We start from the raw sequence: 72089 nt of genomic DNA on the forward strand, positions 1-72089 counted from the left end.
ATCCAGCTGGCATCCGGACCGGAGGACGTCCCGTGGCGCCGACTGAGGAGGACCCCACCGGCCAGAGGAAGACCCAGCGACAGATACAACGAGGACGGACGACCCATCTGCCGCCGCTGCAATCAACCCGGACATGTGGCAAGGTACTGTCATTTAAACGGGCACAACCTGGGGTAGAGGGCCAACCCCCAGGCATAAGACCATCAGGCCCATCAACCTGGCGTGATAAATACGTAGGGGGACGTCCAATCTTGCCTGTGGTACTGGATGGCATTCCTATGAGTGCCCTACTAGACACTGGGTCACAGGTGACCACCATCCCGTACGTGCTCTTTAAGCAGTACTGGAATGACTCGGACATAACCCGCTACCCAGATGACGACCTGAGTATCATCGCCAGCAATGGTCAGCCCGTGCCGCAGGTGGGATTCAAAGAGGTGACCATTAAGATCGGTGAAGTCGAACTGGCGGCACAAGGACTGATTATAGTGGACATAGACCGTCATGAGAGTCACCCTAGAATAACCTTGGGAACTGATGTGATTGAAAATTGTCTTGCAGAGGTGATTCTCATTTTACAGCAGGTTGCCAAGAACGCCAGTTCCGGCCAGCAACGTGTGCTCCAAAAAGAGATCCGGGCACTGATGAAGCGGCAACAGGTGGAACTATCTGGTGGTGAGATAGGTAGCGTGAGAATGTGTGACCTGTTCCCTATTGCCATGCCTCCAAAAAGTGAGATGACAATTTGGTGCCGGGCAGCTATTGGTCTAAGAGGTAGAGACTACCAAGCAATGGTAGAACCCGTCTACTCAGACAGTAGGCCCACCATTTTGACAGCACGGGGGGTGGTCGATGTACGCCATGGGAGGGTGCCCGTTCGCATCATAAATATCGGGGAGAGAGAAGTACACCTGCCCCGGTATGCCACGCTTGCCAAATTGTTCACCATAAACCTGAATTCTGTACAGGCCGTGGAACCCTTGCCTCCATCTCAACCAGAGGAAGGTAACGGCTCTAAGAAACCAATGGAGGACTGGTGTCAGCAACTGCATTTGGGTACTGACTCCACTCCCTCACACCAGAAACAGGGAGTCTATCGGGTGGTTCGAGAGTACGAGAGAGTGTTTAGTAAAACACCCGCTAGACTTCGGGCAAGTAAAGGGGGTAGAACACCACATCCCCACGGGAGACCATCCTCCCATAAAGGAGAGATACCGACCCGTACCCCCGGCACACTACCAGCACGCCAAAGGGATGCTTAGAGACATGAAGGAGGCTGGGGTAATCAGGGACAGGTGTAGCCCCTGGGCAGCTCCACTAGTCTTAGTGAAAAAGAAAGACAACACCATGAGAATGTGTGTAGACTACAGGAAGGTCAACCGTATCACACACAAAGATGCGTACCCGTTACCAAGGATAGAAGAGTCCTTAGCTGCATTTAAATCTGCTAACTTCTTCTCTACTTTGGATCTCACTAGCGGGTACTGGCAGGTTCCTGTAGCAGAGGCGGACCGGGAGAAGACCGCATTCACCACCCCGATGGGTCTCAGCGAATTTAACTGTATGCCGTTCGGGCTCTGCAATGCACCAGGAACCTTCCAACGGTTGATGGAATGCTGTCTGGGACACCGGAACTTCGAGACGGTCCTGTTATACCTGGACGATGTCATCGTCTATTCCAAGACCTACGAGGACCACCTGAAACACCTGGCAGAAGTGTTTGAAGCTCTGGCAAATTACGGCCTAAAGGTGAAACCCTCCAAGTGTCACCTCCTGAAACCAAAGGTGCAGTACCTGGGACACGTGGTGAGTGCTGACGGAGTGGCTTCCGACCCTGATAAGATCACCGTGATTAAGGACTGGCCAAGACCCTCCAGCATAAAGGAAGTGCGGCAGTTCCTCGGGTTGGTAGGCTACTACCGAAGATTCATTCCCGGTTTCACCAAAATGGCAGCCCCTATGCAGGACCTCCTGATAGGTCAATCTCGGAAAGCCAAAAACCAGAAGCCGCCCTTTAGGTAGGAAAAGCTGGAAGAGGAGTCCTTCTGCCAGCTGAAGATGGCCCTCACGGGGGATGAAATCCTGGCATATCCAGACTACAGCCAGCCCTTTATCCTCCACACGGACGCAAGCAACATCGGGCTAGGAGCCGTACTGTCCCAGATCCAGCAAGGGAAAGAACGGGTAATCGCTTACGCCAGCCGAAAGCTACGGCCCACGGAGAGGAACCCTGAGAATTATAGCTCATTCAAGCTGGAGTTCCTGGCAGTAGTGTGGGCAGTGACCGAACGCTTCAAGCATTACCTTGCCTCCTCCAAATTCACCGTGTACACGGATAACATCCCGTTGACACACCTGGACACTGCAAGGCTCGGTGCCCTGGAACAGAGATGGATGGCCCGCCTGTCCAACTTTGAATTCACCATCAAATACCGGGCAGGACGCTCAAATGCCAACGCGGATGCCCTGTCTAGAATGCCGAACTTACCGGACGTAGGGGAAGATCCAGAAGATCTGGAAGAAGTTGAGCTCCCTGCGTTCCACCGTCATGGGATTACCCTGTATTCCCACCGTGTGAAGGACAGGCGCTCCGTGACGTTCAATCCCTTGCCCCACTACAACTGTGCGGAGACGCAAGACAGTGATCCCGCAGTCCGTTCGGTGAAGGAAATGCTGACCCAGGCCGATGCCCGTCTTGACCCAGACGCTCCGGAGGAGACCAAGCAACTGTGGAAGGAGAAAAGTAAGCTGTTCCTCTACAGGGAGAAGCTGTGCCGGAGAATGGTTAACTCTCGAACACATGAGTTGACCTGGCAGGTAGTGGTCCCAAGACGAGACGCGGCTATGGTTCTGGAGGCATACCACAACGGAGCAGGGCATTTCGGATGGAAGAAGCTGGAGTTCTTGTTGCGTGAACGGTTCTACTGGGTAGGCATGAGAGGAGCCATCGAGAGGTGGTGCAGAGACTGTGGCCCGTGCCACCTGAGAAGAAAAGACCGAGCCAGCCAGAAGACTCCCCTGCAGCCCATCATCTCCAGACAGCCACTGGAACTGGTAGCCCTGGACCATGTGAAACTGGGTATGTCTACGCCCTCACAATCGTAGATCATTACTCCCGGTTCCTGGTGGTGGTCCCGGTCAAGGACTTAACGGCTCAAACCGCAGCTAGAGCCTTCCAGCAGCTCTTCTGCCGTCCACACGGGTACCCGGACCAAGTGTTGACAGACCAAGGACCAGCCTTCGAAGCGGAGGTCTTCCAGGAGTTCTGCAACCTGTATGGCTGCAAGAAGATAAGAACAACGCCCTATCACCCTCAAACCAATGGACTCTGCGAGAAGATGAACCAGGTGGTGATAGATCTGCTAAAAACATTGCCCCTGGAAGAACGCAGTCTGTGGCCTGAGAAACTGCCCGATCTGGTGGACCTGTATAACCACATCCCTGTAGGTTCCACCAACTGTACCCCGGCTTACCTAATGAGAGCAAGACCTGGTAAGCTGCCTATTGACCTGGATATGGGAGTCCTGACGTCTGAGGACACCTCGCCAGAGGCAGACTGGAATACAGAACGGCAGCAGCAGTATCGGAAAGTACAGGAGAGCGTCGAGCGAAGTCTGTCTCAAGCTAGAGAAAGGCAAGAGAAGGCTTATAACCAGTATGCTTCCGCTGTTCCCCTGGTACCTGGAGAGCAGGTCTTGAAGAGGAAGAGGCGGCTCCACAAGTTGGACGACCAGTGGGAGAAGGACCCGTACACTGTACTGCCATCAAGCCATGAGAACCCAAAAATCTGCGTAATTAGTAAGGATGGAGGAGAAACCACAGCCATTGTCTCCAGAGACCACCTGAAGAAGTGTCCCGAGCAGCTGCAAAGCCCTGAAGAAGATCAAGAAAACCCTCAACCCGCAGAGGAAAGGGAAGAAATGATCAGTACCGTACTCGGAGACTTTCCCCGGTCTTGGACACAAGTAAACGGCGCTGTCGTGGTACCCGTCCTCACCTTTCTCCAGCCAGCCCCGCAAGTGCCTACAGAGGAACCAGTAGAGCTGGAAGAGCAGCCGGCCCAAGAGGCAGAAGAGTCCACACCAGCAGTACAGGAGGATTAACCCTCTGCTAGTAGTGAGCCTGCCGTGCCCCTAGTGAGCCAAAGAGTGCGCAGACAGCTGCCCAGCTTACCCATAACACCTCCTACACCCTGTAGTGCAGGACCAGTTAGTGAGCTCCTTAGGTCCACTAGAGTCACTAGAGGTCAGATGCCCACTCGCTGGAGAATCTAAACCAATGCACTGTAAAGTTGACTGTTTATTGAAAAATGTTTATGGTTTATGTTTGTTGCCTGTTACTAATTATGTTTCTCAGTTACCCTGCAGATTTATTTGGACTAACAGGTTATGGACACTGGATAACCGGAACAGTTTTGTAGATAGTTGCACCTTGGTGCCTCTTGCGAAGACGGTCGCAGAAGAGAAAACCTGTCTGGCGTGGCCTACTTGCGGTCCAAAGTAGTTAGCTCTACCCTTGCAGCCACGCCCAAGGGCAACGCAAGGGGTTTGCTTTGGACAGGTCCCCTATTCTGTGCCAAGACTTCGCCTTGTTGGGTGACATGGACACCCCCTTTGTTTCATAAACTTCACCTTGGGTGATATGGACACCCGGTCACGGAAACGCCGTGACCTCTACAGACTAAAGCTTCTTGTAAATATGTTGTCTTATTATTGTTACACCCTGTATTTATGTTTCTTTAAAAATGTGTTTAGTCCCGGAGTACTAAAATTTACTAGGGGGGAATGTGACACCCCAGGGGTCTGGTTGCCACAGTAATAGAGATATTATGTCTGAGAGCAAGTGGGAGGTTTCTCTGGTCAGGATCCCTAAGCATGCAACACGGTCCGCCCAGACCTGGGAGGGGAGGAATCTGTCCTTATAAACTGGGTCTGGGGCGGGATTAGACAGAGTCAGAGCCTGGAGTTCAGTTCCAGACACAGGGAAAGTGAGAACAGGAGCTCTGTAGGAGCAGTAGCTGAAGTCCAGGGGCTGGAGCTGAGCAGAGCTCGCCCTGGACGAAGACACTAAAACCGGACACAGGAGTCCGAGGCTGTGGGGACTGATATACACCCAGCAGCAGAAACCAGCCGGCAGGGGATTCCAGGTCCTCTGGCCATAGAAGCCCGGAGGCTCAGTCACAAAGAAGGGACCAGCGCCGCCATCCAGGAGCGGAGGCTAACAGAAGGCCCCAAGTCACCAGCCATACGGGTGAGCACCACACGGTATACTCAGGGACGTGGGCTACTTGTAACCGCTGACAGCAAGGTAGCCAGGAAGAGTGCAGATAAACTGGGAGGCCTACAACTCCACCTGGCCAGGGGAACTCCTGCTTGCTCGCAGACTGACCAGGCCCCTTATACTAGCCAGTACTCCCAGGAGGGTCTGCCTTGTACCATCAGTAAAGACCCTAAACTGCACCTCCCGTCTCTGTGATTCCTTGCCGCTCCTGCACCATTAGCACTGGGACCCTCAGACCATCACTCCCATCATCTTCCACATTAGCTGCCCTGAGGCAATACTTCTCCCGTGGGGAGTCATCCCATACTCGGCTGCGCAAACAACATCAGCCTCAGCGGTCTGCAGCGCAGCGGCGGTCCCCACTGACCGCAATCCACGGGTGGCGTAGTCGGACACTTATTACAATATAAATAGACTGCCACTGGTTTGACCACCCTGGGCACGGACCGGGTCACCGCCACGGAGAACTACAACCCCTAGCGATCCGGCTCCGGGTATTCCCCCTGCACAGCAGCACAGCATAGGCCCAGGGGGCGAGTCAACTTTATATCAGGCAAAATTAAAAAGAGAAAGAAAATGTATTTTCCATCCATTAATAGCCGGGCCATCTCTCACTATATTTCCCTGTCACTTATGACTACAGTAGATGACATAGTAGAGAGGTTGTTCCTCTGGTTGTTGCTTAATAATTAGGACCTTTTTCATATTTTTTGTCTGGGTGTTTTACACCCATCGGTAGTCACTGGTAAATGTAATTTTAAAATTTTACTACCTTATCTGGGCATGTGCTGTGTGTGACATGGTCAGACACATCTTGTTTAATTTATGAAGGAGGGACTCTGAAACTCACAAAGCCAATGTGGACAATGCAAGAACTGCCAAAAATTATAAGGAAGAGGGATTCCGATACACTCTGCATTAGACATAAAGGAGGGCCTCGTACACATTCTGTTAAAATTGTTAGGTGGTGGGACTCCTAGACTCATAAAGCCTATGCACTAAGTAGAAGACCCCTAGAAGACACTTAGAGGAGAGCATCAGAAAAGATTTTTTTCCCATTTTTGAGGAGTGGGACTCCTAGATTAGCAAAGCCTGCGCATTATGTGCAAGGGCTGAAAAGCATTTACCCCTGGTGGGTATACATGTATATATGTAAGAGAATTGTATAGGTAGGGCTTATACACATCCTGTAAAAATTATGAAGGAGGGCATCATGCACACCCAGGAGAAATTAAGAGCGAGGGTTGCATGATGACCATCTAAAAATTATGAGTGAGGGCCACCTGATGATCCTTTAAAAATTTTGAGTGAGTGCCACCTGATTACCCTCTAAAAATTTTGAATGAGGAACACCTGATGACCCTCTAAATATATTGAGTGAGGGCCGCATGATGACCCTCTAAAAATTTGGAGCGAGGGCTGCAGGATGAGCCTCTAAAAATTTGGAGCGAGAGCTGCCTGATCACCCTCTAAAAATTATGAACGAGGTCCACATGATGACCCTCTAAAAATTTGGAGAGAGGGTCTCATGCCTTGCGCATTTTAAATTAGGTATGTAATATACACTACCGTTCAAAAGTTTGGGGTCACCCAGACAATTTTTTTTTTCCATGAAAACTCATACTTTTATTTATCAAATGAGTTGCAAAATGATTAGAAAATATAGTCCAGAGATTGACAAGGTTAGAAATAATGATTTTTATTAGAAAGAATTATTTTCTCCTTCAAACTTTGCTTTCGTCAAAGAATGCTCCCTTTGCAGCAATTACAGCATTGCAGACCTTTGGCATTCTAGCTGTTAATTTGCTGAGGTAATCTTGAGAAATTTCATCCCATGCTTCCTGAAGCCCCTCCCACAAGTTGGATTGGCTTGATGGGCACTTTTTGCAAACCGTACAGTTAAGCTGCTCTCACAACAGCTCAATGGGGTTGAGATGTGGTGACTGCGCTGGCCACTCCATTACAGATAGAATACCAGCCGCCTGCTTCTTCCCTAAATAGTTCATACATAATTTGGAGGTGTGCTTTGGGTCATTGTCCTGTTATAGGAGGAAATTGATTCCAATCAAGCGCTGTCCACAGGGTATGTCATGGCGTTGCAAAATGGAGTGATAGCCTCCCTTATTTAAAATCCCATTTACCTTGTACAAATCTCCCACTTTACCAGCACCAAAGCAACCCCAGACCATCACATTACCTCCACCATGCTTGACAGATGGTGTCAGGCACTCTTCCAGCATCTTTTCAGTTGTTCTGCGTCTCACAAATGTTCTTCTGTGTGATCCAAACACCTCAAACTTTGATTCCTCTGTCCATAAAACAATTTCCAATCTTCCTCTGTCCAATGTCTGTGTTCTTTTTCCCATATTAATCCTTTCCTTTTATTAGCCAGTCTCAGATATGGCTTTTTCTTTGCCACTTTGCCCTGAAGGCCAGCATCCCGGAGTCGCCTCTTCTCTGTAGACGTTGACACTGGCGTTTTGCGTGTACTATTTAATGAAGCTGTCAGTTGAGGAGCTGTGAGGCAACGATTTCTCAAACTACAGACTCTAATGTACTTGTGTTGTTGCTCAATTGTGCAGTGGGGCCTCCCACTTCTCTTTCTATTCTGGTTAGAGCCTTTTTGTGCTCTCCTCTGAAGGGAGTAGTACACACCGTTGTAGGAAATCTTCAGTTTCTTGGCAATTTCTCACATGGAATATCCTCCATTTCTAAGAACAAGAAGAGACTGTCGAATTTCACATGAAAGTTCTCTTTTTCTGGCCATTTTGAGAGTTTCATAGAACAAGCAAATGTAATGCTCCAGATTCTCAACTAGCTCAAAGGAAGGTCAATTTTATAGCTTCTCAAATCAGCCAAACTGTTTTCAGCTGGGCTAAGATACTTGTGCAAGGGTTTTCCATGGTTTTCTAAACTTCCATTACCCTTCTTACACAGTTAGCAAACACAATGTACCATTAAAACTCTGGAGTGGTGGTTGTTGGAAATGGGCCTTTATACACCTATGTAGATATTGCAATAAAAACAAGACATTTGCAGCTAGAATAGTCACTTACCACACTAACAATGTATAGAGTGTATTTCTGATTCCTTTAATGTTAGCTTCATTGAAAAAAAATTTGCTTTTCTTTCAAAAATAATGAAATTTCTAAATGACCCCAAACTTTTGAATGGTAATGTATTATTATTATTTATTGTTATAGCGCCATTTATTCCATGGCGCTTTACATGTGAAAAAGGGGTATACATACAAAAACAATTACAATAATCTTGAACAAAGCATGATGGCGACTGGAAGAGGAGGAGCAAGGACTCTGCCCGCGAGTGCTCACAGTCTACAAGGGATGGGTGAGGTTAGAGCTGGTCGTGCAGTGGTATGGTTGGGCTAGGGTTACTGTAGGTTGCAGTCTTGTCGGAAGAGGTGGGTCTTCAGGTTCCTTTTGAATGTTTTCACGGTAGGCGAGAGTCTGATATGTTGGGGCAGAGAGTTCCAGAGTAGGTGGGATGCATGGGGAAAATCTTGTATGCGATTGTGGGAAGAGGAGATAAGAGGCGAGTAGAGAAGGAGATCTTGTGAGGATCAGAGGTTGCATGCAGGTATGTATCGGGAGACTAGGTCACAGATGTATGGAGTTGACAGGTTGTGGATGGCTTTGTATGCCATGGCTAGGGTTTTGAACTGGAGTCTCTAGACAATGGGGAGCCAGTGAAGAGATTGACAGAGAGGAGAGGCGGGGTAATAGCAGGGGGACAGGTGTATTAGTCGGGCAGCAGAGTTTAGGATAGATTGGAGGGGTGCGAGAGTGTTGGAAAGGAGGCCACAGAGCAGGAGGTTGCAGTAGTCGAGGCGGGAGATGATGAGGGCATGCACTAGTATTTTTGCAGATTCGTGGTTGAGGAATGTGCGGATCTGGGAGATATTTTTGAGTTGGAGTCGGCAGGAAGTGGAAAGGACTTGGATATGTGGTTTGAAGGAGAGATCAGAGTCCAGGGTTACCCCAAGGCAGCGAGCTTGCGGGACTGGCGAGAGTGAACAGCCATTGACATTTATAGATAGGTCAGGTGGGGGGGGTGAATGAGATGGTAGAAAGATGATGAATTCATTTTTATCCATGTTAAGTTTTAAAAATCTAGCAGAGAAGAAGGATGAAATAGCAGATAGACATTGTGGGATTTTGGTTAGTAGGGGAGAGATATCGGGTCCGGAGAGGTAGATTTGTGTGTCATCAGGATAGAGGTGATAATGAAAGCCGTGAGACTCTATGAGCTGTCCCAGGCCAAAGGTGTAGATGGAGAAGAGTAGGGGTCCTAGAACTGAACCTTGGGAGACACCAACAGATAGGGGGCGAGATGATGTTGATGTTGTTGCATTGCACAAGATCGCCCTCCATGAAGAAGTATTGGACAAGATTTTTTCTTTATCATGGTTGTGGAACAAAGAAATACGAACATCGGCCTCTAGGAGATTCCACTGCTGTAGCCTGGAGCAGAGCAGATCTTAGCAGGGATCGTTGCTGCATCGCTGTGTGGTCGCTGGTGAGATGTCAAACAGTCAGATTTTCCCAATGACGCAGCAACAATACGGCGATCTGTAGCGACCTATATAACGATGCAACGATGCAACGCAAGTGCACACCTATGTGTCTCAGTTCTGAGTCCCCAACGAGGTCGTTGGTAAGGTGTCAAACACACCGATGCATGCTACCCAGCGGGACCTCAACGATCAGAAAATGGTCCAGGCCATTTCCACAAGACCAGCGATCTCACAGCAGGGGCCTGGTCGCTGCTACATGTCAAACGTAGCGAGATCGCTGCTGACGTCGCTGTTGCATCACAAAACTTGTGACTCAGCAGCGATCTCGCTTAGTGTGACAGGGGCTTTAGGCAGATCCAAATCTCTGACAATATTGTTCTGTTCACCTTGTGTTATGAGGTGTGGTTCAGTTGAGGTTGCTGACAGATAGTCTGGGTCATGAGAGGAAGATTCTTCATGACACAAGCGCCCTCTTCTTCCTCACTTGACTGGACAGAAAATGTTTCTGGTGCTTTTGGAACCAGCAGTTCTTCTGTATGTGGTACTGGGTGTATTGCAGATGGAATGTTTGGATACTGTAAAGTCCACTTCTTCTTTGAAACTTATTTCCTAATGGGGGGCAGCATGCAGAAATAACAATTGATAGTTTAATCGGTTGACTCTCTCCAGAGCATTGGGACTGCAATAGGCAAGATTGCCTCTTCTCACGCAACCACTGGGTAAGATGTGATGCACATATATTACAGCATATGTGTGGAGCCCAACTCTTGTCCTGATTTCCTATTCTGCAGCCAAAATACAGGTTGTAGGCTTCACTTATCACGGTAGTCAAGTTTTGCCTTTGTGGCGAAAAAGTGACTTTTCCGCATATGTAGCAAAAACTATCCACTTTGTTAATGCAAGAAGGAGGCATATTGGGGAAAACATATAGAAACATATCAGTATGCTAAGAAAGTAAGCTAAGAAATCCTAAAAGTAGGTGATGCCACTGTAATTAGGATTACAACATCAGAGATGAGTTGGCATTTTTTGATTGGTCACCCTAAGATGATAGAATTCTGAAGGCTCAATAGACTAATACATGATGAAATAGACTAGCTACTAACAATGCTATAAGGATGATGAAATAATAAAGACACAATTTTTCTATAAGCCTGCATGAAAGGTATCATAAGTAATTACAATTTCCTCTGGATCTTGAAAATTATATCCAATCAGCAAATTTTATTAGTTTTCAGCACCACAAAAATAGTTGAGTTCAACTGTTTTTGTCTGTGAACCAATTTGGCTGTAGAAAAGTGCAATAATAAAAAAATACACATATTTGGTATCGCTGCTTTCGTAAAAGTCAAATCTATAAAAATATAAAGTAACTTAACCCGATTGGTAAACTGTGCATTGATAAAAAAAAATCGAAACGCCAGGATTACATTTTTTTTGGCTGCTGCAACACTGCAATAAAATGCAATAAGAGGGGATCAAAACACTGTAGCTACTTCAAAATAATATCACTAAAAGCATCAGCTCAGATCACAAAAAATAAGCCGTCATATAGCTCCACCGCCCGAAAATTGAAAACGTTACTGGTCTTGGAAAATGACAACAGAAGTGATTTTTTTTTTAATTTCCGTTTTTTTTTTCACCACTTAAGTAAAAATGAAAACAATACATGTTTGGTATCTGCATAATCGTAGTGACCTGGACAATCATATTGCCAGGTCACTTTTATCGTATAGTAAACATGGTAAATAAAAAACTTGAAAAACAATTGCAGAATTGCGCTTTTTTGCTATTTTGCCACACTTGGAATTAGTTTTTCTCTTTCCAGTACATCACATGATAAAATGAATGGTGTCATTCAAAATTACAATTTTTCCCCCAAAAACAAGCCCTTATATTGCCATGTGGACAGAACAATAAAAAACTTATAGCTCTTGGAAGAAGAGGAGGAAAAAACAAAAGTGCAAAAATGGAAAATCGCCTTTCAGGAAGGGGTTAACACAAACACAGTCGTAGTCATTTCAAAGTGACCTCCACATACAGTATATAGCTATGAGTAAACATATGGCATCCATTCTTCACGGCTGTTGTTCACTTACAAACACCCACACTACTTATTCATTAAGACTGACACTTCGTTTAATTGTCTTCATGAGGGGTGTCCGAGAATAAGATGTGCTAAAATTCTGTAAGAGGCGCATCTTATCAGTGGCCTGCACCTCTGTACGCCTCACCAGAAATATTACGCCAGTCAAAGACTAGAGAAACATTTCTGGCATAAGAAGCACAGACAATTTTCATGAATTTGATGGACTGGCGTAGCCTCAACTCTTCCCATCTCGACTCCACAGTTACTTGCTGGCTGAAATTGGCATGGAAGCACCCAAAGTAAAAAAAAATTGCACATTTCAGGTTGTCTTACCACAGTTTTGAATCAGAGCCTATCTTTTCATTTCAGTTGAAGTGTTTCTTTACTTTTTCTCTCTATTTCTATTGCTAAGCTGTGAGGTGTGACATACTTTGACAATACAGATGTTGTGCTGCATTCCCTGCTTTGGCTTTTATATAGGCTATCGTAGGCTGTACTCTAGTACGTGATAATAGCAGGTAGAGATTGCTTCGTGCAACCCCAGTCCATGGTCTATGACAGTGCTCTCTGGCTAGGGACAGGAGCTATGCAAATTTCCTAAGCTTCCAGGTTCCCTGGTGTGGTGTTTAATTGGGCCGCCTAGTGTAGCATCATGAGAGCTGTGAAAATCATAAGGTGAGCATGAGATCCTAGAGGATAAGGAATACTAGAGATTAGCAAAATGACTCTCAGGGCCCTGGTCTAAAGGCCATGCTGGTAGTTTGTGACAGCTCAACCAGAGCACTGCATATTTCCTACTACCTGCTAGTATCCTAGACACTTCTTATGATTAGTAAGTCAGTGACGTAATAACGTAATCATGGCGTTGCAAGAACCAGCTAATTAGAAGAGGTGTCCAGGATACTGGCAGGTAGTAGGAAGTTCACAGAGTCACGGACTACTAATGTGGGTACTAGACTAAAGTTCTGCAAATCATTTTGCTCATTTTGCTCAACTCTGGAAAATATCTTAACTGGTCCATAAATTTTATCAGTAATTCTGCTACACTTATTCTAGTTTTAGGGCAGCAGCCTCCCTTTGTGCTATATGAAATATAGTCCTTGCGTTGTCCTGTTCAATCAGTTTGGTGTAATATTCTTCTTTCTAGTTGTATCTGTATCTAGAAGAGCTAGCTGACAATCAATATGACTGCCATCATTGTCGACTCAAGAGACGATACTCTACTTTTTGAAACTCCTGAATAACACATTTGCTTACTAGCACAGTATTACATGACTTTTGGCAGATAACTGCATAATAAGACAAATCTGTCATTGTGGAGTTTGGGAGAACTTGTTGACAGCACTTGAAACAGATATCACTGCAGCAGCGCTTGGCTGTCGATCAGCTAATTTTTAAACATACCTGTCACCAGGACTGGCCCCTCTACATTACTGTGTCTTACCGATGTCCTAATAATGCTTAAGTAATGTGTACAATTTTCACCACTAAACAGAGTGCGAAGCTGTCAATTATTGGTGTGGAAGGTATTTTACACCTTGCAGTTATGGACCTGTTTTATATTTATTATTTGCCAAAGGCAATAAAATCCCTATGCTAATGACTGCGATTTAAAAATTAGCTTTTATTCTATATAAAGTACTTAAGGAAATTTCTAAACTCTATATTAAAAACACAGATAGCGATTTTTGGCTTGCTGAGGGTATGTACTCTCTCTCTCTGTTGGCAGTTAGCAAACTTCTGAATGCTTCCCAGCAAAGTTATTAGAGTCACATGTCTAATTGCTACACACATTACGTCTGCAGTCCATCATCATAATAGATAGCATCATAACTCTGACCCACAATCACATTTGCTGATTAAAAAGTGAATAAACTCATAGCCTCCGAGACCCCAACTTGTTTCACCAATCTGGCAACATCAGGGGAATGAGGCTGTAATGTCATATACACTGCTCAAAAAAATAAAGGGAACACTCAAATGACACATCCTAGATCTGAATGAATGAAATATTCTCATTGAATACTTTGTTCTGTACAAATTTGAATGTGCTGACAACAAAATCACACAAAAATCATCAATGGAAATCAAATTTATTAACCAATGGAGGCCTGGATTTGGAGTCACCCCCAAAATTAAAGTGGAAAAACACACTACTGGCTGATCCAACTTTGATGTAATGTCCTTAAAACAAGTCAAAATGAGGCTCAGTATTGTGTGTGGCCTCCACGTGCCTGTATGACCTCCCTACAATGCCTAGGCATGCTCCTGATGAGGTTGCGGATGGTCTCCTGTGGGATCTCCTCGCAGACCTGGACTAAAGCATCCGCCAACTCCTGGACAGTCTGTGGTGCAACGTGATGTTGGTGGATGCAGCGAGACATGATGTCCCAGATGTGCTCAATTGGATTCAGGTCTGGGGAACGGGCGGGCCAGTCCATAGCTTCAATGCCTTCATCTTGCAGGAACTGCTGACACACTCCAGCCACATGAGGTCTGGCATTGTCCTGCATTAGGAAGAACCCAGGGCCAACCGCACTAGCATATGGTCTCACAAGGGGTCTGAGGATCTCATCTCGGTACCTAATGGCAGTCAGGCTACCTCTGGCGAGCACATGGAGGGCTGTGCAGCCCTCCAAAGAAATGCCACCCCACACCATTACTGACCCACTGCCAAATCGGTCATGCTGAAGGATGTTGAAGGCAGCAGATCGCTCTCCACAGCGTCTACAGACTCTTGTCACGTCTGTCACATGTGCTCAGTGTGAACCTGCTTTCATCTGTGAAGAGCACAGGGCGCCAGTGGCGACTTTGCCAATCCTGGTGTTCTGTGGCAAATGCCAAGCGTCCTGCATGGTGTTGGGCTGTGAGCACAACCCCCATCTGTGGACGTCGGGCCCTCATACCACCCTCATGGAGTCGGTTTCTAACCATTTGTGCAGACACATGCGCATTTGTTGCCTGCTGGAGGTCATTTTGCAGGGCTCTGGCAGAGCTCCTCCTGTTCCTCCTTGCACAAAGGCGGAGGTAGCGGTCCTGCTGTTGGGTTGTTGCCCTCTTACGACCCCCTCCACGTCTCCTGGTGTACTGACCTGTCTCCTGGTAGCGCCTCCAGCCTCTGGACACTACACTGACAGACACAGCAAACCTTCTTGACACAGCTCGCATTGATGTGCCATCCTGGATGAGCTGCACTACCTGAGCAACTTCTGTGGGTTGTAGAGTCCATCTCATGCTACCATGAGTGTGAAAGCACAACCAACATTCAAAAGTGACCAAAACATCAGTCAGAAAGCATTGGTACTGAGATGTGGTCTGAGGTCCCCACCTGCAGAACCACTCCTTTATTTAGGGTGTCTTGATAATTGCCAATAATTTCCATCTATTGTCTATTCCATTTGCACAACAGCATGTGAAATTGATTGTCAATCAGTGTTGCTTCCTAAGTGGACAGTTTGATTTCACAGAAGTTTGATTTACTTGGAGTTAGATTCTGTTGTTCAAGTGTTCCCTTTATTTTTTTGAGCAGTGTATATCCAGGCCATCAATAGAAAATGTTAGAAAGTTTAAGATTGTGTTCGCACTCCTGTTAAACCCTTCCATTGTCCTGTCTCATTACAGGAAAGGAACAATGGAAATCAGCTGAGGACGGGTTCATCATAAAACACACCCGAGCAAAGCCCGACTGACTATAATAAGCTCCATCAACTTTCTGTCAAGATTGCTATCATATTTCAAATCTAAGTTATTTTTCTTATAAATTCCCGATCAGACCAGTTTATCACTGTTCCTCTCTACCCTCGGGCCAAGGCATGTCACATCTTTGAACTTCACAATGTGCCGTTGACCGAGGGCACAAAGGAACATGTTAAAATGGGCTTCCTTCATAGTTCACTCTGTAAAGGACTTTCCCGTTCAATCTCCTATATATCATTTTATTAATATAATCTCAGTTGCTGCTCTGGTCTGTGTTTACCGGCTGCAGCGGTTACTTCATTTTTGTAGCTCATGTGACTGCGACAACCAATTAGTTCAACGGCTCATGCTGACATAACCGGAATCAGTGCTCAATAAATCCGTCAGCTCACCATGCAGAATAAAAAGCACTTACATTGCTCTATTGGGGGAAAAATAAAAACGTAACGGTCTTGAAAAATGGCGACACAAATAAAATATTTTCTTTTACAAAATTCAGGGTTTTTTAAGCTCTTAAATAAAAAATAATCTATGCAACTTTAGTATCAACATAGTTGTACTGATCTGTTGAATTATGTTTCCAGGTAATTTTTTACCATACAGAGAATACCGTCAAAACACCTCCAACCCCAAAAATAATAGCAGAATTGTGTTACCAAGCATGCAAGAAGGTGTGTTCGAATAATTGGCCCCGCAATGAAATACGAAGCACCTGTATTTGGTTTGAACAGTCAGTCATTCTGTGCTAACGTACAAATAAAGCTGCACTTTGTAGTGCTATAGCACGTCCTGGACCCTTGTGTTGCTCAACATCTTTATCAATAATTTAGATGAAGGATTTGAGGGTAAATTGGTTAAATTTGCTGATGACACAAAGCTTGGAGGGATAGCTAATACTAGAGAGGAGAGAGAGAGAGGATTCAAAAAGATCTAAACAATCTGAGCAGCAACTAACAGAATGGTTTTTAACAAGGGGAAATACAAAGTCCTACATCTGGGCAAGAAAAATTAAAAAAGCATATACAGAATGGGAGGAATAGGGCTAAGCAACAGCACATGTGAAAAAGACTTGGGTATACTAATAGATCACAGACTAAACATGAGTCAACAGTGTGATGCAGCAGCAAAAAAGGCAAACACAATTTTTCGGTTGCATTAACAGAAGCATACAGTCTAGATCATGTGGAATAATTTCCCCCCTCTACTTCTCTTTGTTCAGACCTCATCTAGAATACTGTGTCCAGTTCTGGGCACCACATATTAAAAAAGAAACTGGAGTAAGTTCAGAGAATAACGACCAAAATGGTGACCGGTCTGCAAACAGTGATATATGAGCAATGGTTAGAGGATTTGGGAATGCTTAGCTTGCAAAAGAGAAGAGTGAGAGGAGACTTAATAGCTGTCTACAAATATCTCAAGGGCTGTCACATTGTAGAGGGGTCAGCTTTATTCTCATTTGCACAAAGACAGACTAGAAGCAATGGGATGAAACTGAATGGGAGAAGATACAGATTAGATATTAGAAAAAACTTTTTGACAGTGAGGGTGATTAATGAGTGGAACAGGCTGCCACGAGAGATGGTGAGTTCTCCTTCAATGGAAGTCTTCAAACAGAGGATGGACAGACATCTGTCTGAGATGGTTTAGTGAATCTTGCATTGAGCAGGGGGTTGGACTAGATGACCCTGGAGGTCCCCTCCAACTCTAACATTCTATGATTCTATGTCATTCTGTGATGACAGAGTCCCTTTAAGAAAAACATAATTTCTTCTAGGTATATTTGTACACCGTTTTTGAAGGAGCTCAGCAGGTAGATTGTTCCAAACATCTTGGAGAACTAACCACAGATCTGTGGAAGTAAGTTTGTACAAATTCTTCTGTCTCGTCATGTAATCCCAGACAGACTTGATGATGTTGAGATCAGGGTTTTGTGAGTACATATCACATGCCCACTAAGCTTCTTTTTTACTCAGCATAAACTGCCCTGTGGTGCATGTTTTAAATTCGCCACATGTCAATTTCTCTTGCGAGTTCACTGATTTTTTTGTGCAGATTTTACCCATAGACTTGCACTAAATGAGAAAAATCAGCAGGTAAAAAATGCACATGCATTTTTAGTGCGCTTCCCGCAGTGGAAATGCATCAAAGGCTCATTTAATCCGCACATAGGATCATAGAATCATAGAATGTTAGAGTTGGAAGGGACCTCCAGGGTCATCGTGTCCAACCTCCTGCTCAAAGCAGGATTCGCTAAATCATCTCAGAAAGATGTTGGTTCAGCCTCTGTTTGAACACTTCCATTGAAGGAGAACTCACAACCTCTCATGGCATCCTGTTCCACTCACTTATCACTCTTACTGTCAAAAAGTTTTTTCTAATATCTAAACTGTATGTTCTCCCTTTCAGTTTCTTCCATTGCTTCTCTTGTTTCCATGTGCAAATGAGAATAAGGATGATCACTCTATACTGTGACATCCCTTCAGATATTTGTAGACAGCTATTAAGTCTCCTCTTAGGTTTTTTTTTTGTAAGCTAAACATTCCAAGATCCTTTAACTGTTCCTCGTGGCACATAGTTTGCAGTTTGCTCACCATCCTGGTATCTCTTCTGTGAACTTGCTCAAATTTTATTATGTCTTTTTTAAAATGTGTTGCTCAGAACTGGACACAGTATTCCAGATGAGGTATGACCCAAAGAGGAGTAGAGGTGGATAATTACTTTATGTGATCTAAACTCTTTGCTTCTCTTAATACATCCCAGATCTGTGTTTGCCTTTTTTTGCTGCTGCATCACACTGCTGACTCATGTGCAATCTGTGATCTATTAGTATACCCAAGTCTTTTTCACATGTGCTGTTGCTTATTTCTATTCCTCCCATTCTATTTTTCTTGCCCAGATGTAGAATCTTGCATTTCTCCCTGTTAAATACCATTCTATTAGCTGCCCATTGTTCAAGCTTATGTGGATCCTTCTGAATTCTTTTCTGTCTTCTCTAATGTTAGCTATCCCTCCTAGCTTTGCGTCATCTGAAAATTGGATTAGTTTACCTTCAGTTCCCTTATCTAGATCATTTATAAAAATGTTGAACAAGACTGAGGCCAGGACACAGCCTTGTGGTACCCCACTTGAAACACTCTTCCAATTGGATTTGCAATCATTTATTACCACTCTTTGAGTACAATCACTGAGACAGATATGAATCCACCTAACAGTAGCCTTTTCAATCCCATACTTGGTAATTTTTTCAGTAAGGATAGTATGAGATTCTTTATAAAATGCTTGGCTGAAGTCGAGATATACTATATCTACCATATTTCCCTGATCCACCCAGTCAGTGATTCCATCATAGAAGGAAATTAGCTTAGTCTGGCATGACTTGTTTGCTACAATCTCATGCTGTCTCTGGTTAATTACTATATTCTTATCCAAATACTTACATACATGTTGTTTAATAATTTGTTCAAAGATATTTCCTGGTATTGAAGTAAGACTCACTGGCCTGTAATTTCCTGGCTCCATCTTCTTTCTTTTTTGAAAATAGGGACAACATTTGTCCTTCTCCAATCTTCTGGGACTTCTTCTGTTCTCCAGGAATTTTCAAAGATTCTGGCTAGTGGTTCTGCAATTTCCTCTGCTATCTCTTTCAGTACCCTAGGATGTAATTCATCTGGACCAGGAGATTTAAATTAATTTAAATTAGCAAAGTGTTCCGTCACCATCTCTCTGTTTATAGATAGTGTGGATTATTTTATTCCTTCTCTAGTACAGTGAAGATCAGTTGATGTTACATTTGCTTTCTTAGAGAACACAGATGTAAAATAGTAATTTAAAAGTTTTGACCATGTCACCCTTTTCATCCTGTAAAAATCCTATGACATCTTTGACTTATCTTTTTCTTTTGACATTCCCCCAAAATACTTTTTTTTATTGCTTTTGGTCTCCCTTGCAAGCCTTACTTCATTACGGGCTTTAGCTCTTCTAATGCTTGCCCTGCATTACCTGCAGACAGCATTATATTCTTCTTTATCTATGCTCCCCTTTCCATTTGTTATATTTTTTTTTCCTTTTTAGCAAGTGTATAAGTTCTGTGTTCATCCATCCTGTTCTCTTTAAATGCTTCCAATTCTTCCTTCTTCTTGGGATTGTTATTGATTGTGCAGTGAGAATTCCATTTAGCAAAATCTCCCATCCTTCTTGGACAGTTTTGTCCTTTAGACCATCAAGCTATTGGACCTTCCCTGCCCTTTTTAAAATCTGAGTTTCTGAAGTCCAACCTTAAAGTCTGAGTCCTCACAAGTCTTCCTCCTCTTGTAATCCAAAAAATTTGAGGATAGCATGATCGCTGCCTCCTAAATTCCTAGCCATCTTTACTTCTTCAACCATTTCCTCCCTGTTGATAAGAATTAGGTCCAAGATGGCAGATCCTCTTTTTCTCTATTCTCCCTTTTGAAAGATAAAGTTGTCAGTGAGAGAAGATAAGAATTTTCTGGACCCATTACTGTTGCATCTTTGATTAGGGCACCTGGAAGACAGCACACTTCTCGTGATGTGATGTCCAGTTGGCAGATAGCGACTTTTGTTCCTCTCAGGAAGGAATCCCCCAAGACCACCACTCTCCTTTTCTTCTTCACCACAGCGCTACTTTTTCTCTCTTCAAGAGGCTTCTGATTGCTTACTGGAATGTTCTTTGTAGGTAAAGCACTTTTTTGATGTACATCTTCGTAGTTGTCCTGCGTGAGAGCCTGGTAGCGGTTCTTCATCGATATGGGTGCTGACTGCCTCCTCATCCTTCTGCTTCTTTGTGTCACATGCTTCTGCAGGTACATTGAAAGGTGCTTCTCTACGAACATTCTGAATAGTTATTTCTATTCTGTCATTAGCTTCTGCAGGAACGCTGAAAAGTTCTTCTCTTGCAACATTCGAAAGAGATTCTTCTGCTATGTCAAGGAAATCCTCATCTTCTTTGATGAGCTTCCGTGTAGCTATTCTCTCTTGAAGACTTTGCACCTTTTGCTCTAACAGAGTCACAAGCTTGCATTTCTGGCACGTAAAGTTTGTTTTTACCTCTGGCAAGTCTGTAAACATATAGCACACATTGCAGCACACCACGTGGGTAATCTCCTTCTCCATGTTGAACAAAATAAATTGTTGTTGAATTGTTGTAAAGACTCACAGCGACTCTTCACTCTTCCCAGAATGCACCGGAAATATGCAAATTACCTTCCTCCAGCTTCAATTCCTGGTTTGTCGATTTCCTTCAAGCTGCTTGATTCAGCTACACCCAAAGATCTTCAGACGCACAGCGACTCTTCACTCTTCCCAGAATGCACTGGAAATATGCAAATTACCTTCCTCGAGCTACAATTCCTGGTTTGTCGATTTCCTTCAAGCAGCTCGATTCAGCTACACCCAAAGATCTTCAGACGCACAGCGACTCTTCACTCTTCCCAGATTGCACGGGACATATGCAAATTACCTTCCTCGAGCTTCAATTCCTGACTGTATCAAAGTCAAAGCCAAATTCCACAACATATTAAAAACAAAGCAGCTTTGTTTAAAACATGACACATCAATCAAAGACAAACAATGCAGCGTCAAGAACGCTATAAAAAAGGAAGCAACCTAATTTACTTAATAGGTAAAGAAATGCTGCCAAACATCTGCAACATCAAAAACTCACCAAAATCTCATTTTGGGAACATAGCCTTAGCCTTCATTCACACTTCTGTGAAGTTTCTTTTAGTGTTTTTGGTCAGTGTGTCAGTTTTTACCATCAGAGTGTGGTCTGAGTTACATCAGTTTTCCACAGATGGAAATAGAAAAAAAAAGAAATAAAAATCCTTATTGTAAGGCCACGGCCCCACTATCAGTATTTGGTCAGTATTTTCCACTCCTGAGAAAAAATACTGACCGAATACTGACCAAATACTGATAGTGGGGCCGTGGCCTAAGGATGAGTGGGTGTCCTAGAGGTCAGAACCCCACCTATCAGGTTATGGAATGTTCTAATGATATGGAATTATTATCAATTGCCACTAGGAAGGTTAGGGCCCAAAAACTGAAGAAAATGACAGAGACGCAAATTGCATAACTAAACAGGCACCTACACCTCTGGATCTGTAGCAAGAAGTGGATGGATGTTTCCACTTTACTGCCGTACTATTTTGGATCATTGGCAAAGAGAACAGGTGCTGTAATGTAAAAAATCTAAATAACGACAAAAAACTTAAAAAACCCTGTCATAGTGTGTCATACAACCTATATCCAGATATTTGTTGAGGCACGTATGCTATTGCATTGCCCGCTGAGTCATTTGCTCTGGGAGGATGAGGACATCTGTGCAAACTTGGTCAAAGGGTTGAAATCCACAATAATTCTCTGAAAAAATAAAGGAATAGATTGGCACAGATCCGGAGGAGATGGAGAAAGTAATTTCTCCATCTCCTCCATTGCCGGGTCTGTGGTAATCGCACTGCACTGAGATGATATCCGAGTGCAGTTCGATGTTTAGCACGTACCCATAGACTTGTATGGGTGAGTACGATTCAATTATTGAATGCACTAGCATCATGCTGCAATTGTTCTCCGAATCGGCATGAGAAACTAATGGCAGATCTGAGCTGCCCCATAGAATATCACTGGTCCGAGTGCTATACTATGTTTTATCGCACAGCACTCAGCAATGTTATGCGCTTGTGTGAGTGAGCGCTTAGATGGAGAAATTGTGCAGCTGACTCAGGACTCAGGCAATAAGAGCGATTCCTCGCCCGGTCCTAGTGATCGTGTGATCGCCGGGTGTCAGGATGGAGCAGGGGCTGCCGGGTCTGATCCACATCAGCTATGGAGGTGCCAACAGGAGGCGGAATTTGCCCTATGTGGCTTATATGGCTGCTCCAGTTACTGAGCAAATCAGCAAGAACAAGATGTGTTAATGTTTCCTGACTTATTCTACCACCTTATGGGGGCACAATGTGTGAAATAGGTAAAACGTAAAGAAAAGGCAATAAATAAAACAATATTCAAAAAGAGGCAAGCCACTACTAGTGCAAACCATTGTTTTAACCCCCCATATGTCCGATATATACAATTATTTGTAATGTATTGGGGGTAACACAATATAAAATGTTGTTTTTTCAGTCTTTGTGGTCATGATTGGGGTTTAATTGGTTAAATAATGAGTCTCTTCACATATTGACTTTACAGGAAGCAAGAGAGCAAATGACAATTATTCTTACTCCATATACACTGAAGGCTCCATCATATGTATACATCACACATCTCACATCACATGACTTTAGTGTCACCATTATTCACTGCTGCCGTTTTCCAAACAACAAATAATTTGGGAGGACGTCAGAAAAGAGCAAGCTGAGGTTTTATTACAAGTGTAAAATCCCATTCACTGATAAAACCTAAAGCAAAAAGTCTATAAATGTATGACATATTGTATTACAATCATGGAAACAACATGGCTGCTTTTCCAAATAACACTAACAAAAGTAAGGATGAAAACTATAAAGATGGATAATAAAGTAATACACTGTATCTCCTTATAATATTATTAGATTGCGCTTTCCCTTTAAATCTATCACCGCATCATCATGGAATGTGCCGCAACCAACAACCAATCGCATCGCAGGATTTGAACTTAAAGCAAGAAAAAACCTGTCAGTTGGTGCCAGTCTGCGATAGCTCTATTAGAGATAGGACCGGCTCCTTATTGATCGATAGAAGCGACTCTTTTTTGGATTTATACCCGGATTATTACCTGCTCATTGATTTACACCCGGATTGTTACCTGCGGATTGATTTACACCCGGATTGTTACCTGCGGATTGATTGACAGCCGCTGCCTGCCGCTCTACAGAGGTGAGTATCACTGTGTGATGAAGAAGCTGCAGATTTATGTCATCCCGGATTCTGACAGTTGGGATCTATATTATCAGAAAACTGAAATTAATTGGATATAAAAAAGCAAATGATTTCCCCATAAAAACCCAAATATAGATAACGGGGTGATTATGGATAAATAGGGTAAGAATTGGTGACTTTAAATAAATATAAAATTGTGGATAATGATGTGTAAATATTAATCTGTAAACCACTGGGCCACATATTTCTCCAAGATATCGCCAGATCTAATATATAGAAGTGCATGGTCATTATTAGCCTGTATATCATAGTTATATCACACTATAGTGGAGATATGGAGAATATTGCACTGGATCATCAGTTACTATACAGGGAGGTACCGGATATATACAGAGGTTTATATGGCGGATCACACTACAGTCAGTACAATGTAGATGATTTTTTCTTATCATAAGACATAAAATCAATCTGTGTAGACATATACAAGCGGTGAAAAGTTTTTTCCTTTATAAGTAGAAAATAGGGTTTGCTTTGTTTTCTAGATATAGCGCCACTTCTGTCATTGGGTCATGTTGGGTATTACAACTAAGCACTAATTGAGTCAGTGAAGCTGCAATAGTGCAGCACATGTAATGGAGTTAATCTATGGGTTACACATTAGGTTGTCAGTAGAACTCTATGGGTATGTAGATATGTTGAATATGACATGTTCAGTCTGCATCAAAAACCTGTCTGTTGGCAAGAAAAATCCTACATAAAAAGCTTGTATTTTTGCATGTTTTTGTGAGCTATCTTGATGCATTTTTTATGTGTTTTTTTCCCCATTCATCAAAGTGGGTGATAACCTCTGAAAGAACTGACATGCTGCAGATCTGAAACTGCTTCAAGTCTGCAAGGAAAAAAATAAGCAGCGTGTGCACGAGATTTCAGACATCTCATAGACTTTACCAGAACAGCAAAATGCTGCGTTTTTCTTAGGAAAAATGTGCCAAAAATTTCACATGTGAACATACCCTAATAGGGGGTCTTTAAAAAAAGTTATGCCTCACATATTCATGTTTTAACCTTTTCTGTATGTTTCCAGGAAGAAGAGGAAGGATGGCCATGAGGAAGCGGAAGAGAGAACTGATCGCCCAGTATGAAGAGGAGTGGTAAGTAGATGAGGTTACATCACTGCAGCCATCACCCTCCATACACCAGCAGATCCATAGTGACCATTACATCTCACCGCTACACAGATTTACACCATTTACAGCACAGAACTAATATCAGATCCTCCATGAGGAGATCACCCATCAGGATGTAAGTGCTGGACTGCTGGTACGGAAACGCTCACACTCGCTTTTCTGATGGATATTTTGGATACAACAGATCACTATGGAATTAGAGAAGTAGTCGCCACTATTTGTGAATCACGGGTTCCCATACAATTTTACATTTGTTGCATTGCACAAATCGCACAGCAGGGGGCGTATATTTGCAGCTGCTACATTTTTGTAAAGACTTGATCCTGACTGATCAGTCAACACAAACTGCTATCAATGTGCATCAGGAATTAAAGACCCCCTGTAATGAAGCACAAGTGTGAATGAGCCCAAAATACATAGAAATCAATGAGAAATTCCCACTAAAATATCTATTTCTTCTATCACAGTTCACAGTCTGCCGCCCAGGAAGCGGCCAAGAGGAAGAAGACAGAAGATGACATCCCGCAGCCAGAAGAGCGGGCAGCTTTCTTCACACTCCTTGGTAAGACTCATTGCACCTTCCACGGATTCCAGATGCAAAGTATTAGATTATATTACATGAATTTTAATATTAATCTAAATGTTACAGAAACATGTAGGGCAGATTGTTCTCCATCAGCCTCTTATAATTACACCTAGTATAAGACAGACATACAGCAGACAGGACCGGACACTATGTTGGGTCATATTAGATCAGATTAGATTACTCCACATCCTACCGATCTACAATACAATCATTTGGCTTTTATTGGGTATGTGCTTTTCTAGAGAATTCTAGCTCAGTAGACTGATATTCTGCTGCCAGCGGAGACATCTGATACCAAAGAAATAAATGACTTTAATGTCATAGCCCCAATAATGAGGTCAATGAGTCCAATACATCATTGCATGTTTACGTTTATGTGGCTTTTTCAGGTGTTTTAGACAGATTCATGAAATGTGACTTTCTGATACAACTCTACTCTACTTGTTTTCTGGAGGGATTTTATGTACGCTAGTTATTTTGATGCATTTTATTTTACTTTTTGCAAAGCATGCAACTTTTCTTGCTAAAAAATTGCAAAACCAGTTAAAGACAAAAAAAGACAAGTTTGGATTTTATGCAAAATTCATGAATAAAATGTGCTATTTTGCTGAAAACCGCGAATAAAAAACATAAAGTAACCTAAAAAACCCACAAATGATGAATCAGGCTTAGTGTTCTTCAGGAGAGACTCTTCACTCTTCTGAACCGCTCACTTTCCTCCTCTGGGACTTAGTATAATGATATCTCATAGAGGTTTGATAGCATGTCCACTTATTGTATTTTAAAAGGCTTAATCATTACTTAAATAGTGATGGCAAATCATTCATCACTATCTGATCAGTGGGTGTCGGGTGTTGAATCTCCACCAATCTGATATTGATGATGAGCTATCCTGAGCATAAGCCATCATTAATTAAATGCTCTATAACCCCTTTTATTTAGGATCGGTGGCATTACAAAGGTTTTGATTAAAGAGTTAATGGTGAAATAATCTTGTTTTTCTCATATTTGTAGAAGAAGAATACATCAGGTGTTTTCTAGCCAGAGACAGCTGTCTTAAGATTTCGGACAAGGTATTATTAGTATTGAGGGATAGAAAATCATCCAAATTTGAGAAGATTCATCATAAAGAAATAAAGGGCTTATTCTTATGTAATAGTGGACAGATACTAACAAACATAGGAATACACTGATATATGTTCTGAATTATATAGACCCTCTAACTCTGCTTCTCATCCCTCTAGTATCTCCTCGCCATGGTCATCGCTTACTTTAGGAGAGCAGGACTGCGAACTTCAGAATACAGAACCTTCTTCTTTCCAGCTCTGTGAGTCTCTTTTATTATTACACATTTATGTATATAAATAACTTTTTTTTATGTTATTGTAAAAACAAAATATCTCTTCTACCACTCAGCTAAATACATGATAATTGCACTTGTTGCTTTTTATTTTTCTGCATTTTCTTCTGAAGAGTACTATCATTTATTTGGTCTCATTCCTCTTCCCTCCAGGTTTTTAGCCATCCAGTTTGAAGAGGACGTGCCATATCAACGGGAGATCTACCGCTGGGCCCTCGGATGGACGTGGAGTATGAAGAAGGACCGTCTACTACACTCACGCGACGTGCTGCTCTCCAGGATGGGATTTCGGGCCTGGGTGGATCGGACCACCTGTGATCTGGTTAGCAATATGCAGCAAGAGTAATTTAAAGCTGATATGTAACCAGATATCACAATAAAAACAGTATACTGTATACAAATAAATCACTTACATCTGATGGGGCTGTTGTACTTACTTTTAAACTTCACATAAAAATGGTGGTTTAATCCTGATATTTGATTGAGCATTTTATGAGTACAGTAATAGCCTGACTAATGAAATGCTTGTTTAAATATTAAGCAGGAAAACTTTAATAAGTTAAAAAGTCATTCTGATGGATTTTTAAAGTCATAACACCAGCATCATCCGGTCTAAAATATAAGCAAATTGGATTATGATTAATGGTGACATACTGCCTTTACGCTTTGATTATAATCATTTATTTCATTTTAGATCATGGCACAAGACCCTGACCATTGGGCATGGAAGAGAGAAAGAAACGTCCATCACAGCTGGGCAGTGCGCTGGTTCAGGAGGAATAATGCCCCATCCTGCTCTCTCTGTAACATCATTCCATGCAAGGAGGATGAGAACATCTAATGCCGGACAGACACAAGGGAGGAAACCGAAACAGCAGATCCATGCTCATCTCTGGTAAGAGTAATGTTGGTCTGGCAAAAGGGTTTAAGGATATAAATGTAAAGTTCAAATCTAAAAGAAATTTCTCCCAAGTGATAATTTATTCTGGATGAATATTGGTAAGAAGAATATTCCTCTTACAATGTGGAAAATGAACTATCAGTACGTTTTGTAAAATAAAACCCACTGTCTTATTCTTAGTAATGAGAAATTCATAAAGTAGGACTTGAATGATAACATCAATATGCTTATAATGTTTTCCTCTATTAATTTTTTATAACAATTAGATGTACTGCTGCCAGGATGGGGAACATAACCGCCGGACGGGGAACATAGCTTCTGGACCTACAAGGAGAAGAATATTGCCGGACTGGGAACAAAGCTGCTGGATCTCCAAGGAGAACATTGCTGGACGAGGAACATAGCTGCTGGATCTGCAAGGAGAACATTGCCGGACTGGGAACAAAGCTGCTGGATCTCCAAGGAGAACATTGCTGGACGAGGAACATAGCTGCTGGTCTCCAAGGAGAACATTGCCGGATGGGGAACTTAGCTGCTGGATCTGCAAGGAGAACATTGCCGGACGGGGAATATAGCTGCTGGATCTACAAGAAGAACACTGCAAAATGGGGAAATAGCTGCTGGACCTCCAAGGAGAAGAACATTGCCAGATGCGGAACATAGCTGCTGGACCTTCAAGGAGAAGAACTCCTCCTCCGAGCTTCTGCTCACCGTCCTCCTGCTTTGATCACCGTGGACGGTGAGCAGCAGCCTGGAGGAGGAATATAGAACCCAAAAAGGACACCAATCGGACTGGGCCGACAGGATTAACATACAGTGTGAGAGAACTTCAAAAGGTTTTTTCGGGTTATACATGGGGAGTCAGGGGGTTATAAAACCATTTATGGAAGGAGCACAGGCACTGATTAACATAATAGTTTTAGCTGACACATGACAAAACTGGTGACAGGTTCCCTTTAATAATCACATACAGAAAATGCACACCCCACTGTACACAGACAACACGCACACAGACATACAATATTCTGAACACACACTATATACTGTACTCACAATTGTTATTTTGTCACACTTGTTATATTTTATAGTGGTAACCTCTCTTAGTATGCCCGGAGGAAGGGCAGTACAGCAGCCATGGATTCCCTACAGGTTTCCTCCACTGGGGGTTTTTCCTGTCCTGAGTGTTGCGTACACTCTCCGTGAGTGATGGGAGGTAACCAGCACATATAAAATATCTAATAAACTTCTCATGATTTTAACTCTCCATGATGTGTCTTTATTTTATACTTTTGTGTGTAGAGTCAAAAGATTTATACACCTAAAAATATAGTTGAGCTGAGAAGTGAGACTTGATTCCAGTTGTTTTGGCACCCTTGAAATTGTCCCAGAAAATAAAGTATTTCTCCCAGAAAATTATTGCAATTACACATGTTTTGTTATACACATGTTTATTTCATATGTGTGTATTGGAACAACACAAAAAACAGAGAAAAAGGGAAAATTGGACATAATTTCACAGAAAACTCCAAAAAATGGGTCGGACAAAATTGTTGGCACCCTCAACTTAATATTTGGTTGCACACCCTTTGAAATAAATAACTTCAATCAATCGCTTCCTATAAACATCAGCAAGCTTCTTACACCTCTCAACTGGAATATTGGACCACTTTTCTTTTGAAAACTGCTCCAGATGTGTCATATTTGAAGGGTGCAATATTAAGATCTCTCCACAGGTGTTCAATGGGATTTAGATATATATTCATTGGTGGCCACTTGAGAGCTCTCCAGGGCTTTGTTTCCATCCATTTCTGGGTGTTTCTTGAAGTAAGGAGTCATTGTCCTGCTGGAGGACCCATGACCTGGGATGCGAACACAGCTTTGTGACACTGGGCACTACATTGCGACCCAAAATCCTTTGGTAATCTTCAGATTTCATGATGCCTTGCACACAGTCAAGGCAGTCAGTGTCAGAGGCAGGAAAACAACCCTAAAACATCTTTAAACCTCCACTATATTTGACTGTAGGTACTGTGTTCTTTTCTTTGCAGGTCTCATTCTATTTTTAGCAAACAGTAGAATGATGTGCTTTACCTTAAAGCTCTATCTTGGTCTTATCTGTCCAAAAGACACTTTCCCTGAAGGATTTTGGCTTACTCATGTACATTTTGGCAAACAGCAGTCTAACTTTTTCATGCCTCTTTGTCCGCAGTGGGGTCCTCCTGGGTCTCCTGCCATAGCATTTCATTTCATTTCATTCAAATATCGACAGATAGTCTGCATTGACACTGATACACCTAAACCTGCAGGACAGCTTGAATTTCTTTGGAACAACTTGATTGGGGCTGCTTATCTACCACCTGGACTATCCTGGTTTGCAACCGTTCATTATCTTTTCTCTGCCGTCCACATCCAGGGAGATTAGCCACAGTGCCATGGGTTGTAAACTTCTTGATTGTGTTGCGCACCATGCAGGAGTCTAGGAGATGTGGTCAGACACTGACTGCAGCCTTTCCAATGTCCAGGGGCTGCTGTGTTTGCGGTGTGTAAATGTCGTGCTCAGACACTTACATAATTGCAAATAAATGGCAGCCCTCAGCAACTGGAGAAAAAGTGAATAAGAAAAAAATGTTACAACGCAACGTTTCATTTTGTATTAAAAATAATTAATTGTATAATCACTAATTATTACTATAAAAATAAAAATCAGGACATGTTCCCTTTAAGTACTGTATACCTACCACCGAAGTCAAAAACAAACATCAGTGTCATAATAGTTGTACTGTGCATGGCCAGAGATAAAGCAATCATGTGTTCTGATTGTTATATAACAATCATAAGATGACCGCTGTCACTCAATGCAGAATATATTCAAAACTTATGAACGGGGAAGCACCTAGTAAGAATTACAAACATTATGGTGGAGACAGGTCTCCTACAGAAATATACGGAAAAAGATGAGTATAAATATAATATTAATTAAACATTCCATACAAAAACACACTGTCTCTTATTTACATGTATATTTAGCATTAGAGTTCAATCAAAAGATTTGCAGGACGATGGCTTAGTGGTCAAATCAGTAGTCCATGGCGGCTGCATCAGAGGACTGTAAAGCTCCTTCTACTGACAGCCTCCTTGGCCCCTCTTCTGCTTAGTAGGCCTCCTCGATGTCATGCATGTCACATAGTGATGTCCTGGGGTCTACTAATCAGAAGAGGTGCCAGAGATGCTGTAAGAAGTAGGAGATTCACAGTATTCTGGTTCGGCTGCCATGGAGTAATGACTCAGCCGCTGAACCAGGATCCTGCTAATCTTTTTCCGCAACTTTAAATTCCATTCTTACTTCATTCTCTTCTACCAATAAAGATGTCTCGCACTTGCGCAGTGGGATCACTGGCTGTTCAACAGGGTACAATGAGGCGCGCCTGCTCAGCTTTCCGATTCCACTGCACAGCCGCAAGACTACGGGAACTACTCGATGACAGAGAGACGTCATCTACGTACATGCACTTATAAGAGGCGGCGTTTGAAGAGACGGGGGGTGGCATTTGAAGGGACCAGAGCGACATTGATCACAATGTAGAGACACCCATCGGACCGGACCAGACCGTGAAATTTACATACAGCGTGGGGCAAGTATAAAACACTTTTTCTGAGGTATAAAGGGGCACATCTGAGGATATTAAGGGGTTGCAGGAACCTCATTCTTATGATCTTAAAGGTGATGGGCAGGGTTTATAAGGCAAAAAACTTTTGACAGGTTCCCTTTAATAGTCACTCATAGAAAAACACACACATTCCCACATGTACCACTGTATGTAGACACTACACTCATACATACAATAACAACAAATATAGAAACACATACACACACTATATCCTATACACACAATTGTTATTTTGTCACTCTTGTCATATTTTATAGTGGTAACCTCCCTTAGCATGCCTGGAGGAAGGGCAGTACAGCAGCCATGGATTTCTTACAGGTTTCCTCCACTGTGTTTTTCCTGTCCTGAGTGTTGCTGCACGCACTTCATGAGTGATAGGAGGTAACCAGCACATATAAAATATATAACAAACTTCACATTTTTTTAAATCTCTGTGAAGTGTCTGAGTATTTCATACCTTTATGTATGGAAGCAGAGTTAAGTCTTAGATGTGAGACTTGATTAAAATGGTGCATCTACTTTTTTCCCTGAATAATAATCCAGAAAAGTTTGGTACTTAAATCGAGCCGGTCAGATCCACATATGGGATTGACTTGAGTACCGAGTATAATGGAAGTCAATGGGAAACTCGAGCATTTCCCTGAAAGACCCTAACAGGAGGGCTGGGGTAGCAGGAAAATCTCTGAAATGGATGGAAACAGCGCTCAAATGGAATGAGAACAGCATAGGGAAGACACCTGGGCAAATCCCTGACTCCCAGGTCGCTGTTGGGAACAATGTTGTCTGAGTATTACTCCACTTTTATGGACTGACAATAAAACATATAAAACCAAAGCTAAAGTGTATTTTACAGGAAAAAATGATAGGAAACATTCTTTCCTGTATAATTGTATATGAGGCAAAATTAAAAAGAGAAAGAAAATGTATTTTCCATCCCTTAATAGCCGGGCCATCTCTCACTATATTTCCCTGTCACTTATGACTACAGTAGATGACATAGTAGAGAGGTTGTTCCTCTGGTTGTTGCTTAATAATTAGGACCTTTTTCATATTTTTTGTCTGGGTGTTTTACACCCATCGGTAGTCACTGGTAAATGTAATTTTACTACCTTATCTGGGCATGTGCTGTGTGTGACATGGTCAGACACATCTTGTTTAATTTATGAAGGAGGGACTCTGAAACTCACAAAGCCAATGTGGACAATGCAAGAACTGCCAAAAATTAGAAGGAAGAGGGATTCCGATACACTCTGCATTAGACATAAAGGAGGGCCTCGTACACATTCTGTTAAAATTGTTAGGTAGTGGGACTCCTAGACTCATAAAGCCTATGCACTAAGTGCAAGACCTCTAGAAGACACTTAGAGGAGAGCATCAGAAAAGATTTTTTTCCCATTTTTGAGGAGTGGGACTCCTAGATTAGTAAAGCCTACGCATTATGTGCAAGGGCTGAAAAGCATTTACCCCTGGTGGGTATACATATATATATGTAAGAGAATTGCATAGGTAGGGCTTATACACATCCTGTAAAAATTATGAAGGAGGGCATCATGCACACCCGGGAGAAATTAAGAGCGAGGGTTGCATGATGACCATCTAAAAATTATGAGTGAGGGCCACCTGATGATCCTTTAAAAATTTTGAGTGAGTGCCACCTGATGACCCTCTAAAAATTTTGAATGAGCAACACCTGATGACCCTCTAAAAATATTGAGTGAGGGCCGCATGATGACCCTCTAAAAATTTGGAGCGAGGGCTGCAGGATGAGCCTCTAAAAATTTGGAGCGAGAGATGCATGATCACCCTCTAAAAATTATGAACGAGGTCCACATGATGACCCTCTAAAAATTTGGAGAGAGGGTCTCATGCCTTGCGCATTTTAAATTAGGTATATAATATACACTACCGTTCAAAAGTTTGGGGTCACCCAGACAATTTTTTTTTTCCATGAAAACTCATACTTTTATTTATCAAATGAGTTGCAAAATGATTAGAAAATATAGTCCAGAGATTGACAAGGTTAGAAATAATGATTTTTATTAGAAAGAATTATTTTCTCCTTCAAACTTTGCTTTCGTCAAAGAATGCTCCCTTTGCAGCAATTACAGCACTGCAGACCTTTGGCATTCTAGCTGTTAATTTGCTGAGGTAATCTTGAGAAATTTCATCCCACGCTTCCTGAAGCCCCTCCCACAAGTTGGATTGACTTGATGGGCACTTTTTGCGTACCGTACGGTTAAGCTGCTCTCACAACAGCTCAATGGGGTTGAGATCTGGTGATTGCGCTGGCCGGAGTGGATAGATAGAATACGAGATGCCTGCTTCTTCCCTAAATAGTTGTGTGCTTTGGGTCATTGTCGTGTTATAGGATGAAATTGGTTCCAATCAAGCGCTGTCCACAGGGTAGCAATAATAATCTTTATTTTTATATAGCGCTAACATATTCCGCATCGCTTAACATACATTATCATCGCTGTCCCCATCAGGGCTCACCATCTAGATTCCCTATCAGTATGTCTTTGGAGTGTGGGAGGAAACCCACGCAAACACGGGGAGAACATACAAACTCCTTGCAGATGTTGTCCTTGGTGGGATTTGAACCCAGGACCCCAGCGCTGCAAGGCTGCAGTGCTAACCACTGCGCCACTGTGCCGCCATATATGGCATGGCGTTGCAAAAGGGAGTGATAGCCTACCTTATTCAAAATCCCATTTACCTTGTACAAATCTCCCACTTTACCAGCACCAAAGCAACCCCAGACCATCACATTACCTCAACCATGCTTGACAGATGGTGTCAGGCACTCTTCCAGCATCTTTTCAGTTCTGCGTCTCACAAATGTTCTTCTGTGTGATCCAAACACCTCAAACTTTGATTCCTCTGTCCATAAAACTTTTTCCAAACTTCCTCTGTCCAATGTCTGTGTTCTTTTTCCCATATTAATCCTTTCCTTTTATTAGCCAGTCTCAGATATGGCTTTTTCTTTGCCACTTTGCCCTGAAGGCCAGCATCCCGGAGTCGCCTCTTCACTGTAGACGTTGACACTGGCGTTTTGCGTGTACTATTTAATGAAGCTGTCAGTTGAGGAGCTGTGAGGCAACGATTTCTCAAACTAGAGACTCTAATGTACTTGTGTTGTTGCTCAATTGTGCAGTGGGGCCTCCCACTTCTCTTTCTACTCTGGTTAGAGCCTTTTTGTGCTCTCCTCTGATGGGAGTAGTACACACCATTGTAGGAAATCTTCAGTTTCTTGGCAACTTCTCACATGGAATAGCCTTCATTTCTAAGAACAAGAATAGACTGTCGAATTTCACATGAAAGTTGTCTTTTTCTAGCCATTTTGAGAGTTTCATAGAACAAACAAATGTAATGCTCCAGATTCTCAAATAGCTCAAAGGAAGGTCAATTTTATAGCTTCTCAAATCAGCCAAACTGTTTTCAGCTGGGCTAAGATACTTGTGCAAGGGTTTTCTAGGGTTTTCTAAACATCCATTAGCCTTCTTACACAGTTAGCAAACACAATGTACCATTAAAACACTGGAGTGGTGGTTGTTGGAAATGGGCCTTTATACACCTATGTAGATATTGCAATAAAAACAAGACATTCGCAGCTAGAATAGTCATTTACCACATTAACAATGTATAGAGGGTCTTTCTGATTCATTTAATGTTAGCTTCATTGAAAAAAAATGTGCTTTTCTTTAAAAAATAATGAAATTTCTAAATGACCCCAAACTTTTGAATGGTAATGTATTATTATTATTTATTGTTATAGCGCCATTTATTCCATGGCGCTTTACATGTGAAAAAGGGGTATACATACAAAAACAATTACAATAATCTTGAACAAAGCATGACGGCGACTGGTACAGGAGGAGCAAGGGCCCTGCCCGCGAGGGCTCACAGTCTACAAGGGATGAGTGAGGATACAGTAGGTGAAGGTAGAGCTGGTCATGCAGCGGTATGGTGGGGCGAGGGTTACTGCAGGTTGTAGTCTTGTCGGAAGAGGTGGGTCTTCAGGTTCCTTTTGAAGGTTTTCACGGTAGGCGAGAGTCTGATATGTTGGGGTAGAGAGTTCCAGAGTAGGTGGGATGCATGGGGAAAATCTTGTATGCGATTGTGGGAAGAGGAGATAAGAGGGGAGTAGAGAAGGAGATCTTGTGAGGATCAGAGGTTGCCTGCAGGTATGTATCGGGAGACTAGGTCACAGATGTATGGAGTTGACAGGTTGTGGATGGCTTTGTATGCCATGGCTAGGGTTTTGAACTGGAGTCTCTAGACAATGGGGAGCCAGTGAAGAGATTGACAGAGAGGAGAGGCGGGGGAATAGCGGGGGGACAGGTGTATTAGTCGGGCAGCAGAGTTTAGGATAGATTGGAGGGGTGCGAGAGTGTTGGAAGGGAGGCCACAGAGGAGGAGGTTGCAGTAGTCAAGGAGGGAAATGATGAGGGCATGCACTAGTTTTTTGCAGATTCGTGGTTGAGGAATGTGCGGATCTCGGAGATATTTTTGAGTTGGAGTCGGCAGGAAGTGGAAAGTGCTTGGATATGTGGTTTGAAGGAGAGATCAGAGTCCTGGGTTACCACAAGGCAGCGAGCTTGCGGGACTGGACTGGCGAGAGTGAACAGCCATTGACATTTATAGATAGGTCAGGTGGGGGGGGATGAATGAGATGGTAGAAAGATGATGAATTCATTTTTATCCATGTTAAGTTTTAAAAATCTAGCAGAGAAGAAGGATGAAATAGCGGATAGACATTGTGGGATTTTGGTTAGTAGGGGAGAGATATCGGGTCCGGAAAGGTAGATTTGTGTGTCATCAGGATAGAGGTGATACTGAAAGCCGTGAGACTCTATGGGCTGTCCCAGGCCAAAGGTGTAGATGGAGAAGAGTAGGGGTCCTAGAACTGAACCTTGGGAGACACCAACAGATAGGGGGCGAGATGATGTTGATGTTGATGTTGTTGCATGGCACAAGATCGCCCTCCATGAAGAAGTATTGGACAAGATCTTTTCTTTATCATGGTTGTGGAACAAAGAAATACGAACATCGGCCTCTAGGAGATTCCACTGCTGTAGCCTGGAGCAGAGCAGATCTTAGCAGGGATCGTTTCTGCATCGCTGTGTGGTCGCTGGTGAGATGTCAAACAGTCAGATCTTCCCAACGATGCAGCAACGATACGGCGATACGTAGCGACCTATATAACGATGCATCGATGCAACGCAAATGCACACCTATGTGTCTCAGTTCTGAGTCCCCAACGAGGTCGTTGGTAAGGTGTCAAACACACCGATGCATGCTACCCAGCGGGACCTCAACGATCAGAAAATGGTCCAGGCCATTTCGACACGACCAGCGATTTCACAGCAGGGGCCTGGTCGCTGCTACGTGTCAAACGTAGCGAGATCACTGCTGAGGTCGCTGTTGCGTCACAAAACTTGTGACTCAGCAGCGATCTCGCTAGCGATCTCGCTTAGTGTGACAGGGGCTTTAGGCAGATCCAAATCTCTGACAATATTGTTCAGTTCACCTTGTGTTATGAGGTGTGGTTCAGTTGAGGTTGCTGACAGATAGTCTGAGTCATGAGAGGAAGATGCTTCATGACACAAGCACCCTCTTCTTCCTCACTTGACTGGACAGAAAATGTTTCTGGTGCTTTTGGAACCAGCAGTTCTTCTGTATGTGGTGCTGGGTGTATTGCAGATGGAATGTTTGGATACTGTAAAGTCCACTTCTTCTTTGAAACTTATTTCCTAATGGGGGGCACCATGCAGAAATAACAATTGATAGTGTAATCGGTTGACTCTCTCCAGAGCATTGGGACTGCAATAGGCAAGATTTCCTCTTCTCAAGCAACCACTGGGTAAGATGTGATGCACATGTATTGCAGCATATGTGTGGAGCCCAACTCTTGTCCTGATTTCCTATTCTGCAGCCAAAATGCAGGTTGTAGGCTTCACTTATCACGGTAGTCAAGTTTTGCCTTTGTGGCGCAAAAGTGACTTTTCCGCATATGTAGCAAAAACTATCCACTTTGTTAATGTAAGAAGGAGGCATATCGGAGAAAACATATAGAAACATGTCAGTATGCTAAGAAAGTAAGCTAAGAAATCCTAAAAGTAGGTGATGCCACTGTAATTAGGATTACAGCATCAGAGATGAGTTGGCATTTTTTGATTGGTCACCCTAAGATGATAGAATTCTGAAGGCTCAATAGACTAAATACATGATGAAATAGACTAGCTACTAACAATGCTATAATGATGATGAAATAATAAAGACACAATTTTTCTATAAGCCTGCATGAAAGGTGTCATAAGTAATTACAATTTCCTCTGGATCTTGAAAATTATATCCAATCAGCAAATTTTATTAGTTTTCAGCACCACAAAAATAGTTGAGTTCAACTGTTTTTGTCTGTGAACCAATTTGGCTGTAGAGAAGTGCAATAATAAAAAAATACACATATTTGGTATCGCTGCTTTCGTAAAAGTCAAATCTATAAAAATATAAAGTAACTTAACCCGATTGGTAAACTGTGTAATGCTAAAAAAATCGAAACGCCAGGATTACATTTTTTTTGGCTGCTGCAAGACTGCAATAAAATGCAATAAGAGGGGATCAAAACACTGTAGCTACTTCAAAATAATATCACTAAAAACATCAGCTCAGATCACAAAAAATAAGCCGTCATATAGCTCCACCGCCCGAAAATTGAAAACGTTACTGGTCTTGGAAAATGACAACACAAGTGAATTTTTTTTCAATTTCCGTTTTTTTTTTTACCACTTAAATAAAAATGAAAACAATACATGTTTGGTATCTGCATAATCGTAGTGACCTGGACAATCATATTGCCAGGTCACTTTTATCGTATAGTGAACATGGTAAATAAAAAACTTGAAAAACAATTGCAGAATTGCGCTTTTTTGCTATTTTGCCACACTTGGAATTAGTTTTTCTCTTTCCAGTACATCACATGATAATATGAATGGTGTCATTCAAAATTACAATTTGTCCCCCAAAAACAAGCCCTTATATTGCAATGTGGACAGAACAATAAAAAACTTATAGCTCTTGGAAGAAGAGGAGGAAAAAACAAAAGTGCAAAAATGGAAAAATCGCCTTTCAGGAAGGGGTTAACACAAACACAGTCGTAGTCATTTCAAAGTGACCTCCACATACAGTATATAGCTATGAGTAAATATATGGCATCCATTCTTCACGGCTGTTGTTCACATACAAACACCCACACTACTTATTCATTAAGACTGACGCTTCGTTCAATTGTCTTCATGAGGGGTGTCCGAGAATAAGATGTGCTAAAATTCTGTAAGAGGCGCATCTTATCAGTGGCCTGTACCTCTGTACGCCTCGCCAGAAATATTACACCAGTCAAAGACTAGAGAAACATTTCTGGTATAAAAAGCACAGACAATTTTCATGAATTTGATGGATTGGCGTAGCCACAACTCTTCCCATCTCGACTCCACAGTTACTTGCTGGCTGAAATTGGCGTGGAAGCACCCAAAGTAAAAAAAAATTGCACATTTCAGGTTGTCTTACCACAGTTTTGAATCAGAGCCTATCTTTTCATTTCAGTTGGAGTGTTTCTTTACTTTTTCTCCCTATTTCTATTGCTAAGCTGTGAGGTGTGACATACTTTGACAATACAGATGTTGTGCTGCATTCCCTGCTTTGGCTTTTATATAGGCTATCGTAGGCTGTGCTCTAGTACGTGATAATAGCAGGTAGAGATCGCTTCGTGCAACCCCAGTCCATGGTCTATGACAGTGCTCTCTGGCTGTGGACAGGAGCTATGCGAATTTCCTAAGCTTCCAGGTTCCCTGGTGTGGTGTTTAATTGGGCAGCCTAGTGTAGCATCATGAGAGCTGTGAAAATCATAAGGTAAGCTTGAGATCCTAGAGGATAAGGAATACTAGAGATTAGCAAAATGACTCTCAGGGCCCTGGTCTAAAGGCCATGCTGGTAGTTTGTGACAGCTCAACCAGAGCACTGCATATTTCCTACTACCTGCTAGTATCCTAGACACTTCTTATGATTAGTAAGTCAGTGACGTAATAACGTAATCATGGCGTTGCAAGAACCAGCTAATTAGAAGAGGTGTCCAGGATACTGGCAGGTAGTAGGAAGTTCACAGAGTCACGGACTACTAATGTGGGTACTAGACTAAGGTTCTGCAAATCATTTTGCTCATTTTGCTCAACTCTGGAAAATATCTTAACTGGTCCATAAATTTTATCAGTAATTCTGCTACAGTTATTCTGTTTTTTTTTGGCAGCAGCCTCCCTTTGTGCTATATGAAATATAGTCCTTGAGTTGTCCTGTTCAATCAGTTTGGTGTAATATTCTTCTTTCTAGTTGTATCTGTATCTAGAAGAGCTAGCTGACAATCAATATGACTGCCATCATTGTCGACTCAAGAGACGATACTCTACTTTTTGAAACTCCTGAATAACACATTTGCTTACTAGCGCAGTATTAGATGACTTTTGGCAAATAACTGCATAATAAGACAGATCTGTCATTGTGGAGTTTGGGAGAACTTGTTGACAGCACTTGAAACAGATATCACTGCAGCAGCGCTTGGCTGTCGATCAGCTAATTTTTAAACATACCTGTCACCAGGACTGGCCCCTCTACATTACTGTGTCTTACCGATGTCCTAATAATGCTTAAGTAATGTGTACAATTTTCACCACTAAACAGAGTGCGAAGCTGTCAATTATTGGTGTGGAAGGTATTTTACACCTTGCAGTTATGGACCTGTTTTATATTTATTATTTGCCAAAGGCAATAAAATCCCTATGCATAATGACTGTGATTTAAAAATTACCTTTTATTCTATATAAAGTACTTAAGGAAATTTCTAAACTCTATATTAAAAACACAGATAGCGATTTTTGGCTTGCTGAGGGTATGTACTCTCTGTCTCTGTTAGCAGTTAGCAAACTTCTGAATGCTTCCCAGCAAAGTTATTAGAGTCACATATCTAATTGCTACACACATTACGTCTGCAGTCCATCATCATAATAGATAGCATCATAACTCTGACCCACAATCACATTTGCTGATTAAAAAGTGAATAAGCTCATAGCCTCCGAGTCCCCAACATGTTTCACCAATCTGGCATCATCAGGGGAATGAGGCTATTATGTCATATACACTGCTCAAAAAAATAAAGGGAACACTCAAATGACACATCCTAGATCTGAATGAATGAAATATTCTCATTGAATACTTTGTTCTGTACAAAGTTGAATGTGCTGACAACAAAATCACACAAAAATCATCAATGGAAATCAAATTTATTAACCAATGGAGGTCTGGATTTGGAGTCACCCCCAAAATTAAAGTGGAAAAACACACTACAGGCTGATCCAACTTTGATGTAATGTCCTTAAAACAAGTCAAATTGAGGCTCAGTATTGTGTGTGGCCTCCACGTGCCTGTATGACCTCCCTACAATGCCTAGGCATGCTCCTGATGAGGTTGCGGATGGTCTCCTGTGGGATCTCCTCGCAGACCTGGACTAAAGCATCCGCCAACTCCTGGACAGTCTGTGGTGCAACGTCATGTTGGTGGATGGAGTGAGACATGATGTCCCAGATGTGCTCAATCAGATTCAGGTCTGCAGCACAGGCGGGCCAGTCCATAGCTTCAATGCCTTCATCTTGCAGGAACTGCTGACATACTCCAGCCACATGAGGTCTGGCATTGTCCTGCATTAGGAGGAACCCAGGGCCAACCGCACCAGCATATGGTCTCACAAGGGGTCTGAGGATCTCATCTCGGTACCTAATGGCAGTCAGGCTACCTCTGGCGAGCACATGGAGGGCTGTGCAGCCCTCCAAAGATATGCCACCCCACACCATTACTGACCCACTGCCCAACCGGTCATGCTGAAGGATGTTTCAGGCAGCAGATCGCTCTCCACGGCGTCTCCAGACTCTGTATCATGTGCTCAGTGTGAATCTGCTATCATCTGTGAAGAGCACAGGGCGCCAGTGGCGACTTTGCCAATCCTGGTGTTCTGTGGCAAATGTTAAGCGTCCTGCACGGTGTTGGGCTGTGAGCACAACCCCCATCTGTGAACATCGGGCCCTCATACCACCCTCATAGAGTCGGTTTCTAACCGTTTGTGCAGACATATGCGCATTTGTGGCCTGCTGGAGGTCATTTTGCAGGGCTCTGGCAGTGCTCCTCCTGTTCCTCCTTGCACAAAGGCGGAGGTAGCGGTCCTGCTGTTGGGTTGTTGCCCTCCTACGACCCACTCCACGTCTCCTGGTGTACTGACCTGTCTCCTGGTAGCGCCTCCAGCCTCTGGACACTACGCTGACAGACACAGCAAACCTTCTTGCCACAGCTCGCATTGATGTGCCATCCTGGATGAGCTGCACTACCTGAGCAACTTCTGTGGGTTGTAGAGTCCATCTCATGCTACCATGAGTGTGAAAGCACAACCAACATTCAAAAGTGACCAAAACATCAGTCAGAAAGCATTGGTACTGAGATGTGGTCTGAGGTCCCCACCTGCAGAACCACTCCTTTATTTAGGGTGTCTTGATAATTGCCAATAATTTCCATCTATTGTCTATTCCATTTGCACAACAGCATGTGAAATTGATTGTCAATCAGTGTTGCTTCCTAAGTGGACAGTTTGATTTCACAGAAGTTTGATTTACTTGGAGTTATATTCTGTTGTTAAAGTGTTCCCTTTATTTTTTTGAGCAGTGTATATCCAGGCCATCAATAGAAAATGTTAGAAAGTTTAAGATTGTGTTCGCACTCCTGTTAAACCCTTCCATTGTCCTGTCTCATTACAGGAAAGGAACAATGGAAATCAGCTGAGGACGGGTTCATCATAAAACACACCCGAGCAAAGCCCGACTGACTATAATAAGCTCCATCAACTTTCTGTCAAGATTGCTATCATATTTCAAATCTAAGTTATGTTTCTTATAAATTCCCGATCAGACCAGTTTATCACCGTTCCTATCTACCCTCGGGCCAAGGCATGTCACATCTTTGAACTTCACAATGTGCCGTGGACCGAGGGCACAGAGGAACATCTTAAAATGGGCTTCCTTCATAGTTCACTCTGTAAAGGACTTTCCCGTTCAATCTCCTATATATCATTTTATTAATATAATCTCAGTTGCTGCTCTGGTCTGTGTTTACCGGCTGCAGCGGTTACTTCATTTTTGTAGCTCATGTGACTGCGACAACCAATTAGTTCAACGGCTCATGCTGACATAACCGGAATCAGTGCTCAATAAATCCGTCAGCTCACCATGCAGAATAAAAAGCACATACATTGCTCTATTGGGGGAAAAATAAAAACGTAACGGTCTTGAAAAATGGCGACACAAATCAAAAATATTTTCTTTTACAAAATTCAGTTTTTTTTAAGCTCTTAAATAAAAATAAATCTATGCAACTTTAGTATCAACATAGTTGTACTGATCTGTAGAATTATGTTTCCAGGTCATTTTTACCATACAGAGAATACCGTCAAAACACCTCCAACCTCAAAAATAATAGCAGAATTGTGTTACCAAGCATGCAAGAAGGTGTTTTTGAATTATTGGCCCCGCAATGAAATACGGAGCACCTGTATTTAGTTTGAACAGTCAGTCATTCTGTGCTAACTTACAAATAAAGCTGCACTTTGTAGTGCTATAGCACGTCCTGGACCCTGTGTTGTTCAACATCTTTATCAATAATTTAGATGAAGGATTTGAGGGTAAACTGGTTAAATTTGCTGATGACACAAAGCTTGGAGGGATAGCTAACAATAGAAAAGAGAGAGAGAGAGGATTCAAAAAGATCTAAACAATCTGAGCAGCAACTAACAGAATGGTTTTTAACAAGGGGAAATACAAAGTCCTACATCTGGGCAAGAAAAATTTAAAAAGCATATACAGAATGGGAGGAATAGGGCTAAGCAACAGCACATGTGAAAAAGACTTGGGTATACTAATAGATCACAGACTGAACATGAGTCAACAGTGTGATGCAGCAGCAAAAAAGGCAAACACAATTCTAGGTTGCATTAACAGAAGCATACAGTCTAGATCATGTGGAATAATTGTCCCCCTCTACTTCTCTTTGTTCAGACGTCATCTAGAATACTGTGTCAAGTTCTGGGCACCACATCTTAAAAAAGACATGAAGAAACTGAAGCAAGTTCAGAGATTAACGACCAAAATGGTGAGCGTTCTGCAAACAATGTCCTATGAGCAATGGTTAGAGGATTTGGGAATGCTTAGCTTGCAAAAGAGAAGAGTGAGAGGAGACTTAATAGCTGTCTACAAATATCTCAAGGGCTGTCACATTGTAGAGGGGTCAGCTTTATTCTCATTTGCACAAAGACAGACTAGAAGCAATGGGATGAAACTGAATGGGAGAAGATACAGATTAGATATTAGAAAAAACTTTTTGACAGTGAGGGTGATTAATGAGTGGAACAGGCTGCCACGAGAGATGGTGAGTTCTCCTTCAATGGAAGTCTTCAAACAGAGGCTGGACAGGCATCTGTCTGAGATGGTTTAGTGAATCTTGCATTGAGCAGGGGGTTGGACTAGATGACCCTGGAGGTCCCCTCCAACTCTAACATTCTATGATTCTATGTCATTCTGTGATGACAGAGTCCCTTTAAGAAAAACATAATTTCTTCTAGGTACAGTACAGACCAAAAGTTTGGACACACCTTCTCATTTAAAGATTTTTCTGTATTTTCATGACTATGAAAATTGTACATTCACACTGAAGGCATCAAAACTATGAATTAACACGTGGAATTATATACTTAACAAAAAAGTGTGAAACAACTGAAAATATGTCTTATATTCTAGGTTCTTCAAAGTAGCCACCTTTTGCTTTGATGACTGCTTTGCACATTCTTGACATTCTCTTGATGAGCTTCAAGAGGTAGTCACCAGAAATGGTCTTCCAACAATCTTGAAGGAGTTCCCAGAGATGCTTAGCACTTGTTGGCCCTTTTGCCTTCACTCTGCGTTCCAGCTCACCCCAAACCATCTCGATTGGGTTCAGGTCTGGTGACTGTGGAGGCCAGGTCATCTGGCGTAGCACCCCATCACTCTCCTGCTTGGTCAAATAGCCCTTACACAGCCTGGAGGTGTGTTTGGGGTCATTGTCCTGTTGAAAAATAAATGATGGTCCAACTAAACGCAAACCGGATGGAATAGCATGCCGCTGCAAGATGCTGTGGTAGCCATGCTGGTTCAGTATGCCTTCAATTTTGAATAAATCCCTAACGGTGTCACCAACAAAGCACCCCCACACCATCACACCTCCTCCTCCATGCTTCACGGTGGGAACCAGGCATGTAGAGTCCATCCGTTCACCTTTTCTGCGTCGCACAAAGACACGGTGGTTGGAACCAAAGATCTCAAATTTGGACTCATCAGACCAAAGCTCAGATTTCCACTGGTCTAATGTCCATTCCTTGTGTTCTTTAGCCCAAACAAGTCTCTTCTGCTTGTTGCCTGTCCTTAGCAGTGGTTTCCTAGCAGCTATTTTACCATGAAGGCCTGTTGCACAAAGTCTCCTCTTAACAGTTGTTGAAGAGATGTGTCTGCTGCTAGAACTCTGTGTGGCATTGACCTGGTCTGTAATCTGAGCTGCTGTTAACCTGCGATTTCTGAGGCTGGTGACTCGGATAAACTTATCCTCAGAAGCAGAGGTGACTCTTGGTCTTCCTTTACTGGGGCGGTCCTCATGTGAGCCAGTTTCTTTGTAGCGCTTGATGGTTTTTGCAACTGCACTTGGGGACACTTTCAAAGTTTTCCCAATTTTTCGCACTGACTGACCTTCATTTCTTAAAGTAATGATAGCCACTCGTTTTTCTTTACTTAGCTGCTTTTTTCTTGCCATAATACAAATTCTAACAGTCTATTCAGTAGGACTATCATCTGTGTTTCCACCTGACTTCTGCACAACACAACTGATGGTCCCAACTAGAGATGAGCGGTGTTCGACTCGAACTGTTCGCCAATCTCAAATTCGAGCTGTTTTGGGCGGTGTTCGAGCCGTTCGGCGAACACGAACGATTTGAAAAAAATTCGGCTGTTCGAGGTTGTGTTCGATAACAGTTCATGCACCAAAATCATAACTGGATTTTTTCTCAGTAATGCTGAAAATTAATGTTAATACACAGTTTGAGTGTACCGCGGGGCGGGGGTAGGGGCAGGGGATGGATCTCTGCAGAAATAATGAAGATCTCCATTTTTTTTTCTCTTTCTCGCATTTACAGTGGGGAGGTGCAATCTGTCAGCCTATCAGCAGCGCACACACGGAGCGAACTGCTTTTTTTCACACAAGCAAGGGCATGTGTCATTGGCAGTGTATGTCACATGTCCTTGCCCTATAAGACCCAGCCATTTTCCCCGTCGCCACCATTTTCTCACTGCTGCAGCTGCGTGCTAAACGGCACCGCTGTTGCTGTGTGCGCTATACTTTGTTAATTTCAAGCCAATTTTCGCACAAATCTACAGAGAGCTTGGGAGTAGGGAATAGTTGTGATTGCAGTCCTTTTAAGGACTAGGTTACATCATTTCCTACGACTTATATCAGGCAAGTCTGTGCTCTTAAATAGATAGGTTGGGAGTAAAGACTAATTGTAATTGCAGTCCTTTTCAGGGCTAGGTTACATCAGTTCCTATCACTTTTATCAGGCAGGTCTGTGCTATTAAATAGATAGGTTGGGAGTAAAGACTAATTGTAATTGCAGTCCTTTAGAGGGCTAGGTTACATCAGTTCCTATCACTTTTTGCAAGGCAGGTCTGTGCCAGTGCTGTGCAAGTTTTTTTCACAGCATTTGGGTAAATCTAGCAAAGCTAATCCTTTTTGTCCTCTTGCAGTGTGTGTTAGTCAGTGGAGAAGCCTATCTGTGTTGCAAGCTACACCACCTGTGTATAGAATACAAATTTTTTTACTGCACTTAGTGAAGTAAAACCTTTTGGGCATAGCATCATTCTATTAGTCCATCTATACTAACCTCCATTAGGTTGCAAATTCAATATAATTTTTTTCTGCATCTAGCTCTGAAAAACAATTTCGGCTTCTAGCAGTGTGTGGGACTTGTTCTATTCGTCCATCTATACTAACCTCCATCAGGTTGCAAATTCAATATAATTTTTTCTGCATCTAGCTCTGAAAAAATATTTCGGCTACTAGCAGTGTGTGGAACTTGTTCTATTATTCCATCTATATTAACCTCCATCAGGTTGCAAATTCAATATAATTATTTTCTGCATCTAGCTCTGAAAAAATATTTCGGCATCTAGCAGTGTGTGGGACTTGTTCTATTATTCCATGTATACTAACCTCCATCAGGTTGCAAATTCAATATAATTTTTTTCTGCATTTAGCTCTGAAAAAATATTTCGGCTTCTAGCAGTGTGTGGGACTTGTTCTATTAGTCCATCTATACTAACCTCCAGCAGGTTGCAAATTCAAAATAATTTTTATCTGCATCTAGCTCTGAAAAAATATTTGGGCTTCGGCTTGTAGCAGTGTGTGGGACTTGTTCTATTAGTCCCTCTATACTAACCTCCACCAGGTTGCAAATTCAATCTAATTTTTTTCTGCATCTAGCTCTGAAATAATATTTCGTCTTCTAGCAGTGTGTGGGACTAGTTCTATTAGTCCATCTATACTAACCTGCAGCAGGTTGCAAATTCAATATAATTTTTTTCTGCCTCTAGCTCTGAAAAAATATTTCGGCTTCTAGCAGTGTGTGGGCCTTGTTCTATTAGTCCATCTATACTAACCTCCAGCAGGTTGCAAATTCAATATAATTTTTTTCTGCATCTAGCTCTGAAAAAATATTTTGGCTTCTAGCAGTGTGTGGGACTTGTTCTATTAGTCCATCTATACTAACCTCCAGAAGGTTGCAAATTCAAAAAATTTTTTTTCTGCATCTAGCTCTGAAAAAATATTTCGGCTTCTAGCAGTGTGTGGGACTTGTTCTATTAGTCCATCTATACTAACCTCCAGCAGGTTACAAATTAAATATAATTTTTTTCTGCATCTAGCTCTGAAAAAATATTTCGGCTTGTAGCAGTGTGTGGGACTTGTTCTATTAGTCCATCTATACTAACCTCCATCAGGTTGCAAATTCAATATAATTTTTTTCTGCATCTAGCTCTGAAAAACTATTTTGGCTTCTAGCAGTGTGTGGGACTTGTTCTATTAGTCCATCTATACTAACCTCCACCAGGTTGCAAATTCAATCTAATTTTTTTCTGCATCTAGCTCTGAAAAAATATTTCGGCTTGTAGCAGTGTGTGGGACTTGTTCTATTAGTCCATCTATACTAACCTCCAGCAGGTTGCAAATTCAATATAATTTTTTTCTGCATCTAGCTCTGAAATAATATTTCGGCTTGTAGCAGTGTGTGGGACTTGTTCTATTAGTCCATCTATACTAACCTCCAGCAGGTTGCAAATTCAATATAATTTTTTTCTGCCTCTAGCTCTGAAAAAATATTTTGGCTTCTAGCAGTGTGTGGGACTTGTTCTATTAGTCCATCTATACTAACCTCCATCAGTTTGCAAATTCAATATAATTTTTTTCTGCATCTAGCTCTGAAAAAATATTTCGGCTTGTAGCAGTGTGTGGGACTTGTTCTATTAGTCCATCTATACTAACCTCCAGCAGGTTGCAAATTCAATATAATTTTTTTCTGCATCTAGCTCTGAAAAAATATTTCGGCTTCTAGCAGTGTGTGGGACTTGTTCTATTAGTCCATCTATACTAACCTGAAGCAGGTTGCAAATTCAAAATAATTTTTTTCTGCATCTAGCTCTGAAAAAATATTTCGGCTTCTAGCAGTGTGTGGGACTTGTTCTATTAGTCCATCTATACTAACCTCCAGCAGGCTGCAAATTAAATATAATTTTTTTCTGCATCTAGCTCTGAAAAAATATTTCGGCTTGTAGCAGTGTGTGGGACTTGTTCTATTAGTCCATCTATACTAACCTTCATCAGGTTGCAAATTCAATATAATTTTTTTCTGCATCTAGCTCTGAAAAACTATTTTGGCTTCTAGCAGTGTGTGGGACTTGTTCTATTAGTCCATCTATACTAACCTCCAGCAGGTTGCAAATTCAAAATAATTTTTATCTGCATCTGGCTCTGAAAAAATTTTTGGGCTTCGGCTTGTAGCAGTGTGTAGAACTTGTTCTATTAGTCCATCTGTACCAACCTCCACCAGGTTGCAAATTCAATCTAATTTTTTTCTGCATCTAGCTCTGAAAAAATATTTCGGCTTGTAGCAGTGTGTGGGACTTGTTCTATTAGTCCATCTATACTAACCTCCAGCAGGTTGCAAATTCAATATAATTTTTTTCTGCATCTAGCTCTGAAAAAATATTTTGGCTTCTAGCAGTGTGTGGGACTTGTTCTATTAGTCCATCTATACTAACCTCCAGAAGGTTGCAAATTCAAAAAATTTTTTTTCTGCATCTAGCTCTGAAAAAATATTTCGGCTTCTAGCAGTGTGTGGGACTTGTTCTATTAGACCATCTATACTAACCTCCAGCAGGTTGCAAATTAAATATAATTTTTTTCTGCATCTAGCTCTGAAAAAATATTTCGGCTTGTAGCAGTGTGTGGGACTTGTTCTATTAGTCCATCTATACTAACCTCCATCAGGTTGCAAATTCAATATAATTTTTTTCTGCATCTAGCTCTGAAAAACTATTTTGGCTTCTAGCAGTGTGTGGGACTTGTTCTATTAGTCCATCTATACTAACCTCCACCAGGTTGCAAATTCAATCTAATTTTTTTCTGCATCTAGCTCTGAAAAAATATTTCGGCTTGTAGCAGTGTGTGGGACTTGTTCTATTAGTCCATCTATACTAACCTCCAGCAGGTTGCAAATTCAATATAATTTTTTTCTGCATCTAGCTCTGAAATAATATTTCGGCTTCTAGCAGTGTGTGGGACTAGTTCTATTAGTCCATCTATACTAACCTCCAGCAGGTTGCAAATTCAATAAAAAAATTTTCTGCCTCTAGCTCTGAAAAAATATTTTGGCTTCTAGCAGTGTGTGGGACTTGTTCTATTAGTCCATCTATACTAACCTCCATCAGTTTGCAAATTCAATATAATTTTTTTCTGCATCTAGCTCTGAAAAAATATTTCGGCTTCTAGCAGTGTGTGGTACTTGTTCTATTAGTCCATCTATACTAACCTCCAGCAGGTTGCAAATTCAATATAATTTTTTTCTGCATCTAGCTCTGAAAAAATATTTCGGCTTCTAGCAGTGTGTGGGACTTGTTCTATTAGTCCATCTATACTAACCTCCAGCAGGTTGCAAATTCAAAATAATTTTTTTCTGCATCTAGCTCTGAAAAAATATTTCGGCTTCTAGCAGTGTGTGGGACTTGTTCTATTAGTCCATCTATACTAACCTCCAGCAGGCTGCAAATTAAATATAATTTTTTTCTGCATCTAGCTCTGAAAAAATATTTCGGCTTGTAGCAGTGTGTGGGACTTGTTCTATTAGTCCATCTATACTAACCTTCATCAGGTTGCAAATTCAATATAATTTTTTTCTGCATCTAGCTCTGAAAAACTATTTTGGCTTCTAGCAGTGTGTGGGACTTGTTCTATTAGTCCATCTATACTAACCTCCAGCAGGTTGCAAATTCAAAATAATTTTTATCTGCATCTGGCTCTGAAAAAATTTTTGGGCTTCGGCTTGTAGCAGTGTGTAGAACTTGTTCTATTAGTCCATCTGTACTAACCTCCACCAGGTTGCAAATTCAATCTAATTTTTTTCTGCATCTAGCTCTGAAAAAATATTTCGGCTTGTAGCAGTGTGTGGGACTTGTTCTATTAGTCCATCTATACTAACCTCCAGCAGGTTGCAAATTCAATATAATTTTTTTCTGCATCTAGGTCTGAAAAAATATTTCGGCTTGTAGCAGTGTGTGGGACTTGTTCTATTAGTCCATCTATACTAACCTCCAGCAGGTTGCAAATTCAATATAATTTTTTTCTGCATCTAGCTCTGAAAAAATATTTTAGCTTCTAGCAGTGTGTGCGACTTGTTCTATTATTCCATCTATGCTAACCTCCAGCAGATTGCAAATTCAATATAATTTTTTTCTGCATCTGGCTCTGAAAAAATATTTCGGCTTGGGCTTGTAGCAGTGTGTGGGACTTGTTCTATTAGTCCATCTATACTAACCTCCACCAGGTTGCAAATTCAAAATAATTTTTATCTGCATCTAGCTCTGAAAAAATATTTGGGCTTCGGCTTGTAGCAGTGTGTGGGACTTGTGCTATTAGTCAATCTATACTAACCTCCACCAGGTTGCAAATTCAAAATAATTTTTATCAGCATCTAGCTCTGAAAAAATATTTGGGCTTCGGCTTGTAGCAGTGTGTGGGACTTGTTCTATTAGTCCATCTATACTAATCTCCACCAGGTTGCAAATTCAAAATAATTTTTAGCTGTATCTTGCCTGTAAACTAATTTTGGGCATATTAGCTGTGTGTGGTACTCATTCTATTAGGCCATCTATACTAAGCTCCACCAGCTTTCAAATTACTAATAATTTTTAGCTGCATCTTGCCTGGAAAATAATTTTGGGCATAGTAGCAGTGTGTGGTACTCATTGTATTAGGCCATCTATACCAAGCTCCACCAGCTTTGAAATTAATAATAATTTTCAGCTGCATCTAGCCCGGAAAATTTTTTTTCTTCCCAATAGTGGTAGCAATAGAAATATGGGGCGCTCTCCTGGCTAACAAAAATATACGCTTCCTAACAAAAAACACCAGCCTAGCGCACTGCATTAATAAGATGGCATCATCGTCTCTCCCGTCTACGCCGTCTAGCATTCCTGTGCCTAAAACACAATGCATGGGTCCGCGCTAGCCACGATTCTGAGGGGTCTAAAGCTGCTGCTAACGCTTTATCACAATTCAATTGGCAGATTTTCACAGAGCTCCTGCCCAACGCCCACCCATCGGGCAACAGTTGCCCACCCTCCCTATGGGATTTAGTGGCGCATAGTTGATGCCATTAATCAGAGCGTCAGTTGCCCCGTTGACGTGGCAAGCATACGGTAAGGCATGGGAAGAGTGGACACGACTAGTAGCAGGCAGACGGGTTGACCAATGTGAACAAGCCAGATTACAAGTCACCATAGAATTTCTCCACCAGCTAATGATGAGGGGTATATCAGGGGCGTCAGCGCAGCGGTGTCTGACCGGAGTAGCATTTCACTTCCAACTACTGAATTGGGGACATGTGACAAAGAGTTTCATCATCAGACAATCCATAAAAGGGTGGAAAAGGGGTCAGCCAAGTCAGGAGTGTAGACGTCCCGTCCCGTGTCACTAAAACTGATTTCTCACATCATATCCCTAACACCATTAACATGACACTCACAATTTGAAGCAACACTACTGTCTACTGCATTTGCGATCGCCTTCTTCGGGGCGCTATGCATAAGCGAATTAGTCCCTCAATCCAAAATTACCACCAGTGGAGGCTTATTACACCAGGACGTAGTCATAGCCAATAATGCAATACGTCTACGCATACGCCTATCGAAAACGGTTCCAGCGGGCAGGGGCACTTGGGTACTTCTACAACCCACAAACGGTACACTGAGTCGGGTAACAATAGTAAAAACATATATAACCATCAGATCACAAAGTAATTTCTTCCTATCACACATTGATGAAACACCATTATCAAGATACCAGTTCCTAGCTATATTTAATAAATGCATAACATCGGCAGGGAACCACCCCAAAGATTACGGGACACACTCATTCCACATAGACCGGACTTGTTATCCTAACGTGGTTTGTTTCTTTTACAGGTGACGCTAAGCCAACAGTGTGGGTGATAGGCCACTCACATATATATTGGGCAGAAAAAAGGGCGAATGTCCGCCCAGGCGGGAGGAAATTAGAGTTTCATAACACATATTTCAACTGGAGAGGTATTAGAGGCCTGCTATGGCCACAGGTACTAATGGAGGTAATCAAGGTAGGGAGAGAGGCAAGAGGTCCGGTCATCTTAGTTATACAGGCCCGGGGAAATTACCAAGGTCATCACAAGAGTGCATAACTAATGGCAATAATGAAACTAGACACTGAGCGCTTCAGAGAATTTTTCACAAAACTAACTATAGTATGGTCAGAGATTGTACCGATAGCGGTATGGCAAGGTGCGCGAGACATCACGGCCATCGAACGGACAAGGCGGGTAATAAATTTTCGGATGACAAAATTTAGAAGAGACAGAGGCGGTGTAGTGATACAACACCGACAACTGGAGGGAGATAACTCAGGCCTCATACGGCCCGACGGTGTTCACTTAATGGATATTGGACTGGACATATTCCTGTCAGGACTGCAGGACGGAGTGGAACAAGCGTTAAGAGTGATTGATGGGGGTCAGAGTCCTGCATACGAGTACGCATGATCCTCCGTGGCCTGGAAATAGAAAGGACATGTTGGAGAGTTACACTTGTTGGCCAACTTGCCAGTGTGGAGACCCAGGGCATGCTGCAACAAGCTGAATTATTTTAGAAATAAAATGCCTTTCTAATGGAATGAGTATAAAGAGTTAATAAAGCTGTGACCGATCCTCACCCATCCAGTTGTAAGAGTTACATTATTGTATTGTCAAGGAAAGGGGGGCGGTACGGGGGCTGAGCGTCTGGGTTTGGTTGGGGGTCCCCACAGTCTGCCTAGGCTAGATGCATTTAAAAATTCTTATTAGATACACAGGCGGTGCAGCTTGCTACGCAGCTGGGCTACAACGCCCAAAGTATTGCCTAGGCTAGATGCAGTTAAAAATTCTACGCTGACTAGCAGACACTGAAGCTTTGGAGCAGACCTCTGAGTAAACAGCTCTTCAGACTCAACCATCTGTGTTACCCCAAGCCATAGTGTATGTAGTTTCTTACAGTTAAAAGGGGGGGGAGCGACCCAACCCACCTGGAATTGACGATGCCAACGTCACGTAAAACACAGCAAGGGGACTCCAAAAAGAGTCTCCAGTTTTTCCAAAAATTGTGGCACAGACACCACTTAAGTGGCATCAATTGCCCAAGAGTTGCTTAAAACGGTTGGTGAGGTGATTTTACCAAATCCTCAAGCTTTTAGTCTCCCCAGGATGACACAGGGGTAGAAAAGTCCTTGCGGATCCATGATTTGTTCATGTTTATGAACGTGAGTCTGTCTACATTCTCAGTGGAAAGCCGCGTGCGCTTATCTGTCAGCACACCACCAGCAGCGCTGAACACACATTCAGAGAGAACGCTGGCTGCAGGGCATGACAAGATCTCCAAGGCGTGAGTGGCGAGCTCCGGCCATTTTTCCTGATTGGAAGCCCAAAATGAGCAAGGGTCCAGTGACACAGTCATAGCTTCGATGTTCACTTGGAGATACTCCGATACCATCCTCTCTAGGCGTTGACTATGTGTCAGACTTCTTGTCTCCTGTGGCCTTGCAAAGGATGGTCTAAAAAAAGTGGTGAAACGATTCCACAAAATTGCTGTTACCAGCAGATACTGTGTTACTGTTACGGTTTGAGTGATGAAGACTCGACAGTCCCACGGTTTGCAAGTTAGAACTGTGAGATTCACTACGTGCACCACTGGTGTTTTGTGGAAAAGCACATGTAAGATTCTGCAACAGCCTCTGCAGATACTCCTGCATGCGTGAATCCCTTTCTATGGCAGGAATTATTTCGGCAAATTTACTTTTGTACCGGGGATCTAAGAGTGTGGCAACCCAGTAGTCGGGATTACTTCGAATTCTGACAATCCGAGGGTCATGTTGCAGGTAGTGCAGCAAGAAGGCACTCATGTGTCTTGCGCATCTAGGAGGATGTTGTGTGCATCAAGTCCTTGTTGTGTTGGTAGTGAGGTAAGAATCATGCTTCCTTCCTCTGCCCTCTCCCCCCAACCTCGCACAACAGAAATGTGATCAAGGTCTCCCTCATCTGATGAGTCTTACATGCCCATCGCCAGTTCGTCCTCCACTTCTTCCTCGGCTCCTGCACCTTCCTCAACAGTTTAGCTGCTACCATGCGCCCTGGGTAATCCCTCTCCCCCACCCTCCCATGCCTGCCGCCTTGGTGCTGCCGACCGTCTGGACTTTGGAGATGTTATCCCTTCCGCATATGACTCCTCCTTTACTTCCTCCACCTCCTCTTGTCCCACCACCTGACTCTGAATTCTGTTTAACGTGTGCTCCAGCATGTAAATCACAAAAATAGTCATGCTGATAATGGCATAGTCGTCAGCACTAAACATCTTCTTCGCCATTTCAAAACTGTGCAGAAGGGTGTGTGGTGCCCCTGAGGGTTCAGTCGCCACAGAGGTACTGCATCCCACTCTCAGGTAAGGAAGGAGTATGTCTCGGGACCCTAACACCTGCATCCAACACATATCCGGAGTAGGGGTTGGGCGAGATTGCTCCTAAGGGAGAGCACAGTCCCAGGTCCCTAGCTGGTGGGAGGGTCCTATGTAGTGGGTGTGGGTGGAGAAAGCAGCTTAGGGGAGCACATGACAGGGAGAGTATAAATAGGAAGCCATCTTAGAAAGAGCAAGCCAGTCAGAGGAGGAGAAGTGACAGGAGCAGAGGCTCTGCATGAGCTCTGCTCCAGAGGCGGGCCTAGCCTGGGAGGCCCAGGACTGAAGGAGAGAAGAGAGGAGTGGGAGCAGGAAGGCTCCAGGAACCGAAGGGACCCTAGGGGTATGGGCCGTGCAGAAGGCCACCCGTACGCCCGCTGCTACCAGGAGGTAGAGGGGTCAGGCCAGATAAGGGGAACCGGTACCTCAACTAGCGGAGAAACAGCAAAGCTCAACTAGAAACCGGAGGCTGCAGCATTTCATGTACTGCAGGCCAAAGTCCACACCAGTCTCACTAAGAAGGTAGCCACATAGGACCCAGGAGATGGAACACACGTCGCCCGCCAAGGCCCGAGGGTACCGGATAGAAGTGTCACTGGGTGTGAGGTGCAGGGAGAAGGACAGAGAAAGGACACACAGAAGGGGGTCCTGCTAAGTACTCTGGAGCTATCTGGGGGTGGACTGAGCCCCTCACTGAGTACACACAGCACGACGGGGAGATTGCTCTGGTACCTGTAATCTGGACTGCAACAACTGTGAGTAAAGATCTTGGGACTGCATCACACGGACTCTGTGTTCATTACTGACTCCCTGCACTACAACCACCATCATCCACCCACACTGCCCTGAAGCTACACTCTTCCTGTGGGGAGTAATAATACCATTGCTGAAAAACCACCAACTTCAGAGGACTGTTCCGCAGCGGCGGGCCCCTTTGGCCGCACTCCACAGGTGGCGTAGTCGGACATTATAAAACCCATATATACAAATTACCCTTGGATTGACCGCCCTGGGTCACGGACCGGGTCACCGCCACAGTGACTACAACCCCCAGCGTCTACCGGCCCGGCTCCGGGGCCCCACGGACCAGGGGGCGCGTCAACTTTATAGGTCCCTGATCTGAGACCACTCCTGCAGCGTGATTTGCCCCACCTCTGGATCTCGTTGGCCCAGGCTATACGCCAGAACATATTGCACCAGGGCTTATCGGTGCTGCCACAGTCGCTGCAACATGTGCAGAGTTGAATTCCACCGTGTCGGCACATCGCATTTCAGCCGGTGAACTGGCAGGCCCAACGACTTCTGTAGAGATGTAAGTCATTGAGCTGCGGGATGCGAACGGCGGAAGTGAGCACACAGCGACCGTGCCCTCTGCAGAAGGCCATCTATTCCGGGATAGTGGGCTTAAAATTGCTGGACAACCAGGTTCAACACGTGAGCCATACAAGGCACGTGTGTGACATTGCCCCGGCGAAGGGCCGCACCCAGGTTTGCAGCATTGTCGCACACGGCCTTCCCTGGTTGCAGGTCCAGTGGAGACAACCATTCATGAAACTGGGTCTCCAAAGCTGACCACAACTCCTCAGCTGTGTGACTCACATTTCCCAGACATTTCAAAGTAAACACCGCCTGATGCCGTTGAGCCCTGCTGCCAGCATAGTAAGGAGGTGTGCAGGATTCCTTCTGCACAGTTAGAAAGCGGGTGGCATTACCAGACAGGCTTTGGGTGCAGGTGGAGGACCGAGAGGAGGTTGAGGAGGTAGAAGCAGTGGAGGAACTTCGAGATAAAGAGGATTGACGGACAACTCGTGTGGACAACAAGACTTGGACAGCAGCCCCTTGTCCTGCTGTCACCATAGTTACCCAGTGCCCAGTCAGTGACATGTAACGCCCCTGTCCATGCCTACTCGTCCAAGTGTCTGTGGTGAAATGCACCCTGTCACACACAGAATTTCTCAAAGAAGCGGTGATGTTGTGTGCGACATGCTGGTGTAGCGCAGGCACAGCTTTCTTTGAGAAGTAGTGCCGACTGGGCATCTGGTACTGGGGCACTGCGACGGACATAAGGTCTCGAAAATCCTCTGTGTCCACCAGGCGGAAAGGCAGCATTTCTGTAGCCAAGAGCTTGCAGATGGTGAAATTCAACCTCTTAGCTTTCTCATGGCTAGGAGGAAATGGTCTTTTACTTGTCCACATCTGAGGGACCGAGGGCTGGCTGTTGTGTTTAGACGGGGTTGAGTAGGGTGTCCCCGGCAAACTGCGGGTCTGTGAGGAAGATGCAAAGGTGGTGCTCTCGATGTCGGAGAGCGCTCAACACCAGCAGGTGTTTTCACTTCCAAATGAACTGACGACCTGCCAATCACACTGGCTGTTGCGGGTAAAGAGGTGTCAGGTCTGCATCCAAAAACATGTGTGACTGCTGTCCCCCCAGTCACAGAGGATGAAGAAGCTGCGGATGCACAAGATGGGGCAGACGGTGGTTGGCCCGGCCCGCTAGGCCTCATTGTAGCACAGTGAGCTTCCCACTGTAACTTATGCTTCATATCCATGTGACGGTTCATGCATGAAGTACTCAAACTATGGATTTTTTGGCCTCTACTTAGCTTTTGGTGACAAATGTTACAGATAACATGAGTTGGGTCATCCTTATCGACCTCAAAAAATGCCCAGGCTATGCAAGGCTTAGAGCCCATGCGACCCAAAGAGCCACCACGACTTGTGGTCAGAGGCAGAGTTGTGGTTGAGGATGCAGTTGTTGACGTGCTTCCAGTACTCCGTCTCTGTCCAGGAAGGCGCAACCAAACCTCGTCGTCAATAGCATCCTCCTCCACCTCCTCTGCTGACCTCATCGACTGGCTGACTGTGGGTTCACAGTAAGTGGAATCTCCAACCTCGTCATCATCACCCTGTGTGTTCTCACACCCGTTGTCCTCAGAGCCAACCTCTTCCTGCCCTGACCGAAAAGTCAAGTTGTCGCTCCAATCAGGTATGTGAGTCTCATCATCGTCTTCCTGATTGTCTCCACCAACAGGAGTTACAGTTTTGGAACGAGGGTCTACATTATGCTCAGAACCTTTTTCATCTGGGCCTGGATCCGACTCATAAACATTCTGGGCATCAGTGCAGATCATTTCCTCGTCTGGATTCACAGATGCTCTGGAGAAGACCTCTGATTCCCAGGCTATAGTATGAGTAAACAGCTCTGCAGATTCAACCATCTGTGTTACCCCATACTCAGACGGGCAGCTGGAGACTTGGGAGCTGTGAGGAAGCAAGTGCGATTGGGGCAACGCCTCTGAGGACTGGAGTATTTGTGATGTTGAAGTTGAGGTGGAGGAGAGCCAACTTGAAGGAGCACTTGATATCCATTGAAGCACCTGCTGTTTTTGTGCCTCATCTGGAATTTATAGCGATGGGCGTGTCCGTAAGAAAGGGATCGTATAACATTGTCCATGAAAAGAAGTAGACATCTTAGTTTGGCTGGAAGATGATCTTTCTTCTGCAGATGTTACTCCCCCCCCACCGCGGGGGGGGCTCGACCTACCAGCGGACAGGCACCAGTATTGGGAGAGGGGGCTCGCCGTCAGGGTCCACCGCGGCTCTGGCACAAACCCGGCGACACGGAGGTCGCATGGGCAGGAACGGACTGGCCGTGTCGGCTTCGCACTCCAGCGTAGTCCCTCTGCCCGCTCGCGCCCGTAACCTCAAAGGGATGCGCAAGCTGCTTTTCTTCCCAGGGCTGTTCCCCGCCGAGCAGGAAAGTGGGCGAGCTCAGGTCGGCCTTCCACTGTACTCCCTTACCTCCCTCGCCCTCTTTCCTTCTTCCGTTCTCCATCTAACCACTCGGCTCTGTGGTGTCCGCTCTCCCTCCAGCTCTCTCCTTCTCACAGGTGGACTACCGCGTGTATTCACACTGTGGCAAATCTTTTGGGCCCAGGAATAAGAAGTTGTCGAGGTAATGGATAATATGTGCCCCCTTAGAAACGTCCATTACAACCCATTTGAGGAAGCAACTAAACGCCTCAAATAGTGAACAGGATCTGGAGCACCCCATGGGCAAACAGCGATCTATATAGTATGCTCCTTCCCAGAAGCAGCCCAATAGGTGAACACTATTCGGAGGCACAGGTAGTAAGTAACCGGAACGCCGCATCAATGTCTGTTTTGGCCATTAGGGTGACCCTTCCCAACTTCTTGATCCGCCTGATTGCCTTGCCAAAGGATGTACAGTATATACTACTGTACTTGGTTCCGCGTCGATGTTGTCGTTTACTGACCTGCCCCTTGGATATGACAAATGGTGGATTAGTCCGAATGTATTGGGTTCCGTTTTTGGCACACCTCACAACGGGGATACCACTACGTCTTGTAAGGAAAGTGTTCTGAATGGAACCGCCATTCTACCTAAAGATATTTCTTTTTTTAATTTTCTTGTCACGACGTCTGGGTGTTGGTAGGCTGATTTTAGATTTTTACTCCAGCCTTTCTTGATTTTAGAAGGGCATGACATGCCTATATCTGTGTCTCCCCCTCCTTTTACTCCTCCACCTCACTTTTCCATGTGTTAGTTGTGTCTTCTGAGCAGTTTGTCAGCTTTTGGACACCTTTGAAGGTGTTTTCTATGTGTTTCTATGTGTTTTTGTTTGCCTGCCATTGGTTTTAACGGTGTTCGAAGGTGTTCGATGAACAGTTCGACGAACAGTTCGGCGAACATACGGGTGTTCGACGAACCGAACCGAACTCGAACACTACGGGGGTGGCTCAACACTAGTCCCAACCCCATTTATAAGGCAAGAAATCCCACTTATTAAACCTGACAGGGCACACCTGTGAAGTGAAAACCATTTCCGGTGACTACCTCTTGAAGCTCATCAAGAGAATGCCAAGAGTGTGCAAAGTAGTCATCAAAGCCAAAGGTGGATACTTTGAAGAACCTAGAATATAAGACATATTTTCAGTTGTTTCACACTTTTTTGTTAAGTATATAATTCCACATGTGTTAATTCCTAGTTTTGATGCCTTCAGTGTGAATGTAGAATTTTCATAGTCATGAAAATACAGAAAAATCTTTAAATGAGAAGGTGTGTCCAAAGTTTTGGTCTGTACTGTATATTTGTACACCGTTTTTGAAGGAACTCAGCAGGTAGATTGTTCCAAACATCTTGGAGAACTAACCACAGATCTGTGGAAGTAAGTTTGTACAAATTCTTCTGTCTTGTCATGTAATCCCAGACAGACTTGATGATGAGATCAGGGTTTTGTGAGTACATATCACATGCCCACTAAGCTTCTTTTTTACTCAGCATAAACTGCCCTGTGGTGCATGTTTTAAATTCGCCACATGTCAATTTCTCTTGCGAGTTCACTGATTTTTTTGTGCAGATTTTACCCATAGACTTGCACTAGATGAGAGAAATCAGCAGGTAAAAAATGCACATGCATTTTTAGTGCGCTTCCCGCAGTGGAAATGCATCAAAGGCTCATTTAATCCGCACATAGGATCATAGAATAGAATCATAGAATGGTAGAGTTGGAAGGGACCTCCTGGGTCATCTGGTCCAACCCCCTGCTCAAAGCAGGATTCACTAGATCATCTCAGACAGATGTCTGTCCAGCCTCTGTTTGAAGACGTCCATTGAAGGGGAACTCACCACCTCTCGTGGCAGCCTGTTCCACTCATTAATCACCCTAACTGTCAAAAAGTTTTTTCTAATATCTAATCTGTGTCTCCTCCCATTTAGTTTCATCCCATTGCTTCTAGTCTTTCCTTGTGCAAATGAGAATAAAGATGATCCTTCTACAATGTGACAGCCCTTGACATATTTGTAGACAGCTATTAAGTCTCCTCTCAGTCTTCTTTTTTGCAAGCTAAACATTCCCAAATCCTGCAACCGTTCCTCATAGGACATGGTTTGCAGACCAATCATAGAATGTTAGAGTTGGAAGGGACCTCCAGGGTCATCGTGTCCAACCTCCTGCTCAAAGCAGGATTCGCTAAATCATCTCAGAAAGATGTTGGTCCAGCCTCTGTTTGAACACTTCCATTGAAGGAGAACTCACCACCTCTCATGGCATCCTGTTCCACTCACTTATCACTCTTACTGTCAAAAAGTTTTTGCTAATATCTAAACTGTATGTTCTCCCTTTCAGTTTCTTCCATTGCTTCTCTTGTTTCCATGTGCAAATGAGAATAAGGATGATCACTCTATACTGTGACATCCCTTCAGATATTTGTAGACAGCTATTAAGTCTCCTCTTAGGTTTTTTTTTTGTAAGCTAAACATTCCAAGATCCTTTAACTGTTCCTCGTGGCACATAGTTTGCAGTTTGCTCACCATCCTGGTAGCTCTTCTGTGAACTTGCTCAAATTTTTTTATGTCTTTTTTAAAATGTGTTGCTCAGAACTAGACACAGTATTCCAGATGAGGTCTGACCCAAAGAGGAGTAGAGGTGGATAATTACTTTATGTGATCTAGACTATTTGCTTCTCTTAATACAACCCAGATCTGTGTTTGCCTTTTTTTGCTGCTGCATCACACTGCTGACTCATGTGCAATCTGTGATCTATTAGTATACCCAAGTCTTTTTCACATGTGCTGTTGCTTATTTCTATTCCTCCCATTCTATTTTTCTTGCCCAGATGTAGAATCTTGCATTTCTCCTTGTTAAATATTATTCTATTAGCTGCCCATTGTTCAAGCTTATGTGGATCCTTCTGAATTCTTTTCTGTCTTCTCTAGTGTTAGCTATCCCTCCTAGCTTTGCGTCATCTGCAAATTGGATTAGTTTACCTTCAGTTCCCTTATCTAGATCATTTATAATAATGTTGAACAAGACTGGGGCCAGGACACAGCCTTGTGGTACCCCACTTGAAACACTCTTCCAATTGGATGTGCAATCATTTATTACCACTCTTTCAGTACAATCACTGAGACAGATATGAATCCACCTAACAGTAGCCTTTTCAATCCCATACTTGGTAATTTTTTCAATAAGGATAGTATGAGATTCTTTATCAAATGCTTGGCTGAAGTTGAGATATACTATATCTACCACATTTCCCTGATCCACCCAGTTAGTGATTCCATCATAGAAGGAAATTTGCTTAGTCTGGCATGACTTGTTTGCTACAATCTCATGCTGGCTCTGGTTAATTACTATATTCTTATCCAAATACTTACATACATGTTGTTTAATAATTTGTTCAAAGATCTTTCCTGGTACTGAAGTAAGACTCACTGGCCTGTAATTTCCTGGCTCCATCTTCTTTCTTTTTTGAAAATAGGGACAACATTTGTCCTTCTCCAATCTTCTGGGACTTCTTCTGTTCTCCAGGAATTTTCAAAGATTCTGGCTAGTGGTTCTGCAATTTCCTTTGCTATCTCTTTCAGTACTCTAGGATGTAATTCATCTGGACCAGGAGATTTAAATTCATTTAAATTAGCAAAGTGTTCCCTCACCATCTCTCTGTTTATAGATAGTGTGGATTATTTTATTCCTTCTATAGTACAGTGAAGATCAGTTGATGTTACATTTGCTTTCTTAGAGAACACAGATGTAAAATAGTAATTTAAAAGTTTTGACCACGTCATCCTTTTCATCCTGTAAAAATCCTATGACATCTTTGACTTATCTTTTTCTTTTGACATTCCCCCAAAATACTTTTTTATTGCTTTTGGTCTCCCTTGCAAGCCTTACTTCATTACGGGCTTTAGCTCTTCTAATGCTTGCCCTGCATTTCCTGCAGACAGCATTATATTCTTCTTTATCTTTGCTCCCCTTTCCATTTGTTATATATATTTTTTCCTTTTTAGAAAGTGTATAAGTTGTGTGTTCATCCATCCTGTTCTCTTTAAATGCTTCCAATTCTTCCTTCTTCTTGGGATTGTTACTGATTGTGCACTGAGAATTCCATTTAGCAAAATCTCCCATCCTTCTTGGACATTTTTGTCCTTTAGACCATCAAGCCATTGGACCTTCCCTGCCCTTTTTCTGAGTTCATTAAAATCTGCGTTTCTGAAGTCCAACCTTAAAGTCTGAGTCCTCACAGGTCTTCCTGCTCTTGTAATCCAAAAAATTTGAGGATAGCATGATCGCTGCCTCCTAAATTCCTAGCCATCTTTACTTCTTCAACCATTTCCTCCCTGTTGATAAGAATTAGGTCCAAGATGGCAGATCCTCTTTTTCTCTATTCTCCCTTTTGAAAGATAAAGTTGTCAGTGAGAGAAGATAAGAATTTTCTGGACTCATTACTGTTGCCTGAGAGATTCCCAATAAATATCTGGATAGTTAAATTCTCCCATGATCACTATGTTGTACTTTTTTGAGAACAAAGACATGTGATGTAAAAGGAGTTCATCCATATCTTCAGTCTGTTCATGTGGTCTATAATAAACACCTACAATAGTGTCCTTTATGTTCTTCTCTCCTCATATTCTTACCCAAACAGTTTCTACAGTGCTACCATTCTCTGAAGCTTGGATCTCTGTGAAGATATACACTTTTTTAACATACAATGCAACACTTCCTCCCCTCTTGTTAAGCCTGTTTATTATAAATAAGTTGCAGCCTTCAAGGTTTGTATTCCAATCAGATCTCTGTTCCTGTGTTAGCAGCTCCAATTCTCCTTGTTTGTTTCCCATGTTCTGTTCATTTGTATAGACACATTTCAGTTTGTAGTCGGTTTCTCTTGTTCCTCTATTTTCATTCAGAATGTGTTGTCTTTGTTTCTTATTTCCACTTCTAATATCAAATACCTTTTCCTGGCCGTATATTTCTCATTCCTGCATTGAATTAGTTTAAAACTCTCCTGATGAGTGCAGCAAAGCGTCTATTAAATATGCATTCCTTTTTTTCGTAAGATGCAACACATCTCTAGCAAAGAGTCCATCATACAGGTCATTCACTCCATGGACAAAAACCCCAAAATATTGCTGATGACACCATCAATGTAGCCAATGTTTCACCTGTACAATCCTGTTCAATCTCCTTGTTCCATGTCCATTCACTGTGAGGATGGATGAGAAGACGAACTGGGCTCCAAATTCCTTCACTTTCCTGCCTAGGTTTTCAAAGTCTCTGCATATAGTTTCCAGGTAATTTTTGCTGTGTCATTTGTTCTTATGTGTATTAGCAGGCATGGGTAGTCGTCTGTAGCACTGAAGAGTCTTCATACCCTATCAGACTCATCTTTGATTAGGGCACCTGGAAGACAGCACACTTCTCGTGATATGATGTCCGGTTGGCAGATAGCGAATTTTGTTCCTCTCAGAAAGGAATCCTCCAAGACCACCACTCTCCTTTTCTTCTTCACCACAGCGTTACTTTTTCTCTCTTCAAGAGGCTTCTGATTGCTTACTGGAATGTTCTTTGTAGGTAAAGCACTTTTTTGATGTACATCTTCGTAGTTGTCCTGCGTGAGAGCCTGGTAGCGGTTCTTCAGCGATATGGGTGCTGACTGCCTCCTCATCATTCTGCTTCTTTGTGTCACATGCTTCTGCAGGTACATTGAAAGGTGCTTCTGACGCACCCCCTGGGCCGTGTGGGCACGTGTGTGGGATACCCGGAGCCGGGTCTCTGGGGGTTGTAGTCTCCGTGGTGGTGACCCGGTCCCGTGGCTCAGGGTGGTCAAACCAGTGGCAGTCTATTTGTAAGGTTTTAAGTTAATTGTCCGACTACGCCACCCGTGGATTGCGGTCAGGGTGTACCGCCGCTGCGAGGCAGACCGCTGAGGCTGGTGTTGTATGCGCAGCAGAGAATGGGATGACTCCCCACGGGAGGAGTATAGCCTCAGGGCAATGAGTGTGGATGATGGGAGTGATGGTGCATGAGCGCAACAGGAACGACTCAGAGTCTTTGCAGTGCAGTTCAGGGTCTTTACTGATGATAATAAGGCAGACCCTCCCGGGAGTATTGGCTAGAATAAGAGGCCTGGTCAGTCTGTGAGCAAACAGGAGTTCCCCTGACCAGGTGGAGTTGTAGGCCTCCCCGTCTGTCTGCACTCTTCCTGGCTACCTTGCTATAAGCGGGTGATAGTAGCCCACATCCCTGAGTGTACCGTGTAGTACTCACCCATATGGCTGGTGACTTGGGGCCTTCTGTTAGCCTCCGCTCCTCGATGGCGGTGCTGGTCCCTTGCTTGTGACTGAGCCTCCAGGCTTCTATGGCCAGAGGACCTGGAATCCCCTGCCGGCTGGGTTCTGCTGTTGTACTTAGAGATCCTTACAGCCTCGGACTCCGGTGTCTGGTACTTAGATTCTTCTGCCAGGGCGAGCTCTGCTTAGCTCCAGCCCCTGGCACTCAGCTCCTGCTCCTACAGAGCTCCTGCTGTTTCTTTCCCTGTGTCTGCTTGTTCTCCCCTAACCCCGCCCCAGACCCAGTTTATAAGGGCAGATTCCTCCCCTCCCAGGACTGGGCAGCAGGTGTTGCATGCTTAAGGGCTCCTGACCAGGAAACCTCCCACTTGCTCTCAGACGTAATATTTCTATTACTGTGGTAACCAGACCCCTGGGGTGCCACATTCCCCCCTAGTAAATTTTAGTACTCCGTGACTAAACACATTTTTAAAGCATAATATAACAGGTTATAAACAACAACAGGAAAAAGTACATTTTGTCTTTAAGGTCACGGCATTTCCGTAACCATGTGTCCATATCACCCAAGGTGACGTTTTTAGAACAGAGTAGGGGACCTGTCCAAAGCAAACCCTAAACGTTGGCCCTGGGCGTGGCTGCAAGCCTGAGGCTAGCTACTTTGGGCCACAAGGAGGCCACGCCAGACAGGTTTTTCTTCCGTGGCCGTTTTCGCAAGAAGCACCAAGTGTAACTATCTATAATGTAGTTCCGGTTACTCAGCGTCCATAACCTGTCAGTCCAAATAAACCTGAAGGGTAACTAGAGAAACATAATTAATAAACAGGCAACAAACATAAACCATTTTCAACATTTGCAGTTTACAGGTAAATTCACATTACAGTTTAGATTCTCCAGCGAGCGGGCATCTGTCCTCTAGTGCTCCTGGTGGATCTAGGTAACCCACTATCTGGTTCTGCACTACAGGGTGTAGGAGGTGTTGTTGGTAGGCCTGGCAGCTTTCTGCGTACTCTTTGGCTTACTAGGGGCACAGCAGGCTCACTACTAGCAGAGGGTTGATTCTCCTGGGCTGCTGGTATGGATTCTTCTGCCTCTTGGGCCGACAATGGCTGTGATTTCTCCTCCATCCTTACTGATTATGCAGACTTTTGGATTATCATTAGTGTTGAGCGATACCTTCCGATATCAGGAAATATCGTATCGGATTGGATCGGGCCGATACCCAAAACGTATCGGATATCGCCGATTCCGATACCGGAAACCAATGCAAGTCAATGGGACACAAATATCGGAATGAAAATAAACCCTTTCTTTCCTTGTAGGTTAATTCTACATGAAGTAAAACAACTAAGAATAATGTAGAATGTATTACGCGAAAAGCCGGCAATTTATCAGCGGCATACACAGGTACCTGACAATTTACAAAAGAAAGAATAGAGCTTCACACATAGATTAGATAGATAGAAACATGTCAGTCACATATATATGAAGTACAGTGACAGTGTTGCTTACTGTACTTGTCATTTAGTGTAAAGGATTTATTAAAAAAAATAATAGTGTTTTCATGCACCGTCTCTTTAAAAAAGCCGGCCGGCAATTCAGCAGCGGTACCCGACAATTTACAACAGAAAGAATAGAGTATCACACATAGATTAGATAGATAGAAACATGTCAGTCACATATATATGAAGTACAGTGACAGTGTTGATTACTGTACTTGTCATTTAGTGTAAAGGATTTATTAAAAAAAATAATAGTGTTTTCATGCACCGTCTCTTTAAAAAAGCCGGCTGGCAATTCAGCAGCGGTACCCGACAATTTAGAATAGAAGAAATAGAGAATCACACATAGATTAGATAGATAAAAACATGTCAGTCACATATATATGAAGTACAGTGATAGTGTTGATTACTGTACTTGTCATTTAGTGTTAAAATAAAGAATTTATTTAAAAAAAAATTGGCGTGGGGTTCCCCGTAATTTTAGGCTCTAGCAGAGGTTAAGCAGACGGCTGGGGCAGATGTTTGAAGCCTGGGAAGGGGGTAATACCCATGGAGCTTCCCAGGCTACTAATATCAGCCCCCAGCTGAATACCTAGCCTTTACTAGCTATTAAAATGGGGGACCCCCCCCAAAAAATGGCGTGGGGTCCCCCCTAATTTAATAGCTAGCAAAGGCTAGGCAGACAGCTGGGGGCTGATTTTAATAGCCCAGGAAGGGTTCCATGAATATTGGCCCCCTCCCAGGCTAGAAACACCAGCCGTCAGCCACCCCAGAAATGGCGCATCCATAGGATGCGCCAATTCTGGCACTTAGCCTCGCTCTTCCCACTGCCCTGTAGCGGTGGCAGTGGGGTAATAGGGTTGGGGTTGATGTCAGCTTATAATGCCAGCTGACATCAAGCCCAGGTTAGTAATGGAGAGGCGTCTATAAGACACCCCCATTACTAACCCCATAGTCAAAGTTAAAAAAAAACACAAACACTGTCAGTGACGTGCATGAGGTTAGCTGAGTTCATTGGACATGAGTTCACCTCATGCACGTCACTGACAGCGTGGGAGAATTCTCACGCTGAAGCGCTGAGTGCAGGAGAATTTTCCCACGCTGTCAGTGACGTGCATGAGGTGAGCCGAGTTCATTGGACATGACCTCGGCTCATCTTTATGCCGTCACAGCGAGACACTGAGGAGCGCAAGCATGCCTGCGCTTCTCAGTGTCTGTGGGATGACAGGCTGGATGGCAGCGTTCTGCTGCGGTCCAGCCTGTCATCTCGATGTAGCAGAGCTGAAGCTGTCGTGGGAACCATGGAAAGGTAAGGATGAGGTTGCTTTATTATTTTTATTTTATGGCAGGAGATCGTTGGCTTCAGCTGGAATGGGCGTGATGGTAAGTATGGTTTAATTTAGAACAATAAAGAATTGTGTGTTTATTTCAATTAAGGGACTTTTTTCTGGGTGTTGTGTTTTTTTTAAATACTTTACTAGAAATTCATGGTGGTCATGTCTAATATTGGCGTGACCCCATGAATTTCGGGCTTAGGGCCAGCTGATAATGCCAAGCTGGCCCTAACTCCTTTATTACCCAGTGAGCCACCGCACCAGGGCCCTGGATGAGTTGGGTACAGCGCCAGAAGATGGCGCTTCTATGAACGCGCCATTTTCTGGGGTGGCTGCGGACTGCAATTTGCAGTGGGGGTGGCCCAGAAAGCTTGGGCCTCCCAGCACTGCGGATTACAGCCCCCAGCTGCCTAGTTGTACCTGGCTGGACACAAAAAGAGGGCGAAGCCCCACGTCAATTTTTTTTTAATCATTTCATTACATAATTAAAAAAAGGGCTTCCCTATATTGTTGTGTCCAGCCAGGTACAAATAGGCAGCTGGTGGTTGGGGGCAGCCCGTTCCTGCCTGCTGTACCTGGCTGGACACAAATATAGTGCGAAGCCCCACGTCAATTTTTTTAAATTATTTCATGAAATAATTAAAAAAAAAGGGCTTCCCTATATTGTTGTGTCCGGCCAGGTACAAATAGGCAGCTGGGAGTTGGGGGCAGCCCGTTCCTGGATGCTGTACCTGGCTGGCATACAAAAATATGGCAAAGCCCACGTCAAAATTTTTGGGAAAAATTAATTAAAAAATAAATAATAATTTAGGGACTGCATCTTTATTAACCCCTCAAGTGTCATTTAGTGTTAAAATAAAGGATTTATTAAAAATAAAATTGGCGTGGGATCCCCCATAATTTTAGTCTCTAGCGGAGGTTAAGCAGACGGCTGGGGCAGATGTTTGAAGCCTGGGAAGGGGGTAATACACACGGAGCTTCCCAGGCTACTAATATCAGCCCCCAGCTGAATACCTAGCCTTTACTAGCTATTAAAATGGGAGACCCCCCAAAAAAATGACGTGGGGTCCCCCCTATTTTAATAGCTAGCAAAGGCTAGGCAGACAGCTAGGGGCTGATATTAATAACCCAGGAAGGGTGCCATGAATATTGGCCCCCTCCCAGGCTAGAAACACCAGCCGTCAGCCGCCCCAGAAATGGCGCATCCATAGGATGCGCCAATTCTGGCACTTAGCCTCGCTCTTCCACGCTGCCCTGGTGCGGTGGCAGGGGGTAATAGGGTTGGGGTTCATGTCAGTGCCAGCTGCCATGAAGCCCAGGTTAGTAATGAGGGGCGTCTATAAGACACCCCCATTACTAACCTACAAAGAGTTAAAAATAAAAAACACACACTACACCCAGAAAAAAAAAAAATTATTTGAAATAAAACACAACATTTTATTTAATTCTTAGTTTACTAAAAAAAAAAAAAGTTACCTGTCCACGTTCCTGCGCTGATCTCCCATGCACAGCTGTCACATCTGGAGATGGTGACAGCTGTGCATGGCTGCTGTAAGTTCACACTGCCGGGAACACGTCCGCTCCCGGCAGCGGGAGCCACTGACTGAGGTCACCGGAGTGCATTCAGTCAGCCCAGCTCCGGAGACCTCCTTTACGGCACTGCTGTACCGTGGGAATTTCTCACGGTACAGCGGGGCCGTAAAGCAGCTAACCGGAGCAGCGCTGCCTGAACTCCGGCGAACCCACTTATGCAATGACGGGGCTGCTTTACGGCCCCGTCATTCTAGCGGCGGCGGCGGTTCAGAGCGGTCACATTCTATGTGGCTGCTCTAAACTGGAGATCTTCGTGGGAGACTCGTGGACTACTACGGAGGGGTAAGGATAAGGTTGTGGTTTATTATTTTACATTTTATTACAGGAGATCGATGGCTTCGGGGAATTAGGTGTCTAGGTGAGTATAGGTGTAGTTTTTTATTTTTTACTTTATTTTAGGTGGCGATCGGCGGGGACAGGTAATGTATAAACTAATTTATTTTTGGTAACCACTGGCCACCAATGACATGTATTTAAAATTTATTGGGGACCAAAAACAAAAAAAAATATGGGGGCCTAAATAAAACATGTATAGGGGCAAAAATATAAACCTATGGGGGCCAAAATAACATATGGGGCAGTTTAAATAGCAGGATCAGGCTGATGGGAACTACTGCTCCCATCAAGCTGATCCTGCTGGCACGAGTGGACGGGGGACAGACATAGGCCGATGGGAGTAGTAGTGTCACATCGGCCTATATCTGCCTGCACGCACACACCCGCAGACATCGCACACACACCGCACACACACCGCACACACCCGCACACATCGCACACACCCGCAGACACCGCACACACACCGCGCACACCCGCACAGACACCCACACACACCAATCATGACCGGTCTGGGAGGTGAGGCTGACCTGTGCGGCTGTGGGAAAGTTCATGTGAGTTCATGCAATGCAGTCAAGCATGAACTCACATGAACCCTCTGAGGGCACCGCGGCTACTTCAAATGAACAGCTGATCAGCATCACCTGATACCTCAGCTGTTCATTTGAAATAACCGGCGGGAAAGCGCAGCACAGAACGGGAAATCCGGCGGTGAAGTCTTTTCACTGCCAGCTTCCCCGCCCGGGTCCTTCGCTCCCCGCTCCTTGGTGCTGCGCTCCCTGCCCGGTCCTAATTTCCGATCGGGATGGGAGGTGGCGGGGGGAGCGGAGGATCGGGGTGGGAGGCTGCGGGGAAGCAGTATGGGGCTGTGTGATTGTTTAAAAGCCGGCGGCTTTTTACCGCCCGCCGGCTTTTAAATAATCAGGAGAATTCTCCCACGCTGGGATGGCATTCTGATGACAGGCTGGATCGCAGCTGAGCGCTGCCATCCAGCTTGTCATCCTTCAGAGACACTGCAGAGCGCAAGCATTATGAGAACTTCCGATTCCGGTATTCGATATTCTAAAAGTATCGGAATTAAGTATCGGAATTCCGATACCGCGAATATCGGCCGATACCCGATATTTCAGTATCGGAATGCTCAACACTAATTATCATGGCTTGAGGGCAGTACTGTGTACGGGTCCTTCTCCCACTGGTCGTCCAACTTGTGGGGCCGCCTCTTTCTCTTCAAGACCTGCTCTCCAGGTACTAGGGGAACAGCGGGAGCATGCTGGTTATAAGTCTTCTCTTGCCTTTCTCTTGCTTGAGACAGACTCCGCTCGACGCTCTCCTGTACTTTCCGATACTGCTGCTGCCATTCTGTATCCCAGTCTGCCGCTGGCGAGGTGTCCTCAGGTGTCAGGACTCCCATATCCAGGTCAATAGGCAGCTTACCAGGTCTTGCTCTCATTAGGTAAGCCGGGGTACAGTTGGTGGAACCTACAGGGATGTGATTACATAAGTCCACCAGATCAGGCAGTTTTTCAGGCCAGAGACTGCGTTCTTCCAGGGGCAACGTTTTTAGCAAGTCTATCACCACCTGGTTCATTTTCTCACATAGTCCGTTGGTCTGAGGGTGATAGGGCGTTGCTCTTATCTTCCTGCAGCCATACAGATTGCAGAACTCTTGGAAGACCTCCGCTTCGAAGGCTGGTCCTTGGTCCGTCAGCACTTGCTCCGGATACCCGTGTGGACGGCAGCAGTGCTGCTGGAAGGCTCTAGCTGCTGTTTGAGCCGTTAAGTCCTTGACAGGGACCACCACCAGGAACCGGGAGTAGTGATCTACGATTGTGAGGGCGTAGACGTACCCAGATTTGCTTGGAGCCAGTTTCACATGGTAGAGAGCTACCAGCTCCAGTGGCTGCCTGGTGATGATGGGCTGCAGAGGAGTCTTCTGGCTGGCACGGTCCTTCCTTCTTAGGTTGCACGGGCCACAGTCCCTGCACCACCTCTTGATAGCTCCTCTCATGCCTACCCAGTAGAACCGTCCACGCAACAGGAACTCCAGCTTCTTCCATCCGAAGTGTCCTGCTCCGTCGTGGTATGCCTCCAGAACCATAGCCGCATCTCGTCTTGGGACCACTACCTGCCAGGTCAGCTCATGTGTTCGAGAGTTGACCATTCTCCGGCACAGCTTCTCCTTGTAAAGAAACAGCTTACTTTTCTCTTTCCACAGTTGCTTGGTCTCCTCCGGAGTGTCTGGATCAAGACGGGCATCAGCCTGTGTCAGCATTTCCTTCACCAGACGGACTGCGGGATCACTGTCTTGTGTCTCCGCCCAGCTGTAGTGGGGTAAGGGATTGAACGTAGCAGAGCGCCTGTCCCTTACACGGTGGGAATACAGGGTAATCCCATGAGGGACTTCTTCCAGTTCTTCTGGATCTTCCCCTACGTCCGGTAAGTTTGGCATTCTGGACAGGGCATCCGCGTTGGCATTTGAGCGTCCCGCCCGGTATTTGATGGTGAATTCATAGTTGGACAGGCGGGCCATCCATCTCTGCTCCAGGGCACCAAGTCTTGCAGTGTCCAGGTGTGTCAACGGGTTGTTATCCGTGTACACGGTGAACTTGGAAGAGGCAA

Source organism: Phyllobates terribilis, unplaced genomic scaffold, assembly GCF_046119375.1.
Source record: "Phyllobates terribilis strain yellow unplaced genomic scaffold, ASM4611937v1 Scaffold_2__4_contigs__length_985480577, whole genome shotgun sequence".
NCBI lineage: Eukaryota > Metazoa > Chordata > Amphibia > Anura > Dendrobatidae > Phyllobates > Phyllobates terribilis.